We start from the raw sequence: 66671 nt of genomic DNA, 5'->3' as shown, positions 1-66671 counted from the left end.
CAAATGATTTAAAAAAGAAGAAGTTAGCGAGTAACAAATAAAAAAATTACATTATTTACTTTATTTATTTAAAGTTTATTATTTTATTATTAAAATTACATCTCTGAATATATCGCTTATTAAAAAATATTGGCTGCGATTTCTCTATGTTGTAAAAAAAAAAAAAGTTTAACTTGCGTTTTGTGCAAACTTTTAAATGCAGCCGTTTATTTAAAATTTAATTTTGAGTACAAAAAAAAATGTTTAGGTAGGAAAACCAAAAAAACATTTGCAATAAAAATAAGCTGATTTTTTTTTTAAGAACAGATAAAATTTAAAAATTGAACAATATTAGAACAATATTTTTAAATAGATTAGACAGTTAAACCCAAGCATTAATTTAGATTTACAAAATATATAATTTAATTTTAAATCAAAATTAAATAATATATATTTTTTAAATCTAAATTAAATTATATATTTTTTCTATCAGAATAAAATTGTATTTTTATTAAATTAGTTTTAAATTAAACCATATATTTTTTATCAAAATTAAACTTTGCTTCAAGCAAAAAGAAAAAATAAAAATAAATTTTTAATTTTATTTGAGTTTTTTGACACTTACCTGCTTAAAATTCTTTCTCAAATAAAACTTTTAATTTTATTTGAGAAAGAATTTTAGGCAGGTAAGTGTTCCTAAAACACACTCCACTCTCAACATACATCCCTGTGGTATCTAAAAAATATGCAGTTTTATGCCTTGTATGTTATGCCTTTTTAGGCAAAGGTTAGAGACGCCAACTCTGACTTAAAACACCCCCTGCCTTGAGGCTCTTGTAGTTGAGTAAAGGCTAGAGATGGTGTCTTGATAAAAATACTCATCTTGGGGAGATGTTAACAACCACCCGGCCACTGTCTTGAGAGAAGGCCTTCTAGGCAACAACTTGAGGGGTAAACAGATTTTATCTGTTGACCAGCCTCGTATCTTCTTCATCAATTAGGCTGGCGCAGATGTATTTTTAAAACATTGTTTCTAGTTTAGGATGTTGAATACTAGATCTGTGTCTCTGTTTTATGACTAGGCAACTCATTCATTATCTCCTGAACTACAGCTCTAATCTAGTTTCATGGTTCTGAGGCTGGTAGTCAGGTTTCTCGAACTCTGTGGTAACTCTCAGAGAGGGGCGATTCCATCAACAGCTGTAAAACATCAGAGTACTAACAATGCCATGTTGCACATGGATGATGTCCCAGTTTGTACTTTTAGTGTGCATTGTCAAGGCCACACTTGCGAGCCCTTTGTTACAGCTTAGGGTTTATTAATAGTAATGGAGGCACTTGTTGGGCTATTAAGCAGTGTACTGAGTACCATCTATGCTTTGAGTCAAGTTCTTTAACAAATTTAAAAATGACTAAAGTACCAAAAATACAAAAAACTATCATCATCACCAAGTTCTCTAAACCTATCATTCACTGATACAATCGTGGTCTTTGAAGTAACTTTTCTTCTGTTGAGTCTTATGAAGTTTACCAGACCTACTTGCTCTTTGTAAGAACTCAATTTCTAATTCAGCTGTCTCATCTTATGATCTTAGTGTTGACTGGTTATCTTCCTTTAATTTGTAAGAACTCCCAGAGTCACATGCTTGGCCTGGGCATTTATATTTTCTAAGAATTCACCCATTTGTCAGGAAACTAAGTTTGAATCCACATACTATTTGCTAAATCACTGTTTTGTTTAGCAACACTTAACTCTATTAACTTTCTCTTTGTTCTATATTGCTCTCCTTCATCTCAAGACTGCACTCTTCCTAATGTTATTCTGATTATATTGATCAATCCCTCTCTCTATTCATCAGCCAATATTGTTGTTGTCGGTGACTTTAATGCTCATCACACTGAATGGCTCAAACTTCTTAGATCAGTGACTTGTAGGCATTAAAGCCCAAAACTTTTGCCTTTCTCAATCCCTAACTCAAATAGTCAAGTTACTTAACTCGCTTTCCAGACAACTCGAATTATTTACCTTCTCTACTCGACTTATGCTCTGTTTCTTATTCTTAGCCCAGTGTCAGTCTCTCCTCATTCACCCTTGTGTCTCTGATCACAATTTAATCTCTCTAAAACTGATGATTTTCTTCATGATTTTCTTCGTGATGGCCTTGGGTAGAAATCTTTTGTCTTCCTGTTGACAAACGTGCTTCTTACATAACTTCGTGGGTAGATTCAAGCAGGGATGGAATCTTTTTATTCCCTCTTCAATATTTTCCAGGTCAAGCCTCATTCTTCTCCATGGTTTTCCTCACATTGTGCTAACTGCCAATCCAAAACCGTTACTTCCATATATCTATCAGCAAAATAATTCTCCGACGTCTTTTATTACTGCTAGAAACCATTGTAAAAAAGTTTTGTCTAACCCCAAAGCCCACTATTCTCAGGTAATGAAATCTCGTATTTCATGACAAAAATTGGGCTCTTGTGACTTCTGGAGAATTTTTAATAGTAACAATAATAAGGACAAATCAGTTATTCCACCTTTCTTCATCGTTCAGACTTTGTCACCTTACCTAAAGACAAAGCTGAATTGTTTGCTAAGAACTTTTCATCTATATTATCTCTTGATTCCACTGCGTTCTACCTTATATAGTGACAAGGTTGATCATTGCTTGACATGCGTATCACTCCAGCTTCTGTATATAAAGTGATTTCCTGCTTAGATTCTTCTACTGCTTGTGATCCGGACAACATATACAACATACAACACAGCTCCCAGACACTTTGCAAATAAATAGAATAGTCTTGGGAAGAGTGTTCTAGGCTGTCATCTATACTTTCAAAATTATTTAACAAGTGCCTTATTTGAGTCTTGTTTTACAGCCTGCTGGAAAGCAAAGATCCTATTTTCAAAAATTCTGGAGAGCAATCTGATATGTCAACTACCGTCCCATTAGTTTTCTTCCTATCATAAGCAAGGTTTTTGAATCTTCAATTAACAAACACTTAATCTTTCATCTTGAATCTAATAACTTACTTTCTGATCATTAATATGGATTTAAATTCGTTTTACAGCCGATTTGTTGACAGTAAAAACCGATAGGTTTTATTGTGAATTAGATAGATGTGAAGAAGTTAGCTATAGGATATATAAGGCTATAGGATATATAAGGCTATAGGATATATAAGGCTATAGGATATATAAGGCTATAGGATATATAAGGCTATAGGATATAGGTTAAGGATAAATGTGCAGGTTAAGTTGTCCTCAATGGGCGGCACTCTTCTTTATTCCTGTCACTTCAGGGGTTCTTTAGCTTTAATCCTTAGCCCATACTCTTTTTAATTTACATTAACAATCTTCCAGATATTCTCACATCTAATGTTCGTTGATGCAGCATCATGATAACTTCCTTATTGCTGAAGGGGGCATTTGAGCTTGAAAAGGATCTGGAACTTTTGCTACAGCATGGGGATCACAGTGGTTGGTTAACTTTAATTCAATATAAAGTCAATTTTTTTCAGCCAATTGTTATTGCAATAATTTAGATCTTCCTATATTTATGAACAGTAATGTACTCAATCAGTTGTCTGTCCTTCATCTTCTAAGATTAACTCTTACTTCCAACTCTTTCTTGGAAACCATATATCAAATCCGTTGCAAATCTTACATCTGCTAAAGTTGCATCTCTTTATTGAACTTGACATTTTACTTAATCCAGATTCTATTCTTTATCTCTATAAATCTCAAATCTGGCTTTGTATGGATTACTGTTGCCATATCTGGGGTAGATCTTCTAATGATGCCCTTTCTCTTGTCTCTTTCTAGACAAGGTGCAAAAATGCATTGTAAACATAGTTGGACCTGTTCTTGCAGCCAACACTCAACCATTACTACATAGTCGAAATGTTGCTTCTCTTTCTACAAACACTATTATGGGCACTGCTCTAAAGAGCTAGCATCTCTTGTGCCATCTACTAAAATTCATTTGTTACTCGTCATTTATTTAAGTCTCATCCTTTTACTGTGACTGTTCCTAAGTGCTCTAAATTCTTATTCCTCCGGTTTTTTTCTTATATTTAGTTCTTTGGAATTTGCTTCCTTAATCTTGTTCCTGATTCATATAATTTGGAATGTTTGAAGTTGTCTGTCAATTGTTATCTTGCTCTACAATCTTCATTCTTTTCTTCAGGTAACTTCCAACTCTTATTAGTGATCGCTTGTATATTTTTAGAACTTAAAAAAAAAGAAAAATCTTTATAGCATATACTTTTAGTATCTTTAAATAGTATATATATTTAGGTCTTCAAAGTTGCATATATTTTGTTTAAAGAAACTGAGTCACTGCACTGGAAATGAGTAGTGCTGTTGTTAAGTACAATCACGAATCAAAACCTATTTTATCAGGAATTAAACAGAAGTTTATCATAGTAACTTTTTTCACATATTTAAAATACAGAAATTTTATAAATTAGTTTTGTCATATAGTAGGCCCACACTCTATATAAGTTGTTGTAACAAGTTGTTGTATTCGTGTTACAAGTTGTTGTAACATGTTATTGTAACATGTTTCAAGTTGTTGTAAGTGTTAGAAGTTGTTTTAAAACATGTTAAAAGTTTTATTTAGTCCAGACCCCGATTTTGCAAGGTTTTACTAAAAAAGCTCTTACTGGTAACAGCTTCAGAAATCCTTATTAAAAGTTTATTTTCAACAATATTTTCATATCTAATTTGTGAATTGTATGTTACAAAATGCTACTATTAAGTTTAATATACAAAAATGGATACCTGTAATTGAAAACATGAAAATAAAGTTACTAACTAGGTGAATAAAAAGCTTTAAAAGTATTTAAGGACAGATGCAGTGAAAGGATGTGACTTTGCTGAAAAGTTAAGCAAGAATGAGTTTTGGGCAATGGCAACTTGTGATGACAGTTTGTTTGAGCAGTGACCATGATAGTATTTGTAGAAGAGAAAAGAAGTACCACCCTTACAGTGATAGCAGAGTGACTCACAGATAAACTTGACAGATAAAGTTGATTCAACTCAACGTTTACAATGTGTTTTTGGACCTTGTCTAATAGAAAAAGAAAGCATCATTAAAAGAATTACCTTAAATATGAAAACAGTTTTCCGTACAGGGACAAAAAAATAAGAGATTTGTAGAGTTAGAGAATGGAATCAGGAGTAAGAAAATGGCAAGCACAATAAAGAAAAGCAACCTTATCAGATGCTAACTTTGAAATGGATTGCATATATAGAGTTTCCATCAGAGGTCAGTAGTGAATGATATTTCAAGACAATGTAAAGTAGAGGACTCAGTGAGAGGGTTTCCATTCATCAATATAGTTAGATCAACAATATTGCAATAGTTGTTTGTAGTAAAAAAATGTGTATTAATGTTATAACTGTGTTTTATTGTTTATAACTGTTTTCTTGCGCTCAAAATTCACAAGCTATTGCAAGTCCTAAGCTGTTACTGAAAAGATCAGATTCTGATTTAGAGCAAGTTGGTGAACTGATATGTAAGTGTAGTAGTGGTGTAGTGGTAGAATGCTCGTTTCATAAGCTTATAAAACATGGTTTCGAATTCAACTCACCACGCCCCTGGTAGTACCACAAATATTTGTACCACAAATATTTAAAGACCACAATATTTGTAAAAGATATATTAAACAATTAGATGATGATGGTCTTGGTTTTTATGTTTAATTTTTTTGTGTACTTTAATCATGATTTAAGTTTAAAAGAACTTAACTCATTCATAGATAGAGCATCGCAATTCAAGAGTCTACTCATTCATAGATAAAGTATGGCACCCATGTTAAAAGTTAGGTTTTTTATGTTTAATATTTTTGCGTACTTTGATCATGAATTTATTTTTTAATTTTCTCATGTTATTGTTACCTCCTCAAGGTTGAGAAGGCCACTGTGGATTGAACTCGGAATTTCTTGCTTGTGAGGTGAGCACTCTACTACTACACCACTACCGCATAGACTCTATTTAGGAACTTTAGAACAACTTGGCTATATATATATATATATATTTTTTTGTTTATCTTTAACAGTAGTAAACTGAATAAAAGTAAAATACAAAAAGAGTTTCATGGAAATTTTCAAGAATTTTTATTTTATTTAGAATATAAGAAAATTTAATCTATGTGTTAAGTATTAATGATTGTCCAAATTAATGCAATCTGAAAACTTGAAAATCTCTTTATTTTGGAAATATTAAAATTTTTTAGAAATCTTGTAATGAAATTTTAGTTAATCTAGTAAATAAAAAAGAATTTTTGGGAAAAATATTTTAAAATCATTTTAATATCTTTTTTTCTTGATTTTCAAAAAGCAAAGTTTCAGTGACTTTTCAGTGACTTTTTTTTTGAGTTAAAATAATTGAAAGAAGTTTTTTTTATTATTTTTTCCCACTTCTGTAAAAATTAACAAAGCTCTTCCTAATCTTAAAAATCATCAAACAAAGCTTACTCCTCTTCTCTTCTTCTATAAAAATCATCTAAACATAGCTTTCTTATAGTCACATAGTCTAAACATAGCTTACTCATAGTCACATAGTTAACAAAGTAAAACAAAGCTTACTCTTCTTAATCATCTAAACAAAGCTCACTCTTCTTAAAATAAGTGATGAAAAAAATCAATTATTTATTTATGTCAAATTAAAAAAAAATCTTCATAATTTTTAACAGGATTCATGTCAGGTAACAAAGCCAATCAATCCATCACTGTGACATTGTTGTCCTGCAGATACTGCTTGACAGAACAGGCTGTGGTGACAGGTGCATCGTTTTGTTTGGGGAATATTGCTCTGCCTGTTGGAAAGCAAAGGAACAGCTCTGGTAACACCTTGATACACTGTTGTATCATTGTGCCCTCCACTATATACAACCTTCTACCACCATGGATTGAAGTCATAAACCACATCATCACTGGTATTGTGTGCTTTATAGTTTTCACCAGGCAAGAAAGTATACCTCACTAAAACAGTGTCAAATGTGGGACTTGTTATAAAGGATTTGAAATGTGGACTCATTACGGAAGACAACTTAAACAAAAACATAAATAAAAAAATAAGAAAACTAAAGTCTATAAAATTTGCACAAAAGAGATAAGGAAGAACTCAAATATGGCCAATCCCATCATAATCAATTGCACCATAATCAATTTAAACTTTTTAAGCAAAAAATTATATCTAGATGAGTTCTTTTCCATTAAAAATTACTAGTTATCTTTTTCCTTTTTCCTGCCACTTTAAGCGGCAAGCCTTCTGCTTCTCATGAAATAATGGTTTCGTGTGCAGTAATCAGGCATTAGAGTCAGCCTCTATAAAATGACGATGAATGCAGCTTACAAAAATTTTCTTGACATGTTGTTCCATAATGTCTTGCAGCTACTTGCTGGTCATTTTCTGATTCTTCTGGAGTTGGGACACAAGTCATACTTTGACATGTTGAGTAATGATTTTCTTTCTCCCTGATGTAGAACATTGTAGGACGAAAATTTAACCTCTGCTTTATTGTGTAGACTGCCTTTTTACTCAAGTTTATAGATTCACCAATATCCTTTCGTGTTATATACCTATTTTTGATAAAGGTTCCACCTTCGTGGATTTAAATCTCCGCCTTTTGACATATTTGCAAAAGTACGTAAAAATTTATATATAATTTATATATTATAAATAATTACGACTTGACACGCTACATTACTTAGTATTAAAAAATCAGACATGGGTACATGTCTTAATTTTCATATGATAACAAAAATAACGCACGGTAAAGATTACATAGTTATAATTGGTATTACAATTATGTAATTTTCATCTACATGGTTTGATAATTTTTATTTTATTTACTTAAAAAATTAAAAAACAAAACTAACAAACAGTTTTAAACAACTGCATTGTAACAACAATACTAACTTTGCATGAAATTGAACTCAAAAGGTATTCAAATTCTTTCCCACCAGCATTTTTTCACTAGTTTTCTGAAACAAAAAAGTACTAAACTAGTGTTACCCTGTTGAATAATTAAGTATACCATGGCAATTGCCAAGTTAGAGAAAAAAAATCATGATTCTAATTCTAAACTTTTACATCACTGTACTAATCTTGAAATCTGTATATTTATTTCAATAAATATATAACAATAATAATAATGGTAAATATATTATTTATAATCTCAATAAAAAGGGAAATAGTTGGATGTTGCATTTTTTGAATGTTGCACTTTTTCCATTAGTTTAGTAGAACTGAGTTGCTTATTTAATGTAAAAATGCAATTTTAGTAAACTTTATTTTATTTTACTAAAAAAGACTTTTTGTTAACTTTCATGAACATATATGAAGCGAAGAACTGAAAAGTTCTATTTTTTACCTTTTTTTTCTGGAAAAAAAGTCTTCTTTACATGCTATTTGTTTTTAAAGTTCTTTGTTTTAGAGTGGATTCATGAATATAAAATCGTTATCCAAATGAAAACACGATGCAGAACATCATTGATACATTTATGAAGACTTTGATCAAAATAATATCAAAGTAAATACAATAATAAAAATAAATTATTAAAAAATTACAAAATGTTTGTACTAAATTAAATAAACTCTATTTAAATTTATTCAAATCAACTTTTTTTTTATTTTAAAATACAGTAAAAACTGTTTTACTAAGCAGTTTACTTGATTGCTTTATTAAAAGCATTTCTTCTCTTAATGAAAAGTATAATTGTTTTTATTTAACATTCATGCTAATATTTTCAGAATATTCATATTTAACATAGCAGTAAGCAACCTGTAATATAGTTTATTAGTAAATAAATCTTTAACAATTAAATTTGATATATGCTCTGAAAAATTTATTACTAATTTATTTAAGTACAAATTTATTTATAATTTTTATACTTCAGCTCACTTTAAGTTCAGTCTTAGCTTTTAGATAATGACATACCAATGACCAAATAACTTAAGTTATTAGGTTCTTAGTAATATGTTACAGCAGAGGACCACAGAATAAAGCCAAGTGCAACCTGTAAGTATCTGGAGAAAAAAAATGATGAAAAAATATTATCATCTTGAACTACAAAAGCATTAATATACATATTTTTAATTGATTTTTAGAAGTAACAAATTAAAAAAAATAATAATGAAAATAGCAATACTATTACTACTACTACTGCAACCTCTACACAACTGCAACTACTACACAAATACTGCAACTACTACACTACTGCAAGTCATATTTAACTAGTTTAACTTTAAGTTGTTTTGAAAAAAATAATTAATAATTGAAGGCGAGTCACGTTTTTTGATGATCAAAATTTAATCTGCTAAATAATAGTCACACTGTGTAGCTTAGCGTTTTGAATCTATAAAAAAAAATTGAAATAATTTATTTTTAGGTAAATTATAATCAGTTAAATCGAATAAGTTTAATTTGTAAAAATAATGTATGTAGTGGTACACAGTTTGGTTTTCCCCTGTTCAAAGTCAAACCCAATGCTCACCTTGTTTTTAATACTGAAAAACAATCTCACTTCTCTGTACATTATTTGTATTTAAAACACTATTTTATCATTTTATTTAATGTATAGAATGTAATGTATGTAATGACTAATATTAAAGCTAAACTAAGTCTGTTAATAGTATAATAAATAAAAGTCATAAACACTTATCATATTATTATAAGTTTAAGATTATAATAATAATAAAAAAATAATAATCTTTAACTTATCAGTCATGATATCGTCTGAAAGTATGAGTTAAAAAATCTGAAAGTAATGAGAAACAAAATGAACAGTATAATAAAAAGTAGATATACGCAAGAAGTTGTTAACAAAATCAAGTCAAAGCTTACAATGACAAGACCAAGGCCAAGAGTTTAAGGTTAAGGTCAAGATTAAGAGATTTAAGGCCAAGGCCTACGCAGCCAACTCTTTTTCCAAACAAACATCGACCTTATGTTAAAGCCAATTATTGCCAAAACTGTAAGGTAGCATACGTGGCACACTAAAAATTAAGGTAGAAATTTCTACCATAGGGTAGGATATGTGATATACCCTTAGAAGGTATAAATTTCTATACCTTATAAGGTAGAAAATTATACCTTTAAGTTAGAAAATTGTATGACAAATAATTGTTTTTAGTATAATTTTCTACCTTAAAAGGTAGAAAATTATACCTTACTAAGGGTATATCACATATCCTACCCTATGGTAGACATTTTATGCCATTTTATGTGCACACCACAACACCGACACTAAACCACTATCAATCACACACACATATATTTTTTTCTACCAGGAAATCAAACACAACAGTGATGAATCAATTACCACCCACCAACGCCACCACAGATATATATGATGCATGCACATATGCAACCAACCACAAATACCATCCAGTTAATATACTTATAAAATACACTGAAATCTAAAAATACCCAAAGTAGGCATGCAGGAGATGCATCCACACGCAAAACAATCACAATCATCATTGCCACCCCACTGCCAACAATCCACCCCATCATAAGCATCATGATCCATTACACTCATCATAAAATTAAACACCCACCCACACTCACTCATACACACACTATATATATGAAATCTATCACAGATACGTAACATCCACTGCTCCACCCTGCCTGTCTTAGCCCCAGCCCTGCTCCCAATGTCAACCATCATAGGCATCCCATGGTTCCAACCACCACCATGCTAAAATTATGATAAGAAACCATCATCATCATAGATGTCACCAAAATGTAACTTTATGTCACTCAACTCACACCCCTACACACAAAAACACACATACATGTCAGAGAGGATCAGCCTCAACACCAACCACTGCAAACTATCACAGGAGGACACAGCACCGTGTCTCTGTCACACTTCATAACCTCAATCAGCCAAGCTTGGGGACTCCAGGAGCACAGGACGTGCTCAACAGCAAGACACAGGCAGGCACAGGACAGGGTGGGGACCCCCTCAATGATGACTTCATGCCCACAGTAACCAAACCTTGCACGTGCCACCAAAAATGCTGCAGCACACAGCAGCCACCACCCCATTTCCCAGAAGTCTCAAACTACAAGTGGTTTGAGACTTGATCACTGTTGTCATTCTACTAAGAAAAATAAGAAATTTTACCATTTGATCACGGTCTCAATTAGAAATTACATGTATCCGTTGCTTCATGCGCACTATAATGATATCATCATACCATAGAAAATTTTTTTAGATGCCAAGAGACATATTTTTTTTGTCACACGCCGATTATTTTAAACAAGTCACACCATATCTGAATACAAATTCTCCACCAATCTCATATGTTACTTATCAGGTTGGTGTAATCCTCTGACAATAGACCAGAAGAAATGTAAATGGTCCTCTGTCTATGATTTACAGATTTCTATTCTGCCTGTTTGGCTTAAACCTGCTATGTTCCACGTGGATGATTGGGCTGAATGATATCAGCCCTCTCTCTCAGTCCTGAGTTGCTGTTCCTACCTTAAAGTGTTTTCAATCACAGGTGCGGTGATTGTCATTCTTTCTTTTTCAAACGCCGTGAAAGAATTCTTTTTCAACAAACGTTTTGGTTAACAGAAACTCCAAATATTTCATTACCATGTTTAATGTATGGCCGATGACGGGCTTTGTAAAAATGCAGTTCCATTTGCTGGAGTACTGAATTGTTTTCCACACACACACATGCACCATCTGTATACCCATCATATTAAAGGATGGTTCAGGCACCTGGCTAACAGGAAACTAGGATTTACTTTGTGCTAGGCAATGCATCTTCCTTATCAGCAGAGAGGGCATGTGGGGTGTGTACGCTAATTGAAGGGCTTTTATTCATAGTCCTTGACTTCATCTTCTCTCAGGTTGAAATGAACTTTGCAACTCCATCAAAGCAATGAGCCCTTGTTTGAATCTTTGCTTTAGCTATGTTGTTTAGCATGTTGCAGGTAATAGTAATTAGCTGCTGAAAGTCCATCAGGGCTCCAACAACATTTGTTTTGTGTCTTCCAGTTGCTTCAGTTATCAGTGTTTACTTTTGTTTGTGTCTGTACCCATCAACAGCCAGACTTCTGCTCATTCCATTGCCAATCGTGTGTGTGTCAGAGCTGTCTTGTTCAAGAAGCTGCTGAATATAAGCTTTATTATAAATGGTATTAATGACTCTATGTTACATCACAAAGAATTCATCATCCAACTTTGTGGAGATATTTATAAATCCATAGCTGGTTAAGCACTGCATATCCATGTGGTATGCATAAACAGAGGAAGTCCTCAACTCCAGGAGCTGCAGATGATTTTGCTGAACTGTAGCCCAGAAACTGGGAGGAACTTCTTGCAGCACTATCATTAAACTTTAAAGAAACTATAGTCCTTCTTTAAAACATCACAAAACCGCTTTTGCATACTGTTTGTTCTCACACCCACCAGAATCCTTTACCAGCACTGGAAAACCTTCATCACTTGGGGGACATGTTGCCACCCATCATCCATATGTTGTTTGGAATGTTTACCTTTGATTACCGCTGTGAGAAACCAACATCCCATTTTCTTTTCATTAGTTTTTAATTAAAGATGACCGCAGATGAAAACACATCGCGAATAAGCAAATAAACCCGATGATTGATCAAAACAAATCAGGTGTAAAAGGACATTGGAATCTAGTCCTCACTGGAAAACTTTTCTTTTTATTTTGTGTGCCGAGCTTGAACTACATTATTGACATCACTTCTCTTATTATAACTTTCACAAAGGGTTCATGTTTCAGTTCTGTTTCGCTGAACATTATATACTTTTGAAATATGATCTTCATAGTTGATATTACTTTTAGCAATACATAGCGTTTATGCTTTGAAATGCCATTAAGATTTATGGGATACACCTATTATTTCAAGACCAACATTTAATGCCTCGCGTCACCATTCTTTTCCGAAGTTGTACTTGGAAAGATTGCTGAAATTCACAAATATCTTGTTCATTAAATCTACTTATTATAGCATCTCATTGGGTTTACAAAGGTCCAGCACAATTGGACACAAGCATTTGGAAAATTGATTCTCAATTGTCTTGCCATGTCTAATGTTATTGCATGACTACCTGAAATCAAAGTAGATTTTTTTTTAGTGATTACCTTTAAACATGAAAACTATTTGTTCTTATTTCAATTATATAGTGCTTAACCAAACCAGCTTATTTTTAAACTTTTATAGAACTAGTAGATTTTAATTTTATTATTCAAAACAGATTTTACAATGATTCTTTATCAACAAATATTTACCTTTGATTGCTTTTCTTTTCAATTTATGGTTGTCCAATAGATAACATTTTGTGTGCTTCTTTTCAAAGTTTGTACCTAAAAATTTTTCATGGTGAAGATTGTTACAATTTTATCATCTGTTATTCTAGATCTTCAAATTAATTCTTCTCTGGCATCTTCTCTATAACAATCAAATCTTTTTAAATCAATCTTTCTACAATAAAAGATTTTTTTATAATCTTTTTGAAAGATTATTGAATATAGAATAACATGTAATTTTTTTTTTTTTTTGATATCGTCAAGGCCATATGGATTTCTTGAGATTCAAAATCAGGTATATAAAAAATTCCCTAAATTTATTTAAATTGATAATTACTGGTACTTAATATAGTTTTACATTTCTGTTTATTTTATCAGAGATTCTTCACCCCTGAAAATAGCCAGGTACAAAATTTTAAGTAAAAAGAACTTCAACATTAGAGTAGTTTGAATTACTTCGGTTAAATGTTTAAAAATATCCATATGAGTTTTTGATTTCAATATGGAAACTAAAAACTGAAAAGCGTCAGATTCTCTGGATCCCACCAGTTTTTCGATGTTCGTCTTTTTTTAGAATAAGGTTCATGTTTGCATTTATGAAAATATGAACAGCCACCCATTCATACATTAAACACGGGTTTTTATTAGATGTTTCAATACTCCACTGAAAATGGTTTATTATTGATAGGATCCATTCCAGTAGTCTTTTTGAGAAATGGTTTTACTAGCTTCATGCATTTTTTTACCAATTAATTTAGCAACATGCCACATATTAAATGTATGATTTATATCGTTAAACCTTGGATTTACTTTCAAAAGTTTTTAATTTGGGCATGACGATCAGTAGATATAAAATCAATTTTTATTTCTGCTTTTTTAAGTGTTTTTAATAATTGAATAAATTCTGCTTTTTCCATACAGTTAGAATTCTGCACTTCTGTCACTGATATTACAATTGTGTCAACTACACACCCAGATCTTCCATAAATGTATATGTACAGTATTTTGCGTTATGACCATGACTCTCATTCACCTCTCATTCACCAACAAGTGAAATAACCTTTCTGGTCCATAACATTTTTATCATTTTCCTACGTTGTGTTTCCGCTTTTTTACAATCACTGGCATGATGAAATTTTTTTAATATCATAATGTGTTTCAGAACAGAACTTCATGTTTGCAATGATAGCAAAATGTTCAAATTTTAGAAAACAGTATTCCTGAAAAAGCAATCGATGTTGACAAAAATAAATTACTTAGTCCTTTTAGTTACAATCGGCTGAAATTTCCATTCTACTTTGCAATTATTAAAACAATTTATTTTTAAATATAGCTGCGATTACCTATAACTTCCTTATGCTTCTTGATCTGTCAACAGAGTACCACATGCTGGACAGCGACGTAAAAGTTCATATAGTTTTCTTTAAAAACGAATTGTGTCCAATCATTGTACTTTATATCACTACATACTTCTTGGTTTTGAGTGTCTTCACTTGTAGCGCACTTTTATCCTGATACAATCGTTGTCTTCTTTGTCATTTTTCAAAGAAGACATTAGTGAGTCAGAAATATTTTCTTTAGATTCATTTGTGGCGTTTATGAATGTTTCATCACCAGACTCTATCTTCCCCATATTATTTATTTCATCCTCCGTGTCAACCACAAACACTTTGATGTAAAAACAACTATATATAGATGCAATGGAATCGTAATTATGTCTTTATTAATTGAGGTAGTCTTTGTTTGGGTCGCAACATCCAAATAGGTTTTTATATCTGTTTGTACACAACTGACATTAAAAATGCTGTATATTTTCATTTTGAGAGCTTTGTGGAGAAGATAAGTTGTTCTGCAGATACTTCCTGTACATTAATATATATAAATATATGTATACATATATATATATATATATATATATATATATATATATATATATATATATATATATATATATATATATATATATATATATATGCAGTGAAATAGGAAGGTTTTTAAATGAAATAACCAATTTTTAAACAAAAAGAATGTTCCAAATTTTTTTATAATTTAGAACTACAAATTTAAATATTAGAATAAAATTCTGGGATTTTTGGAAAAAATGTTAGTGGTCTAAAACTTATTCACAGTACTGTATATATATATATATATATATATATATATATATATATATATATATATATATATATATATATATATATATATATATATATATATATATATATATATATATATATATATATACACACACACACACACACATATATAAATGTATATAAACATATATAAATTTTTTTATGTTTATATGTATGATGAAAAGATTCTTCACAAAAAAAATTACTGTTATAGGAGAATACTAAAATCTTAGCCCCCTGCCCCTCCTGCTCCAAATGTAAGAGCAGCAAGTTGATAAAAATTTTTTTGTACTATTTTCAACTAGACTTAAATTCAACGAGAAATTTTAAAAATTTTATAGCATAATTTCTCAGCATTCAAAAATTTGAAAGAGGTCGACTATTATTTGCTGACCTCAAACACTTTAAAGGTCAGCAGTTTGGTTGGCACCACTGAATGCGAGATTCTCCTAATATAAAAAAAACAGTTAGAACTTTGTCAAACCAGTGCAACAAAATAACGATTTGCAAGTATATATATAAAAAAAAGACCCTTATGAAATATTATTATTTAAACTAATGTAGCTAGAAAATACAATTGAGTCAATAAAGCAACTAACCTTAGCCAAATTATTTCCACCAAGAAATATGGAAGGAACTGATTTTGGAAAAATAAATCTTCAAAAATCCACTCTAAACACACACTTTTTTCTGAATCTTTAACAGTAATTATTTAGCTTTAAAAATAAAATAAAATGAGCAATACATGTTTTATAGAATAAATTTTATTAAATATAACTCACATGATTAAATAAGTATTTAGAGAATATATGTAACCCGATGAAAAGTTAAGCAAATAAGGGGTCATCTAAAATGTTCGTACACTGAAATTTGACCCTACTCCCCCCTCTCCCCATTCAACATTTTGCTATAGTTTTTTTGAGTACCCTATTTCTCCCTAAAATTATCTATGTCTTAACCTGCCCAACATTTTTTTTTTTTTTACATTAGTGTCTCCGCACTTTTATAATTGACCATCTTATAGACACTTTGCATTCTCCCTCTCCCCCACCCAAGGATGTGGTTTATGAGCATTCCCTAAATGTGCTCTTAATGAAATTTTATTTGGCTAAAAAATACAAAATAATTTTTTTAACAGAACCTTAATATGAATAATAATAATTTAATAACAATAAATATAACACAATATTTGAGCAATAAAACAAGCTTAAAATATCTGAAATATTTTATTAATATTTTTAATACGAACTTCGTAAAAATAACGAAAAAATAATAATTTAAAATAACTAAAAAAATTCTATAGTAATTTATGATTAAAAAAGAGCTCATATAATGATAAGTAACTAAACAAATTCTTTAATAATCTATAATGGGAAAAATCTATAGTTTGCTAACAAAAAATTTTTTTAAGATTTTTTATTGAAATTCTACTATGATGTCATTTATTAAAACTCTTTGGAATTGAACATACTTGAATAAATTATAAAGTCTGTAAGTTGCGGCGTATATTTTAAAGACTGACTGTGGAGACGGTGAGCTTTGAGTAAAACAACAAAATTTGTTTTTGTTAGTATACCTTTATTATTTTGTTTTACTTAAAAAAATCTAAAACATTTTTTTTTATCATTCTCTTTAAAATAAACACAAATTGTCTCGGCACTTTGGGATCCCTTTAAAAGGAGCTTCAGCTCATTCTGATTGTTCTTAAAAAAATAAAAATAAATTTGCTTAAGAAAAGACTCAAAAAGAAACACTGCACTAAAAAAAGCCACTTTACCAGTTATTTAGTATAAACTTCTTCAAAAAAAGAATGTAAACAGTCTAAAGAATTAAAAAAACAAAATAACTGACAACATAAAGTTTATTAACTAAAACTGCTAATTAAACAAATTAAATTAAACAGCGAACAACATCAATTCACCTTAAAAGCTATGAATTATCAGAATGATTTGCTTACAGACCTTGCTTAAAAGACCATGTGAATTTCAAAAAATGCATGTAGAAAAGCCAAGAAACTACTAAAAAATGACTTATATTCATAGAGTATATTATAGTAGAGAATATCTATTACAGAGTAAATAACTCCAGTAAACAGTAAATATTAACTGGAGTGTTATTGTTTAGACTATTAACTTAATATTATTGAGTTTTTATTGTTTGCAACAGATATATTTTGTTTTCTTGTGATAGTAATGATGTAATACAATAGTGTTACAGACATATAAAGCTTGCCAAATTTGTTTTGAAGTGGAGTTTAATACTATGAATATGTTTAAATTTCTGTCAGTAAATCCTGTCAATCAAAGTGTTTAAAATTTAATAAATTCCAGTGAAAAGTAAATTAACCATGAAGTTTAATGAGAGGGGTTTGTGATTTAGTCTTAAAGATTATGAAAAAAAGCAAAGTTTTTTTTGTTGACTGAAGTGTAGGAAATAGCTTTTCTAGAATATATTAAGAATAAATTAAATTTTGAGTAAATATAAAAAGGTTTATTCATAACTGAAATCTTCAACAATATATGCACCTTAGTTGTCCTTGACCTCTTGCCAATGCTTAAGCAAAGAATGAATGCTGTTAGCGTAGAGTTCTTTAGGTTTGAATCAAATAGTTATTTGAAGTGCTTTTGTGTTGTGTGTCCTTGTTGTCAAATTATTTATTGCACAAGCTGTTCCTATATTTTTTCTCATATGAATTTTGCAACCTGAATACAAGCATTGCCATGAAGAGAACTTTGTGCCCCAGGCCTTGTTCTAAGGTTTTAGATTCTCGTTGAGTTAGGCACACTGAGTTGCTGCTGTAATGGTGCTGTTTGGTGCGGCAGTATCCTATAACGTCATGGTGTGATTTACACAGGGTACCTACTTCTCATCTCCAATTCTAGCCCAAGCCAGTTAAACATACAGTGCAACAAGTGGTTTATGCAGGTGTTTTGTGTTTGTTTTTAGCTGACTAGCATTCAGTTCATTTAGATACAACATGAAGCCTTATAGCCTTTTGCAAGTGGTATTGATAGGTACCATGAATGTCCAAGTTTGCTTGCTAAGTAGTACGTAGTTAATTTCAGATTGTTTTGATGTGACTGTTATGCATGCTTCAAAAATCCAATCATTGTTTGTCAATCTTGCAATGCTAAGTTGCCGTAATAAAAGCACTGAAACTCTTTGCTGTTGTCTAACTGAAACTTTTTTTTTAACATGTCCATTTTTGCAATTTAAAGAAGTTACAATGCAGAATATTTTTTTAGTATGATATGTTATTTAAGGCCCTATATATTCTCAAATCATGAAAACTTGTAATCATGGAATTTATTTGCTAAATTTCTCATTGATTTTTAGTCAATCAATATTTTAAGATTTTTTATTTAATAAAGTTAAAATTGCTCAAATATTTTATTAAAATGATTTGTTAATTTTCTGATGTGTTTAAATAAGATTTAGTTTATTAGAAATAATGATATTTATAAGTTATAAGAATCTCCACCTGGAGTTAAATGTTAATAAACTTTTTATCAATAATTGAATTTTAGCACATATTTTACTCAAAAATAGAAAAGTTAACAATCTAGAATTTTATGCAAAGTTATATAAAGGAAATATCTTTTAATATTATGCATAATTAACATAATAAACATAATTGTTATGTAATGATGTTTAAATAGTAAAGAAAGATATATATTTGTGATTGGTCAATTGTGCAAAATTTGTCATTTTAAGATAAGTATGCAGTTTTGTTTTATTTCGTTACTCTTTCATTTGGTCAAACTATGATTGCTGTAGTTTTAAAAAATAATAATTTATTTTTATGAAAAGTAATTTATTTTTTATACCCAAACTCTTCTCCTGCAAAATGTCATATTTGTCAAAATATCTATTTAATATATCTTTATTAATTTTTTCAGGCAGTTTTATGTGTCATTTTGTCCATTAAAAGCAAAAATAACAAGAATTTTTGAAAAATTTTAAAGTTTGAAACCCTTCCTCCTCCCTGCCTCTATTTTAAAAGTTTACCTCCCGCTGCCTACTTTTTAAAAACTGTTCAACATTAACAGTGATTTTAGGTCAAATATGAAAATGTAATGTTTCAATTAAACATGCTTAACTTTGATGCCATTATAGTTCAATACTTTGTATCAGACAATATTAGTAAATATAAGTAAAACATTTAACTTAAGAATAATTTTTATTCCATTATTATCAAGAATTATTAGATTATAAAAGTTATATGCAGAGTTTGAGTAATGGAAAATTTTTACTATGAATGCAGTTGTTTTCTTATAAAAAATTTTATTTTTTATATAATTTGTAATTATTTGCTTTTTATCTATAGGTATAATAGCATATATATAAAAAATTCAATCTGATATGAGCAATATTAAATTGAGAAAAAAATGATGAAACTTTTGATAAAATTGTTGGGAAATTATTACCTACCCTTGAGGCTAAAAAAGAGATATTTAGTCAGTTACCAACTAATGTAGAGGTTTTATGCCATTATCTATAACTTACAAGGTTTGATTTGAAACTAACTGGTAAGAAAGAAGTGGCATCTGTTGTTTGCAAAAGAGTGAATGTATTTTGGAAAATGACAGGAATTCAAACAAACGAAAAAATACTGTGAGAATGATACTGTATTTCGTATACATCTTAGAGAGAACTTGATTAAAAATGTAAAAAAAAAGTTTTTTCAATTTACGCTGATCTGAGAGAAAATTTAAATCTGATAATTGACTATTAATGTTATGAGAGGTATCTGTCTAATGCGAAAAAACATCTGTTGTTTGCGAAAAAGTAAATGTATTTTGGAAAATTAAAACAAACAAAAATAAAATACTGTTAGAATAATACTGTATCTGATAAATCTTAGAGAGAACTTGATTAAAAATGTAAAAAAAAAATGTTGTACAGCTCTGAGTTTTACTAATAAGTTATCATCTCTGTTTGACATTGCAGCATCAAATGCAAAAGATTTGATTAAAAAAGATACCTCTCGTAACATCAATAGTCAATTATCAGATTTAGATTTTCTCTCTAATCAGCGTCAAAAACAATTTTTGGGTTCATTAGATAAGAGTTATATTATGAAAGTAAAAATGATGTATGGACTAAACTTTAATTAAGTTCAGATACCGCTTTTAGAAAAATTAAAGTTGGGGAACCAGTATTAAAAATCAAACAAGCATGTGAAATTTTTTTGTCTGGTTTACTAACCGAAAGTCTCGAAAAATATTAAGAGATGATTATCAAGAATGTTGCCAACTTGCTTTGCAATTACTGAATGCAAAACAAATAAATGTACAGTTGTGCAAACCTGGACCATCATGCCAGATGGATGTGTACAATTTTGTATACATCAAAAATGTTTGATTTTGATAAATTGCCAGAGTAAAAAGAAAGTTATATAGAGAAATTATCAAAATGACGTTTTGTAAATATACAATGCTATTTTAAGTGAAAAAATGTGATATCATTTGACTTGGAATTATACAAAGAAATGCTTCTTTATAAAAAAGTTGGCAATGATGTTGCTGTTGCTGCCCTTGAAACATTTCATTATTGGTATTTAACCAAATAAATGTCTCCTCTCTCACTATTTTCTGATAAAATGTCTATTTATAATAAAGCTAAAACTGCTAAAATAATTCTTAAAAATTTAAAAAGAAAAACTGGAACATGATTTAGGCTTTCCACAATTTCCTCTTTTGAAACGAGTACTCGTTTAAATGATTTAGTTCAACCAAAATCAAGCAACATTTTAAATTTATTCAGATATTCAAACGAAGATGGTGGTTGGTCCCAATCCCCAAAGTTTTAGAGAGTTAACACAAATTTTCAACAAGTTTGAGATTAAATCATTGAAATCTGTAAATGATACAGCAGAACGAGCTGTCGAACTAATTCAAGACTGTGCAAAATGAGAACCAAATTTGAAGAGCAGAAAAAATTTCTTTTATGGGCAGTAGAACACTACCGTCTTCGCAAGCAATTTAGTCCCAGTTAGCATAAATATTTTCAATTTATTTCCTTTTATAACAATTTATTTGCCTGTTTGTCATAAAAATAAATTTTAATGATAAATCTTTTTTGTTATAATTAAAAAGTAAAGTTCTAAAAGTTCATTATTTTATGCAGAAAAATATAATGATCTGGGGGGTGGGGTTGGGAAGTTTGGGTATCATGATGATAGGGGGTTGGGGGAGGTAGTGGGTGTTTTTGGCTTGGTGAATTTCTTTTGAATAAATTTTTATTTGGTTTTAGTATAAACAACTATATATAATAATTAAAAATATGAACTTAGTTAAATATATTATTAGATATATGTAACTAAAAAACAAGAAAATCGTTAAGATATGAAACATAATTTATTATCAAAAATGTTTTTCGATAATTGGTAAAATTGGGCAATTTTAAAAAAGTTGTCAAAATTTTAGAAAAAAACGACTAAAAAAGAGGGTAGGAGGGGGAGTCAAAAATATAAAAATTTTTTCAATTTTTTATTTTTTTGGGGTTTAAATAGACAAAAGTACATATGAAAATCGATTAAAAATATAAAAATAGTTTAAAATGAAAAATATTTATGTAGTTTTGGGACACCCTACTGTGGCTATTGACTATTGGTCACAGATATATTAGAGATATATATATATAATAGATTACATAAATAGATTAAAATTTAAAAAGTCTTAAATAGTATAGATTACATACATAGGTAGATTAAAATAGTGAAGAAAAATATATATATATATATCTATAGAGAGAGAGAGAGCTCTTGGAATTAGGGTTGGCAATGCAGACCTAACTGCCAACCTAAAAGTGTTTGAGGTTGGCAAAAAATTGCCGACCTCATTTCAGTTTTTCTCCTATGGTAAGACTTTTGTATCAAATTTTTTTTTTCCAACCTGATGCTGACCTTTAAAGGATTGCAAAATGAGGTCAGGAAATTATTGCTGACCTCATTTTTTGTAATTCCTCATTAAATTAAAGTGCATGATTTTCCTTTTTTAGATTCATCTTTTTTTTTTTTTTTTTTACAGAAAAAAGATAATAATGAACCTGATGATGAAGGGTGGACAACTATACCTGTGAAAAAATCTGCCTCCACTGAAAAACCAAAATTAACTAGAAAAATGAAAAAGAAAGAGAAAAAGGAAAGAATAGAAAAGGTGAAATAAACAAGAATTATAAAGGAGAAATAGCTTCCTCTGTTTGTTTCAATTTAATTTTTTTTCTTCCAAATTTTAATTTTCTATTTTAATCTTTCAGGAGCTCATGGCTTCATGTGTTTCAACAAAGAGAAATCAAAAGTCAAAAGTGAATTTTTAACTTAAATTGTTATTCAGTGTTTGGAAAGATTGATGTACTGGTGAGGAAAACACTGACTAATAAAAATATAATTAAATTTTAAAAATTTTCAATGTCTTGATATGCATTTAATATAAAAATAGTTTTCAATATTTAGTGAATGTTTTCTACAATGTTCTACAATGTTTTATTATATAAATATAAGTTAAAATTTTACTAAAAAACAATGGTTTATCAACAATGATTCCTATCTAGTTTACGTCTTCTTTAACTATGGTCATCCACTTTGCATTGAAATCTCTGTGATGATGCCCTTGTCCAATAATTTGTTAGTATTAATAGCTTTGATGTTGAGGAATTCAAAATATTTGTATAATACCAGGCCCTGAAAATTTTGCATAATATCATAGGCGCTTGCAAAGGGGTTTAAGATCTGCTTTCCCTCTCCTCCCCTGCATTTTCTAAATATAGAAAGATGTTTCTTGTTTGTTACTGATCTCCATATAGTTTGCTTACTAAATTTCTCGATACTGTGGCAGTATGGTTTTGGTAAAAGATTAATATTGTGTTTCATTACGGTTTCAAAAAAAATTTAAGTTTTTTTCCGAATAGTTAATAAAAGTAATTGATTACTTATTTTCTTGTTCGGTTTCGGTAAAATATAATGTGACAGTTTTATTTAGAGGGAAGAAAAATTTTGCTCAAGACTTCTCGAAACTGTTTCAATACAGTTAAAGTAAAAATATTTTAAAGATTTTTTATATAGAAATTTCAAAGTTTAAAACATTTATTTTTCTAGTGGTTTATCTTGGTAGGTAATAACTTGAAATTTACAATTATATGAGTATAATTTTTTGAAAACCAAATTTGTGTTATATAAAATCTTAAAAAAAAAATTATTTAAAAAAAAAATTATTTAAAAAAAAAAATTTGATGGTACTCAGTGCGCGAGAGTTTTTTTAAACTAGTAACAATATACTAGAAATACTTGCATAAATTTTGTATTCTGAAATCGATTTTTTCAGTAGCAAAAGGCATTGTGAAACTGATATCAGACAGACATTGCACAGTAAGCAATAGATTTTTTTTTAAAATGCAAGTGATAACGAGATTGATATTTAGACAAACAATTTGACCTCACCAAAACGGTATGTTGTTCGTGTAATAGTTGTTTACTTTAATTGTGAGTTTTTTTAAAACAGCAAAGAATTCTTCAAGATTATTATTATGAAAATAATAAATTTTTATTTCACTTTTTAATTTTCAGAATTGAGCATTTTTCTAAAAAAACCAAGTCACATTTGTTTTGTAAAAAAGTTGTTGTTTTGTAAAAAATAAAAATAAAAGTAGTTTTTACAAGGCGAAGTGTTTTTTGTAATCGTAAAATAAAAATGATGTATAATTTTTTTATTCATATTAACATAGTTAGATTTGTACCTTTTTAATAAAGAATCCAAATGTTAAAAAACATAATTTTTAGTGTAAAAATGAACTTTTTAGAAATGCGCTCCTTGAATTTTTTCGACTTTTTTCAGAACTTTTCACATGAAAAAGAATGATTTTAATGTAATGAAAATTTAATGTAAATCTTTCTTTTTTGACTTTTAGGTGCCGATGGATATTTGGAAATTTTTAACAGATGATGTTGCTTGTTTATCATCATTGCCAATACTTGAACTAGAACCTGAAAAACTTGAAATTGGAGATTCTAGATTAGAATATGACATTAAATTCTTTGTAAAATGTACTATGAAAATACCTATTGATCTTAAGTATTGCTTGCTGAATGATCAATACCAGCCTCTATTTACGATTTTTAAGGCGCCATGTCTAGAATTAGAAAACATTATTTCAGGAGTTCTTGGCTTATTTTGTGTTTTATTTCCACAACTAGTTCAACCAGGAATTCAAGGTGTCTTTATTACTAATCCTTACACATAGTATTGGCTTTTCAATGAATGTGCCAAAACCATATCAGCTCAGCATGACGCTTTGCATCAACAATACAAGATCCAAATAAAAATATTCTTTGTCAGGAAGATAGTTTAGTAAAACTAGTTATTGAGGAAAACAGAAAGAAGCTGTATCCTATTATTTCTACAATCCACGGAACTTCTACAATTATTATAATTTCTGGGAACAAAAACGTGGCGTGGAAAAATAGTAATAAAGGAAATCAATCCAATACTCATAAAGTTGTCCAACAACTCTATGAGTATTGGATTATAGTCCAAGTTATATAAATCAGGAAAACAAGATGACAGAAGTGAATTCCAAAGAACTGATGTTTGAGGAAAAAAACTGGAAGAATAAGAATTTTTAGAGCACTTAGGAACAGTCACAGGTAGATGAGACTTAATTGAATGACGAGTGACATGGAATGGTTTTAGTTGATGCCACAAGACACGCGCTTTTTAGAGCAGTGCCCATTATAGTATTTTTTGTAAAAAGGAGAAGAGAGCAAGATTACCAGATGTATAATGGTTGGAGGTTGGCTGTAGTAGGTCCAACTATGTTTACAATGCGTTTTTTTTACATTGTCTAAAAGAGAAGGCATCATTGGAAGATCCACCCTAGTTATGGCAACAGTATTCCGGATTTGAGATTTATAAGTATAAAGAATAAGAATCCTGAGGAAGAAGAGTGAGCATGATAAAGACACGCAACCTTAGCAGATGCTAATTTTACGATTTGATATATGGTTTCCAAGAAAGATTGGAAGTAAGAGTTAATCCTAGAAGATGAAGAGTAGATGACTCATCAAGTAAATTACTGTTCATAAATATAGGAAGATCTCTAGATCTATCGCAATAAAAGTCAGCTGAAAAAAATCGAGTTTTATCTGAGTTGAAGTTCACCATTCACTGAGAGCCCATCTTGTGCCGTAGCAGAAGTGAGATCCTTTAGCTTAAATCGCCCCCTCCAATCAGATAGCGTTGGCTTCTTATTAAGACAAGAATAAATGAGTATCATCAGCGAACAATGCCACATTAGATGTGAGAATTTCTGGGAGATCATTAATTTAAATTAAAAAAGAGTATAGGGCCAAGAAATAACCTTGAGGTACCTCTGAAGTGACAGGATACAAAGAAAAGTGCTGTCAATTAAGGACGACTTTTACATTATGATGGGAAAAGAGGGATTCAATGATCATAAAGATGTTACCTGATACACCGTAAGAAGAAAGTTTATGGAGGAGACCTACATGTCAAACTTTATCAAAAGCTGTATCAAGAGTGATAGCCTTAACCTCTCCACATCTATCTAATGCACGATAAAACCTATTGAATTATTGTTAGCAAATCAACTGTAGAATGAGATGATCAAAGTCCATATTGATGATCAGAAAGTAAGTTATTAGATTCAAGATGAGAAATTAAGTGTTTGTTAATTAGAGATTCAAAAACCTTGCTTATGATAGGAAGAAGACTTATGGGACGGTAGTTAATATGGAACCACATTGTTCTCCAGGTTTTTTTGAAAATAGGGATAATACATGCCGCTTTCCAGCAGGCTGGAAACAAGACTCTGAAAGGCACTCGTTAAATAGTTTTTAGAGCCAAGTCATTCAGTGTGATGAGCCTAAAATTAGTCTCACAAAGAGCAAAGTAGGTCTGGTGAAACTACAAGAGATAAGACTCAACAGAAGGTCACTTCGAAGACCACGAATATTAGTGAATGGTAGGTTTAGAGAACTTGGTGATGATGATGGCTTTTTGTGTTTGAAAGTTTTGTACTTTAGTCATTTTTAAAATTGTTAAAGAACTTGACTCAAAGCACAGGTAGTACTCAGTACACTGTTTAATAGCCCAAGCAATTGCCTCATTACTAATAATAAACCCTAAGTTGTAACAAAGTGGTTCTGAGTGTAGCCTTGACAATGCACACCAAAAAGATGAACAGGGACATCATCCATGTGCAACATGGCACTGATAGTACTTTGATATTTTACAGCTGTTAATTAAATCAGCCTCTCTGAGAGCTACCACAGAGTTTGGTCCTGACCACCAGCTGGCCTCATAAAACTGAATTTTAAAGCTGTACTCTCATTAGGAGAATACAGACTAGTTGCCTATTCATAAAAACAGAGACACAAAAGGTAACACCACTATTCAGTAAAGAAGATCCAGCATTTGACATCCTAAATGGAAAACAATGTATTAAAAATACATCTGCACCAGCCTTATAGATAAAAAAGGATTACAAGACTGGTCAACAGATAGAATCTTTTTCACCCCTAAAATCTATGAGAAGGCTATGTTTTGTGAGAATTTTTTTTTCAGATTTTCACCGATAAAAGATATGGACACTGTCACAGTATCTGATTACATTATTCAAAATTGCAAAACATTTAGCCTTCTCCTCAATAATCTGCTAGGTCAAGGTTATGAGAGGTGCTTCACAATTGTTGGAAAAGTAAACAGTGTTCAGGGAAATATTCAAAGAATATTCCCTAAAACCGTTTTTGTTCACTGTGCCTCACATAGACTCAATCAAGTAGTTTATGATCTTAATGATGTTGCAGTGATACAAAATACTATTGGAGCTATTTAAAGCAATTATTTCATTTTTTCATGAAAGCTCAAAAAGGATAATTCCTGTTCCAACAATATTCCCCTTCTTTACTTTTTTCTAGTAAATTTAAATATATTTTTTCAGACCTGGATGCAAATGGAAGTACATGACAAGTTGCACATCAGCTTTATTGTTCATCTAAGTCCAACACATTCTTATTTTGTCTCCATATTATTTTCCAGTACTTAGCCATACTTAGCCATACTAAGTTTTGAACTGCAAGTTCAAAAATTACTCAGAGTTGTAAAACTTCCAATATTTATTTCAGATATTTTTGAGAAAACAGTGCAACTGACACAAGTATGAATAGTGAGTTAATATTTCCAAAAAAGTGCAGAAGACAAAAGCGTTGAAGTAATCTGAACCATAAGTGTTGAAGAGTTCTTTAGACAAACGATTTACTTATACCATACTTAGATTTGATAATTGACTCCTTCTAAAGCCTTGGTTTGATTTTCAGAATGCTCAAGAGTAGAAAAAGCTTCTATTAAATACCTATCACACAATTTTATCCAAGTGTCAGGCTCGCTTTACTGTTTTGTTAACTTTACCAGCAACAACATGTATGGTGGAGCAATTATTTAGCACATTGCGTCGTGTCAAGCATGTGGTTGGTCAATAATGTCAAATGATCGTTTCTCTGGTTTGTGCTTGTAGACAGCGTACACAGAGAAAAAATAAACTACAAGACTTTATAGATAAAATTATAGGTATGTTTGGTATTGATTACAGACGACTCCAGTTCCTGTTTAAAGAATAAATTTGACTTTAAATTAATGTTGTAAACTTTTTGTATGTACTACGTTTACTATATACATACATTGTGTCAATAAAAAAATTGCTGCCGTTATTTATTACAGTGTCCTAGGTGTCAGAAAATTACGCTCAGTAAACTAAAGTTAAATTAGAAATTTTTTGTCTTGTTTGATATGCTTATCAATGCAGTTCTCTTATATTTATTAGTATTTTTAATTGTTGCTATGTTTTGTCGAAACTTTATATGGATATGTATTGTGATAACATATTGTCATCTTCATTTTTTTAGGAGCCAATGTCTTTTTAATTCTTTACATGTAATAAGATCATTAAAACAAAGTGTATATTTTATATACAAAATCCGTGCTGACAAGTTTATATCTTTTTTGTTCCATGGACATATATTTTATTCTTCACTTTATTGTATATAAAGGGTGATTTTTTAGAGGTATAGGATTTGATTTTCAAAAAAAACACAGAAAATTGGAAAAAATTGATGAAATCTTTATTTGAGTCGATAGAACGGTCGATATAATTTATTATTTAAAGATTATTTCATGTAAATGTTGGCCACAGCTCCTCTCAGATGGCTCATGCGTAATGTCCAATTTTAGCACACTTCGGCGGGTATCACAAATAAATGCTTCAATATTGGCCCTAAACGTGAGATAAACTGTTCACCGAACTTGCCTTTCAATTGGGCCATTGTTTCGTGTGTGTGTGGACGTGGTACTCGTCGTCGAAACCATAATGAGCCAGTTTTGGGCAAAAAGATAGTAATCATCGCACGGTAAAGCGCCGACATTCACAGTAAACTCGGCCATTGTCGTCTTTGAAGAAGTACGGCCCAATGATGCCACCGGCCCATAATCCACACCCTGAATTCGGAGGCATTGGTAGCTCTTGCAATGCTTTTGGCTGGTTTTTCTCGTCCAGATGCGGCAAATTTCTACTTGTTAACGTATCCATTCAACCAGAAATGAGCTTCGTCACTCAACACAATTTTTTGATAAAAATGTGGATCCTTCCTCCAACTTTGCCAGCGCCCATTCACCAAATGTTAAACGTCGTGGAGGTCGTGTGGCTTCAATTCTTGCACCAGCTGTATCTTATAAGGTTTTACACTCGAATTCTTTTGCAAAGTTTTCCATGTAGTGGAGTAACAGAGGCCAGTTGCTGCGAAATGTGGTTGAATCGATATTTCACGGTCATTACTAGCACTGGACAGATACAGCTGCAATATTTTCTTCGGTCCTCACTCACGTGTGCGTGTTGGTGGTTTAATGTCCAATAATGTAAACTGGTTCCGAAATTTATTCACAAGCTTCTGAATAGCTCCCTCAGTAGGCCGACCAAACCGCCCATAAATTGGAAGAAGTGCGCGATGTACTCTCTAAACCAAGCATGAATTTTGGTAGTAAAATTCAATAATTTGCAAGCATTGTTTGTTCGTAATTCGATTTATGGTTAAATTATAGACCAAACTGAACAAGTTTAACAATGACACAAGACATAAATGCACGCGTAATCTGTCAAAACCAGTGTTGCCAAAAAGATACCAGCAAAAAAACTACCCTTTATATCTTGATTTTTACTTATTAAACATGCCGTGCATATTAAGGCATGCCGTGAGTTCGTTGAGTTTGTTTGCATTTAGTGATGTTGCATTAATGTATATACATCTTATATGTTTATCATTATTTATTGTCGCTATCGAGTTATTAATTGGTTGCAAGTTTGTGGTGTCGTGTGGCAAACTTAGCTGATGGTGGTATTGGTTTTTTGGTGCCGCGATCAAGTTGATCAAGTTAAATTGGCGGGGACGGAGATGTTGTTGTTGGGCATTGTTTGAAAATATTACCTTCACAAATTCAATTTGCCACACGACCGCCGCAACTTGTTTTCAGCTAATAGTATATAGTATTATCAAACAATGCATAACAACAACATCTTGGTCCGCCAATTTATACGGCAACTTCTTCATCAAATATCAACTTGATTGCAGCCTCTATTTACTTTTTGTTTGATTGATCAGACTAATATATGATGATGGAATTGCGGCATAATTTAGCGGGCTGAGATGATGATGTTGAGGGTTGTTTGTTATTTTTACTAAGTTCTAAGTTGTTGATTGGTGACGAGTTTTTGTTGAGTTTGTTTGTTTACATGTCAATGAGGCTGCAACTATTTTTTTATTGCTTAGTTCTTTTGCAATAAATTTGATCGGTTTTCTTTGTGCGACCCACACGCATTATTGCCATTATCCGAATAGTAACGCTTTCCATTTCTTTCTTTTTTTGTATCTTAAAAGTTTTTCCGTTTCTTGTTGAACGTGAGTTAGTTTACTGTTACGCTCATCTCTTTCAATTTTTCTAGTTCTTTTTACGTCTCGTCCTGTAGCTTTCGTTTTATCTCTATCAATGTACACGTTGTCGCAGCCTTCCTTTGTTCTTAGCTTGTGACGCTTCTTTAACAGTTCAATTTGACTTTTATGGTTATCGAGTACTTCTATTGTTAGTGGAGGCCTTCGCTTTGTGTTGCACTTAACGTGTTTGCAAATGTATTGGTTGCATTTTTTGCTCCGTTTGATGCTCTTCTTGCTGCTGTTTTATTCTGCGTACACTTTTGACAATTTCTTTTTTGAGTCCTAGGGCAACTATCAGTGATTCGATGCTTTCCTTATCTTGTTTTTTTCTTTCTTTCCTTCCTAAATCACATTCATTGACTCCGGTTATAATTAAGTTATTTTTAAAATTTTTTCTTTCGTTCAGTCTCGAGTGACTTGTACAATGGCTTTATCTCCGTTGTTATTTTTTTGCCCCCCTTTTACGATATCCGCCTAGGGTGACTGAGTTTGTTAGTCCGCTGCTTGTTGGTTCCGCTTGTCTCAGGATGGTAATTTCTTTTTCAAGATCAATTTCTTTTTGTTTTAGAGCTGTAATCGTCTCTGTTTATTGTTGCCTGGGCTTTTAACTAGCTCATCTCTCTTACCCAAGTTCAAGAGCATCAGCGGCTGCTTTGCTGTATCCAGTCCAGCATATCAATTTAAAATTTATTTTTTCGTCCTTGGTAAGTATTTGAGGGCTGCAGAAAATCTGTCTCTTGACGCCATAATGCTGGTGAATTAAGGGGTTGCAGTTTTAAAGTTATCACTTTTGAAGTTGCTACCAAACATTACATTATTTACATACTATTAGTTGCTAATTATTAGCAAGGGACTAATCTTATTACACTAAAAACTAAAAAGTTTGAGTATATGTTTTTTTCCGTTTATATATATATATATATATATATATATATATATATATATATATATATATTTGTGTGTGTATATATATATTTATATTTAATTATATATATAAATATATATACATTATATCTTTTTTTTTCAGAGATAGCTGAGTTGCGTAGAAAATTGAACAAGATAAAGTGGATAGCAATGTTGAGACAACAGAGAAAGTTCAAGCCGTTTTAAATATTCATTCTAAGATTAGTCTAAAATTAACATGACCTTGTGTTTCGGGTTTTATTTGTTTAATGTTGTCATAATTAGTAAGTGACCGGGGTCCCGGCCCCGACTAAATATTTGAATTTACAGCAAATCCGGCACCGAGCGTTTTAAGATTTAGGGTTGATAGCCGGGGATAGGAAAAAATTTATAATAGATTATATATTATAAATTTACGCGTATATTTAATATTTATTAAATGCTAGCATTTAACTTGGATATATATGAATATAAACATACATTAAACATGTAAGTTTATACAAACATGCAATATTCTTTCATATTTGTATAAACTTTAGCAGGAAATAGTTGCCGAAATTGGATCACCTATAGAATAAATTTTAACCGAAGATGGTTAACCATAAAAACATTTATGAATTAATAAACCATTTACTCCATACCATTGTTTTCCCTAATTTATTGCACTGTTATTGGAAATAAATTCGGTTTTTTCCAATCCAATCCAGTTTTCTAAATTGAAATACTTCGATTCTTTGAACAGCTCACTTTTCTTTTTTTTAAAAAAAACCCAGTGAAATTAACAGAAATCAGTTAAAAGTTGTTTTCATCTTTACAGTGACAATAATAACTCGAGTCCTTTATTAAGGACTCGAGAGTAGAACCCGGCAAAATGAAGTTCTGCTCTCGAGTCCTTAATAAAGGGGGGGTACGTTTAATTTTTTTTGAAAATTTTCCTACCCACCCTAAAGGATTAAGACCCCTCCACCCCCTTTCCCCCACTCTTTATTAAATTTTACTTGTTATCAACAAAAACTTTATATCTCAAAGCTAAAAATAAATTTAGTGTCTTGGCCTTAAAAAGAGTAAATACTTATTTTAGTCAAATGTAAATAAAAATTTTCATTGTAAGCAGGCTTTAAAAATCGTCGACCTAGTACTCAATGCAACTAAGGCATGGTACCGTATTTTTCCCAACAAAAATATAAGTTTTTTCAATAACAGTATATGTAAAATTTTATATCAAAAAGATGACATTTGATATGTGTGGAAAGATTATTTTAACCACTACTATAATCTGCTAAAAGTAATGCGACTAAAACAAATCGTCAAGCGTAGTTTTATTTAGAAAAGATGTAATTTTCAACATAAAGTACTTCGGGGCTTGGCTATAGATAAGTCTATGGATTTAATTTTTCATAAAAGCACGTATTGGTGTTTGTTTTCAATGAATGTAACTTGACATTTCTAATCAGACATTATTGGAAAAATTATCTATGAAAAACCATTTTTTTATAAAAATTGAAGTTATTATTTTATTATTTAATACCACACCTAAATGAGCAGGTATGGCAATCGGGGATTCCGTGCAAATTTTTGATCCCGTAATCCGGGATTTTTCACTAAAATTTCCCGGGATTTCGGTAATGTAATAAAAAAAAGTAAAAAGAAAATAGGGATTAAGTTATTAACTTATTTGTACATTATAAAGTGTGTAGTAAATATAGTCTTTAGTAAAATATTTATTTCATACCTGTTTATTCTCTTTGCAATGATTTAATTTCATTTCGAATTTTGGTTCATTTCAATTCGAAATCGTCGCAGAGTTGAAGAGTTTCATCCGCTTTTTTTATATTATAAGAATTCATTAATAAAAGTTAAGTTAATAAAGTTAATTAACATGTTATAATAATAAAAAGGAAAAAATTTAAAATATTTGTAAATAATATTATCGGCTTAATTATGAAACATAAATAAAAAAAGACTTAAAGTTGAAATTATAAAAAGTTAGAGGAACAAACATTAACTAACAATAAACTGAAAGTTAAATTCTCACAACAACAAAAATTAGATATAACCCTATAATTCTTACGCCACGAAATCTATGGGTGATTCTCGGAAAATTTTCAATACGGTTTAAATTAATAAGTTTTCAAAATACAGAAGGTTTATTAAATAAACTTTTTTTACAATTATCCAAAGCGGTAATCGTTTTCACAGTGACAAATTCAGTTAGAATTATAGATCTGATAAAGAAGTGTAAGTTGAAATAATTTAAGAACTTTAGACCTTTAAAGAAATTAGAACTTAATAGATCATGACGATCAATATCTAATTCAACAGCACAAATCTGGTATGGACAGATTTTTCTTAAAGAGGAAAAGATGAAAACAGCCATGTGCAAAGTTAGTACATGCCAAAAAATATTGAAAGTTGCTGTACTTTCAACAAAAGGTCTACATTCCCATTTACTGTTTAAACTTAAAATCGAATTGCAAGCACCAAATTTATTCACATGAGCTTCAAATCAAAAGACTTACAAGAACCTCAAAATAAAAAGCCGGAAAACTCGAACTTTTTTTCAATAACACGAAAGAGGAAAATCTGTCTGAAGTGTTGGCACGTATAGCAGCAAAGGATGGTATATCATTTTATTACAATTTGTATTCTATTTGATACTTCGAGACGGGTTAGTTGCACTGAGGATATGAAAATATCCCAAAATCACGTAATACTATCAGAAAAATGGTGTTAGACTACTACGAGCAGATTAAACTTGATGAGCTGGATCATTTTTTAGGGAGATATATATGAATGTGAATGTACATGAGTTGAAAAGCTATTGAACTTCAGTTTGATTTACATTTTAGGTCTATGCCAGCAGAAAAGTGCGTTTTACTTCTAAAAAGAAAGATTCCACAACTTTAAAATAAACCTTGAGGATGATATTATTTTCTTATTACAACTGATGGTGTGTGTTACCAAAATTCCAAAATTCTAGAAATTGATCAACAATTATGTTTGTGCACGGTCTACAACTGGCAGTTATATCAGTTCTTTACAAAAAAGATCCCAGCCACTCGGAATTGGTGAAAGTTTAGATGATGAGAACACTGTTTTTGAAGTTTAGATAACAGCGATGATGAAGACGAAGATGATGATCTAAAAGTGAACATGTTTATGAAGAAGAGGATTGTACTCGAGATTCGAACGATTCATTGTTAATTAATTAAAACATCTGCGGTTACAATTAAACATTAAATTATTGGGCCCATTATAACCAAAGTCAGGAAAATTGTAAAAATGTTTAAAAGGTCCCCAACAAAAAATGAAAATTATTTACAAAAGTACGTAAAAATTGAGCTTGGAAAGGTCATCCATTTAATCATGGATTACAAAACCCGATGGAGCAGTTTGTTGCTTATGCTTGAAAGATTTGACAAACTAAAATATTTTGTTAAAAAGGGTATTTCTAGATTTAGAATTGGATTCAAGCTTCACGATTCAATTAATTGAACGAAAACGAATATCAAACCATATCAGATTTAGTGGTTCTTTTGACTACCGTTAAACCAACTGTGGATGCACTTTGTCGGCGAGACGCAACTTTAATTACAGCTCACATTGCATTAGAGTTTATGTTGTCCAAAATAAAAACAGACAATCCGATATCGGAAAACACATATGCCGCTTTGTGTCACCAAATTAAAGAGGAGAACACCATTAAGCAGCACAGTTTATTATCTTCATAATGGCCAGGTCACTTCATCAAAAATCCCAGATGTTTTTGTACCGAATACAAGTGCTCAAAATAAAAAAATTGTAATAAACCTAATACAAAAGCGTCTAAGCTCGGACAGATGATTACATCAACAGACGTGAATAGTGATAGTGATGTGATAGTGATAGTGATTTTCAATTTAGTGCAGGCTTTATCAAGCAAGGAGTGTGAAAATAAAATCAAAACTGTTAGTTAAGAATTAAATGAAGGTATGGAAAAAGGACTTGAGCAACACAAACACTACCGTAACTGGGTTACTTTGAATAGCGGAGCAACTTTGAATACAATCTATTTTTTTTAAGCTGTCATTATGGCAAGAACTTATATGAATCTGTTCAAACCTTAAGCATCAAACTGTTAAAAATAGTTTGTATTTTGATTATTTAAAGTTTTACTTTGTTTATTGGTTTTTATTGTTCCTTAAAAAACGAATTAAATATTTCGGATATTTTTCTCAAAAAAATTAGTCAGAATACTTTGTACATTGCCTCAGCTAGTGTACAGCTAGTGTAGCAGCTTGTTGTCTAAGTTGCATAACTTTTGTTTATAAATTTATTAGGCATGTAGTCTAAAGAAGTTTGTTAGGCTACTATAGTTATGTTCCATTGCTATAGCATAACATACTTTATTGCATATATTTTTTCGCATATGAGGTAACTTTGAATAAGGTTTAAGTAACTCCACTACATAAATAGTCAAAAACATGAAACAACTTAAAAAAATTTTTTATCATACATGTATTATATACAATATTATTATGAATAAAAATAAAAATATCATTGTATAAATAGTAAGTCACACATACATACACATTATTTCTGTATGTGAACACACACAGATATTTAAACATTTATATATGTGTGTGTGTATAAACATAAATACATACACATATATAAACATATATTTTTACGTATTTATGTTTATACACACGTGCATATGTGTGTGTGTGTATAAACATAAACACATACATATATATGTGTGTGTGTGTGTGTGTGTGTGTGTTTGTATATAAATATATATATATATATATATATATATATATATATATATATATATATATATATATATATATATATATATATATATACATATATATATATTTACACACACACAGATATATATATATATATATATATATTTATATATATATTTATAAAATATATATATAATTGTCTGTGTGTGTCTGTGTATCTGTCTGTGTATTTTTGCTGCGAAGCACTAAATTTTAAATCTTGTATGAAGAATATGTCATAATATGTGTATGTACATTTAATATTGTGTTGAATTAAGTTTGTTGAATATCGTTAATTATCTTTAAATTTGTTTTTGTTTAGCATTTCAGAGTAGTACTATCACGTTTATACGAAAAAAAATTGACATAAGGCAGTATATAAATTATACTGAGCGCCAGTTTTCAAACTTTATGTTAACAATAAACATTATAAAAAGACGGCATTAGATGTTCATTAGGTGCAATTTACCACCTTGTATAATAAAGTTTAAAAAATTAATGCGAAAGCACATGGAAAATCCATAGTATACAAATATACAAAATGTGCTTCTAGTCAAATTGTCTCTGGTTATGTTTATAAAGCTGACCATATATGAGCAAATAGGACGAAAGTGGACCACCTAATGTTAAAGTCAGAACGGTTTGATTCTATTCACTTTTTTGACTAGTTTGTTATTGTTTTTTATCAAATTGTAGGAGTTAAAGGTCTTATTAGTTATAACCTAAGCAATTTTTAACAGTGAAAATATCTTGAATTTACTAAAGAAAATAATATCTTGTTGCAAAGAAAACAGTGTTTTGTTATATAACTGGGTAAATTTACCCATTTATTGCAACCTCTTGATGTTACATTGTATGGACCTCTTTAGAGTATTCTTAGATGAAAAAACTTGATCAATCGAAAATCTTGTTCCAAAAGTATAGACAATTACAAAAAATAAATCTCCTTTGTTCTTTACTTATAAACATATTTCTTTCAAATCAAAAGGTAATCAGCAACTTAGCGTTTAGTGGTTTTGAAAGACATATGGGGTTTACCCATTAGATATAAGTATAATCTTCAATCATTTGCCAGATGGTAGTTGTGATTTTAGTAAGCCAAGCAGTAATTAATGTACTTAGCAATTGTTTTATGTTGATGTCAAGGAAGAAAGCAGGGTCAAAGCAAAAAAAAAATTACTTTTGCATTTATTAAAAGCATTTAAATTTTGAGGATTTTTTTACAAAATGTAAAGATGTTCCACTTGCAGTGTCTGTCAGTAAAACTGATGTAAATGAGACTTTTTTTATGCTAGTCCACTTAAAACTTACCCATTAAAACAAAATAAAATACTAAATGGTGTTTGTTATGAAATAATATTATTTTATTTTAGCAAAAATAAATTAATGTGAAACTAGAGTGTTATTTTTATTAAATATTAAAAAAACAGAGCGTTTTTGAATAGGTTTTGCTTTTACAAAAAAACGCATTCAAGTTACCCCATTTGTGGGGTAACTTTGAATGACTATTTAAATTAATATTATACAAAATCCTTTTGTTTAAATATTATTTTGAATTTGAATTATGTAAGAGTCAATTTTAGCCCCTACATTCATTTTGTTAAATTTCAAATATTGTCAATAGTGAAGGAAGAGCAAGTAAAAAGTATCTCGAAAACGTTCGAAGTCACACGTTCAAAGGTTTACGGTACCTTATAAGGGTAGAAAGTATAACTTCTAAAATTCAAAGAGAAATGTTTTTATTTGAAAGTGGTGCTACAAGAGGTAATCACCAAAAAAGCATATAATAATCGACATGCCAACAAGTGTGGAGTCCTGAATGGTGCATTTACGGTCTTTATGCTCAAAAAATTGAAACGGATTAAACGACGAAATGATTGACGCTTTGGTACTTTCAAAAATGAATATAGTTCATGTACACTCATTTATTCATATTATTTTTACTTATATTGTGATATCTTTTTAATGCATCATTTTATATATTAAATTACTTAGGTAAATTAGTAAATGAACTATTTTATTTAACTAAAAAATGATTAATTTATTGATACTATAATTGTATTATCAATAAATTAATCATTTTTCAGTGTTTAATGAGTACTTAAAAGTTTGTTCTTCACATGCTTCTCATTTGCCAATAATTTTTTCTGCTTCCTAATTAATCCCAGGATTTCGCGGGAATTCCCGGGATAAATATCTCAATCCGGCAAATCCTAGGATTGAGAATGTCCGGAAATTTCGCCATCCCTATAAATGAGTATGTTTAACAATAATAACGTTAGATTCAGATAGACTATGGTAGTTTTAATTTTTCTACAAAAGTTGTTTTTGCATAAATGATCATAACTTTTAGCCCCCTTTAAAAAACTGTTTTCGGTGTTTATTATCATTTTTTGAAATACTCAGGACTTTTTCGGCCATCTTGAAAGAATAATTTGTTCCATTCAGAATGCGTAAACAATTAAAAAATAGAGGCGCAAACTTTATAAACAAATTACTTTTATTTTCAAACTCGTGTCGTTTTTATATCAGTAATAAACTTTAATTGACATTCGGTTTCTTTTATTTTTCAACAATAATTTAAAAGTAACATAAGTTACTTTTAATTTATTGTTATACTGATATAACTCCTGCAAAATAAAAAGTTGTTCGGTTTGCCACTAACAACCAATCGGATTTGTTTAAAATTATTGGCTTTTTTTTTCACGAGTTAGTTTCTTATATGCCTAAGATGCATTGAGTAAACACGATTTGTTGAAAATGAGCTTCTGGTTTATTTCTCACCTAATTATGAAACTTATACCAGCGTATTAAATCTATTGAAATTATGATAAAACAGCTACTAGAAAACTGCAGCATTTGACCGCAAGCCACTCTAGAATTAAGGAGTTTTATGCATGTTTTGTAGAAAATGTTAAATTTTTTATTAAAATACTTACATTGTGACATGAAACTTGCACTGTTATTGTCAATTCCATTTCAATAGAAAGAAAGTGCTAGTAAAGATGTTCGTTATTGACCAGATCGTAAATAGTTTTTGATTAATTTCTTCAATTTGCTAAAACTTCTTTCACCCGAACAATTTATCACAATGTAAGTAAACAATCTTAAAGTTTTTTCCATGTTTGGCTATAATTCTTATAGTTCCCATTCTCCCAAAATATTTGATAACTCCAGATGGTATATTTCATAAACATTTTTGTCTTGTATAATGGGCGGCAATTTAGAAATTGAAATATTTCCTTTTAATTTTCAATAACTCTTTATCGATATCCGAATATTTTTTACATAGCAATTTAACTTTTCTAATTAATCTTCGGTCGAATTCCAAAACGCTTCAGCCGTTAAAATGTTAAATTCTTTTGTTAAAATATTTTTAAGATTTTTAATATTTTAATTAATTGCATTATACTATCAAGTACTGCAAGACATGAAATTTTGGCTGTATCGAAGTTTTCGGTTTCATCTTTAGCAAACTTGGCATTTTTTGACTTTTATCTTTTTCGTTCTTTTATTAATTTTATGTTCATTTGTTCACATATTTCTTTAATCTGACTAAAAACTTTATTAATTTCATCAATTCTAAAATATTGAAAACATTAGTACAGTAGAATATTAGTATATAGCATTTGTAAATGTTCTTATCTCTAAAGATAAATTTACATTGTTCATATGCTTCAGAGACAAAAGCCATACATATAAAAATGCAGTAACCTTATACAAATTTGTACTGCAATTTATTCCCTCTCGACGATTCCAAGTCAAAGCTCACTCTTCTCCATAGTTTTCTCACGTTGTGCGCCGGCAATTTCCGATTGAAACCATTACTTCCATATCTATCAGCAAAGCAGTTTCCAGAAAACAGACGTCTTTTTATTACTGCTAGAAATCATTGTAAAAAGGTTTTGTCTAACGCCAAAGCCTGCTATTCTCAGGTCATGAAATCTCGCATTTCACCACAAAATTAGGCTCTCGTGACTTCTGGAGAATCTTTAATAGTATCAATAATAAGGGCAAATCTGTTATTCTACCTCACTTGTATGGTTCAGACTTTGTCACTTTACCTAAAGACAAAGCTGAATTGTTTGCTAAAAACTTTTCATCAATACATCTCTTGATTCCACTAATTGCGTTCTACCTGATTTAGCCGTCAAAATAGTAGATTCATTGTTTGACATTCATATCACTCCGCCTTCTAGATGAAAGTGATTTCCTGCTTAGATTCTTGCACAGTCGTGGTCCGACAAACACCTCCAATAACTTGAGAAGTGTTTTCCGGAGCCGTCGTCTACTTTCAAAACAATTTAATAATTGTCTATCAGAGTCTTGTTTTCCAGCCCGTCGGAAAGTGGGATCCGTCTTCTATTTTCAAATCTTGACAGCGATCTAATTCGTCAAACTACCATTTGACGAATTAAATTAGCAAAGGTTTTTGAATCTTTAATCAACAAACACTTAATCTCTTATCTTGAATCAGTATAATAACCGATAGGTTTTACTGTGCATTAGATAAAGGTGAAGAGGTTAAGACCATCGCTCTTGATATTTCTAGCTTTAATAAAGTTTGGCATGCTCTTCTCCACAAGCTTTCTTTTACGGTGTATCAAGCACAATTTAAGATTATTGAATTGTTCCTTTCCAATTGTAGTATAAAAGTTGACAGCACCTTTCTTTATATTTTGTGGAAATTCAGGGGCACCTCAAGATTCAATCCTTGGCCCTATACTCTTTTTGAATTATATTATCATCTTAAGGTGGGATTGTTCGTTGATGATACTACCATTTATTTTTGTCTTGATAAAAAGCCAACACTCTCTGATTGCTTGGGGGGGGGGAGAGATCCTTTTCAGTCTAATGCTCTCTCCCCAAGCAATCAGAGAGTGTTGGCTTTTTATCAAGACAAAAATAAATGGTAGTATCATCAACGAACAATGCCACCTTAGATATGATAGATAGATAATTCAAAAAGAGTATAGGGCCAAGGATTGAATCTTGAGGTGCCCCTGAAGTTACAAAATATAAAAGAAGGTGCTGTCAATTGAGGACAACTTTTATACTACAATTGGAAAGGAACAATTCAATAATCTTAAAGATGTTACTTGATACACCGTAAAAAGAAAGCTTGTGGAGAAGAGCATGCCAAACTTTATTAAAGCTTTAGAAATATCAAGAGCGATGGTCTTGACCTCTTCACCTTTATCTAATGCACAGTAAAACCTATCGGTTATTATACTGATTCAAGATAAGAGATTAAGTGTTTGTTGATTAAAGATTCAAAAACCTTGCTAATTTAATTCGTCAAATGGTAGTTTGACGAATTAGATCGCTGTCAAGAATTTTTGAAAATAAAGATAACAGATGCCGCTTTCCAACAGGCTGGAAAACAAGACTCTGATAGACAATTATTAAATTGTTTTGAAAGTATAGACGACAGCTCCGGAGAACACTTCTGCAAGACTATAAAGGGTATGTTGTCCGGACCACAAGCTGTAGAAGAATCTAAGCAGGAAATCACTTTAGATACAGAAGGCGGAGTGATATGAATGTCAAACAATGAATCTACCTATTTGACGGCTAAATCAGGTAGAACGCAATTAGTGGAATCAAGAGATGTATTGATGAAAAGTTTTTAGCAAACAATTCAGCTTTGTCTTTAGGTAAAGTGACAAAGTCTGAACCATACAAGTGAGGTAGAATAACAGATTTGCCCTTATTATTGATACTATTTAAAGATTCTCCAGAAGTCACGAGAGCCGAACTTTCGTGGTGAAATGCGAGATTTCATGACCTGAGAATAGCAGGCTTTGGCGTTAGACAAAACCTTTTTACAATGATTTCTAGCAGTAATAAAAAGACGTCTGTTTTCTGGAGAACTGCTTTGCTGATAGATATGGAAGTAATGGTTTCAATCGGAAATTGCAGCAGCACAACGTGAGAAAACTATGGAGAAGAGTGAGGCTTGACTTGGAATCGTCGAGAGGGAATAAATTGCAGTACAAATTTTTGAAATTTGTATAAGGTTACTGCATTTTTATATGTATGGCTTTTGTCTCTGAAGCGTATGAACAATGTAAATTTATCTTTAGAGATAAGAACATTTACAAATGCTATATACTAATATTCTCATAACTGTACTAATGTTTTCAATATTTTAGAATTGATGAAATTAATAAAGTTTTTAGTCAGATTAAAGAAATATGTGAACAAATGAACATAAAATTAATAAAGAACGAAAAAGATAAAAGTAGAAAATGCCAGTTTGCTAAAGATGAAACCGAAAACTTCGATACAGCCAAAATTTCATGTCTTGCAGTACTTGATAGTATAATGCAATTAATTAAAATATTTAAAAATCTTAAAAATATTTTAACAAAAGAATTTAACATTTTAACGGCTGAAGCGTTTTGGAATTCGACCGAAGATTAATTAGAAAAGTTAAATTGCTATGTAAAAAATATTCGGATATCGATAAAGAGTTATTGAAAATTAAAAGGAAATATTTCAAATTCTAAATTGCAGCCATTATACAAGACAAAAATGTTTATGAAATATACCATCTGGAGTTATCAAATATTTTGGGAGAATGGGAACTATAAGAATTATAGCCAAACATGGAAAAAACTTTAAGATTGTTTCTTACATTGCAAATAAGTGTAGCTACGGGTGAAAGAAGTTTTAGCAAATTGAAATTAATCAAAAACTATTTACGATCTGGTCAATAACGAACATCTTTACTAGCACTTCTTTCTATTGAAATGGAATTGACAATAACAGTAGATTTTTCATGTCACAATGTAAGTATTTTAATAAAAAATTTCAGTTAATAAATCCCGACTAACATTTTCTACAAAACATGCATAAAACTATTTAATTCTAGAGTGGCTTGCGGTCAAATGTGCATTTTCTAGTAGCTGTTTTATCATAATTTCAATAGGATTTAATACGCTGGTATAAGTTTCATAATTAGGTGAGAAATAAACCAGAAGCTCATTTTCAACAAATCGTGTTTACTCAATGCATCTTAGGCATATAAGAAACTAACTCGTGAAAAAAAAAAGCCAATAATTTTAAACAAATCCGATTGGTTGTTAGTGGCAAACCGAACAACTTTTTATTTTGCAGGAGTTATATCAGTATAACAATAAATTAAAAGTAACTTATGTTACTTTTAAATTATTGTTGTAAAAATAAAAGAAACCAAATGTCAATTAAAGTTTATTACTCATATAAAAACGACACGAGTTTGAAAATAAAAGTAATTTGTTTATAAAGTTTACCGCCTCTATTTTTTAATTGTTTACGCATTCTGAATGGAACAAATTATTCTTTCAAGATGGCCGAAAAGTCCTGAGTATTTCAAAAAATGATAATAAACACCGAAAACAGTTTTTTAAAGGGGGCTAAAAGTTATGATCATTTATGCAAAAACAACTTTTGTAGAAAAATTAAAACTACCATAGTCTATCTGAATCTAACGTGACATTATTGTTAAACATACTCATTTATAGGGATGGCAAAATCCCGGACATTCTCAATCCTAGGATTTCCGGATTGAGATATTTATCCCCGGGAATTCCCGCGAAATCCTGGGATTAATTAGGAAGCAGAAAAAATTATTGGCGGTGAAGCATGTGAAGAACAAACTTTTAAGTACTCATTAAACACTGAAAAATGATTAATTTATTGATAATACAATTATAGTATCAATAAATTAATCATTTTTTAGTTAAATAAAATAGTTCATTTACTAATTTACCTAAGTAATTTAAATTATAAAATGATGCATTAAAAAGATATCACAATATAAGTAAAAATAATATGAATAAATGAGTGTACATGAACTATATTCATTTTTGAAAGTACCACCTTAAAAAAATGAAAGCGTCAATCATTTCGTCGTTTAATCCGTTCGATTTTTTGAGCATAAAAACCCAGCCGCTGAGAATGCTCGTTCGGACTCCACACTTGTTGGCCGTATAGATATTATATGCTTTTTGGTGATTACCTCTTGTAGCACCACTTTCAAATAAAAACATTTCTCTTTGAATTTTAGAAGTTATACTTTCTACCCTTATAGGTACCGTAAACCTTTGAACGTATGACTTTGAACGTTTTTGAGATACTTTTACTTGCTCTTCCTTCACTATTGACAATATTTGAAATTTAACAAAATGAATGTAGGGGCTAAAATTGACTCTTACATAATTCAAATTCAAAATAATATTTAAACAAAAGGATTTTGTATAATATTAATTTAAATAGTCATTCAAAGTTACCCCACAAATGGGGTAACTTTGAATGCGTTTTTTTGTAAAAGCAAAACCTATTCAAAAACGCTCTGTTTTTTTTTAATATTTAATAAAAATAACACTCTAGTTTCACATTAATTTATTTTTGCTAAAATAAAATAATATTATTTCATAACAAACACCATTTAGTATTTTATTTTGTTTTAATGGGTAAGTTTTAAGTGGACTAGCATAAAAAAAGTCTCATTTACATCAGTTTTACTGACAGACACTGCAAGTGGAACATCTTTACATTTTGTAAAAAAATCCTCAAAATTTAAATGCTTTTAATAAATGCAAAAGTAATTTTTTTTTTTTTTTCCCTTTGACCCTGCTTCTTCCTTGACATCAACATAAAACAATTGCTAAGTACATTAATTACTGCTTGGCTTACTAAAATCACAACTACCATCTGGCAAATGATTGAAGATTATACTTATATCTAATGGGTAAACCCCATATGTCTTTCAAAACCACTAAGCTACTAAGTTGCTGATTACCTTTTGATTTGAAAGAAATATGTTTATAAGTAAAGAAAGAACAAAGGAGATTTATTTTTTGTAATTGTCTATACTTTTTTTGGAACAAGAGATTTTCGATTGATCAAGTTTTTTCATCTAATACTATTAAAGAGGTCCATACAATGTAACATCAAGAGGTTGCAATAAATGGGTAAAGTTACCAGTTATATAACAAAACACTGTTTTCTTTGCAACAAGATATTATTTTCTTTAGTAAATTCAAGTACCTTTTCACTGTAAAAATTGCTTAGGTTATAACTAGTAAGACCTTTAACTCCTACAATTTGATAAAAAACAATAACAAACTAGTCAAAAAAGTGAATAGAATCAAACCGTTCTGACTTTAATTGCATTGAACATTAGGTGGTCCACTTTTGGTCCTTGTTGTTCATATATGGTCAGCTTTATAAACATAACCAGAGACAATTTGACTAGAAGCACATTTTTGTATATTTGTATACTATGGATTTTCCATGTGCTTTCGCATTAAGTTTTTAAACTTTATTATACAAGGTGGTAATTGCACCTAATGAACATCTAATGCTTTCATCTTATAATGTTTATTGTTAACATAAAGTTTGAAAACTGGCGCTCAGTATAATTTATATACTGCCTTATGTCAATTTTTTTCTGATAAACGTGGGATAGTACTACTCTGAAATGCTAAACAAAAACAAATTTAAAATATGAACAATACTCTCAACAAACTTAATTCAACACAATATTAAATGTACATACACATATTATGACATATTCTTCATACAAGATTTAAAATTTAGTGCTTCGCAGCAAAAATACACAGACAGATACACAGACACACACAGACAATTATATATATATTTTATAAATATATATATAAATATATATATATATATATATATATCTGTGTGTGTGTAAATATATATATATATATATATATATATATATATATATATATATATATATATATATATATATATATATATATATATATATATATATATTTATATACAAACACACACACACACACACACACACACATATATATGTATGTGTTTATGTTTATACACACACACACATATGCACGTGTGTATAAACATAAATACGTAAAAATATATGTTTATATATGTGTATGTATTTATGTTTATACACACACACATATATAAATGTTTAAATATCTGTGTGTGTTCACATACAGAAATAATGTGTATGTATGTGTGACTTACTATTTATACAAATGATATTTTTATTTTTATTCATAATAATATTGTATATAATACATGTATGATAAAAAATTTTTTTAAGTTGTTTCATGTTTTTGACTATTTATGTAGTGGAGTTACTTTAAACCTTATTCAAAGTTACCTCATATGCGAAAAAATATATGCAATAAAGTATGTTATGCTATAGCAATGGAACATAACTATAGTAGCCTAACAAACTTCTTTAGATTTTACATGCCTAATAAATTTATAAACAAAAGTTATGCAACTTAGACAACAAGCTGCTACACTAGCTGTACACTAGCTGAGGCAATGTACAAAGTATTCTGACTAATTTTTTTGAGAAAAATATCCGAAATATTTAATTCGTTTTTTAAGGAACAATAAAAACCAATAAACAAAGTAAAACTTTAAATAATCAAAATACAAACTATTTTTAACAGTTTGATGCTTAAGGTTTGAACAGATTCATATAAGTTCTTGCCATAATGACAGCTTAAAAAAAATAGATTTGTATTCAAAGTTGCTCCGCTATTCAAAGTAACCCCGGTTTACGGTAGTGTTTGTGTTGCTGCCAGTCCTTTTTCCATACCTTCATTTAATTCTTAACTAACAGTTTTGATTTTATTTTCACACTCCTTGCTTGATAAAGCCTCGCTCGCTCAATTGAAAATCACTATCACTATCACATCACTATCACTATTCACGTCTGTTGATGTAATCATATCTGCCGAGCTTAGACGCTTTATTAGGTTTATTACAATTTTTTTATTTTGAGCACTTGTATTCGGTACAAAAACATCTGGGATTTTTGATGAAGTAACCTGGCCATTATGAAGATAATAAACTGTGCTGCTTAATGGTGTTCTCCTCTCTTTAATTTGGTGACACAAAGCGGCATACAATTGTTTTCCGATATCGGATTGCTGTTGTTTTATTTTGGACAACATAAACTCTAATGCAATGTGAGCTGTAATTAAAGTTGCGTCTCGCCGACAAAGTGCATCCACAGTTGGTTTAACGGTAGTCAAAAGAACCACTAAATCTGATATGGTTTGATATTCGTTTTCGTTCAATTAATTGAATCATCAAAACTAGAATCCAATTCTAAATCTAGAAATACCTTTTTAACAAAATATTTTAGTTTGTCAAATCTTTCAAGCATAAGCAACAAACTGCTCCATCGGGTTTTGTAATCCATGATTAAATGGATGACCTTTCCAAGCTCAATTTTTACGTACTTTTGTAAATAATTTTCATTTTTTGTTGGGGACCTTTTAAACATTTTTAGAAGTTCCCTGACTTTGGTTATAATAGGCACAATAATTTAATGTTTAATTGTAACCGCAGATGTTTCATTAATTAACAATGAATCGTTCGAATCTCGAGTACAATCCTCTTCTTCATAAACATGTTCACTTTTAGATCATCATCTTCGTCTTCATCATCGCTGTTATCTAAATTTTCAAAAACAGTGTTCTCATCATCTAAACTTTCACCAATTTCCGAGTGACTGGGATCTTTTTTGTAAAGAACTGATATAACTGCCAGTTGTAGACCGTAGGCAAAGCATAATTGTTGATCAATTTCTAGAATTTTTTCAAGTTTTTTCATAACGCTTGCACCATCAGTTGTAATAAAATGATATCATCCTCAAGGTTTATTTTAAAGTTGTGGAATCTTTCTTTTAGAAGTAAAACGCACTTTTCTGCTGGCATAGACCCTAAAATGTAAATCAAACTGAAGTTCCAATAGCTTTTCAACTCTATGTACATTCACATTCATATATCTATTAAAAGAAGTCCACTCATCAAGTGTTAATCTGCTCGTAGTAGTCTAACACCATTTTTCTGATAGTATTACGTGATTTTGGGATATTTTTATATCCTCGTGCAACTAACCCGTCTCGAATATCAATGGAATTACAAATTGTAATAAATGATATACCATCTTTTGCTGCTATACGTGCCAACACTTCAGACAGATTTTCCTCTTTTTTCGGTGTTATTGAAAAAAAGTTCGAGATTTTCGGCTTTTTATTTTGAGGTTCTTGTAAGTCTTTTGAATTTGAAGCTCATGTGAATAAATTTGGTGCTTGCGATTGCAATGTTATTTTAAGTTTAAACAGTAAATGGGAATGTAGACCTTTTGTTGAAACACCAGCAACTTTCAATATTTTTTGGCATGTACTAACTTTGCACATGGCTGTTTCATCTTTTCCTCTTAAGAAATGTCTCCATACCAGATTTGTGCTGTTGAATTCAGTGTAGTTCGTCATGATATTTACTTAAGTTCTAATTTCTTTTAAAGTTCTAAAGTCTTAATTAATTCCAATTACGTTTCTTTATCAGATCTATAATTCTAACTGAATTTGTCACTGTGAAAACGATTACCGCTTTGGATAATTGTAAAAAAAGTTTATTTAATAAACCTTCTGTATTTTGAAAACTTATTAATTTAAACCGTAGTTGAAAATTTTTCGAGAATCACCCATAGATTTCGTCGCGTAAGAATTATAGGGTTATATCTAATTTTTGTTGTTGTGAGAATTTAACTTTCAGTTTATTGTTAGTTAATGTTTTTATTCCTGTAACTTTTTATAATTTCAACTTTAAGTCTTTTTTTATTTATGTTTCATAATTAAGCCGATAATATTATTTACAAATATTTTAAATTTTTTCCTTTTTATTATTATAACATGTTAATTAACTTTATTAACTTAACTTTTATTAATGAATTCTTATAATATAAAAAAAGCAGATAGAACTCTTCAACTCTGCGACGATTTCGAATTGAAATGAAGCCGAAAAATTCGAAATGAAATTAAATCATTGCAAAGAGAATAAACAGGTATGAAATAAATATTTTACTAAAGACTATATTTACTACACACTTTATAATGTACAAATAAGTTAATAACTTAATCCCTATTTCTTTTTACTTTTTTTTATTACATTACCGAAATCCCGGGAAATTTTAGTGAAAAATCCCGGGATTACGGGATCAAAAATTTACGGAATCCCCGATTGCCATCCCTGCTCATTTAGGTGTGGTATTAAATAATAAAATAATAACTTCAATTTTTATAAAAAAAATGGTTTTTCATAGATAATTTTCCCAAATAATGTCTGATTAGAAATGTCAAGTTACATTCATTGAAAACAAACACCAATACGTGCTTTTATGAAAAATTAAATCCATAGACTTATCTATAGCCAAGCCCCGAAGTACTTTATGTTGAAAATTACATCTTTTCTAAATAAAACTACGCTTGACGATTTGTTTTAGTCGCATTACTTTTAGCAGATTATAGTAGTGGTTAAAATAATCTTTGACACATATCAAATGTCATACTTTTTGATATAAAATTTTACATATACTGTTATTGAAAAAACTTATATTTTTGTTCGGAAAAAGTCGTACCATGCCTTAGTCGCATTGAGTACTAGGTCGACGATTTTTAAAGCCTGCTTACAATGAAAATTTTTATTTACATTTGACTAAAATAAGTATTTTCTACTTTTTAGGGCCGATTTTCATGGAATTATTTTTTAGCTTTGAGATATAAAGTTTTTGTTGATAACAAGTAAAATTTAATAAACGGTGGGGGAAAGGGGGTGGAGGGGTCTTGATAAGCTTAGGGTGGGTAGGAAAATTTTCCAAAAAAAATTAAACGTACCCCCCCTTTATTAAGGACTCGAGAGCAGAACTTCATTTTGCCGGGTTCTCACTCTCGAGTCCTTAAGAAAGGACTCGAGTTATTATTGTCACTGTAAAGATGAAAACAACTTTTAACTGATTTCTGTTAATTTCACTGGGTTTTTTTTAAAAAAAAAAAAGAAAAGTGAGCTGTTCCAATTAAAGAATCGAAGTATTTCAATTTAGAAAACTGGATTGGATTGGAAAAACCGAATTTATTTCCAATAACAGTGCAATAAATTAGGGAAAACAATGGTATAGAATGGTTAAATGGTTTATTAATTCATAAATGTTTTTATGGTTAACCATCTTCGGTTAAAATTTATTCTATAGGTGATCCAATTTCGGCAACTATTTCCTGCTAAAGTTTATACAAATATGAAAGAATATTGCATGTTTGTATAAACTTACATGTTTAACGTATGTTTATATTCATATATATCCAAGTTAAATGCTAGCATTTAATAAATATTAAATATACGCGTAAATTTATAATATATAATCTATTATAAATTTTTTCCTATCCCCGGCTATCAACCCCTGCTAAATCTTAAAACACTGCCGGTGCCGGATTTGTATAAAGTCAAATATTTAGTCGGGGCCGGGACCCCGGTCACTTACTAATTATGACAACATTAAACGAATAAAACCCGAAACACAAGGTCATGTTAATTTTAGACTAATCTTGGATTGAATATTTAAAACGGCTTGAACTTTCTCTGTTGTCTCAACATTGCTATCCGCTTTTTATCTTCTTCAAATTTTCTACGCAACTCAGCTATCTCTGAAAAAAAAAAGATATAATGTATATATATTTATATATATAATTAAATATAAATATATATATACACACACAAATATATATATATATATATATATATATATATATATATATATATATATATATAAAAAAATGGTAAAAAACATATACTCAAACTTTTTAGTTTTTAGCCCCTGTGTAATAAGATTAGTCCCTTGCTAATAATTAGCAACTAATAGTATGTAAATAATGTAATGTTTGGTAGCAACTTCAAAAGTGATAACTTTAAAACTGCAACCCCTTAATTCACCAGCATTATGGCGTCAAGAGACAGATTTTCTGCAGCTATCGAATCAAACTTCCTCAAATACTTACCAAGGACAAAAAAATAAATTTTAAATTGATATGCTGGACTGGATAGGGCAGCTGACCGCTCATGTTCTTGAACTTGGGTAAGAGAGATCAGCTCGCTGAAAGCCCAGGCAACAATAAACAGAGACGATTACAGCTCTAAAACAAAAAGAAATTGATCTTGAAAAAGAAATTACCATCCTGAGACAAGCGGAACCAACAAGCAGCGGACTAACAAACTCAGTCACCCTAGCGGATATCGTAAAAGGGGGGCAAAAAAATAACAGACGGAGATAAAGCCATTGTTGTACAAGTCACTCGAGAACTGAACGAAAGAGAAAAAATTTAAAAATAACTTAATTATAACCGGAGTCAATGAATGTGATTTAGAAGATCCAGAAGAAAGAAAAAAACAAGATAAGGAAAGCATCGAATCACTGATAGTTGCCCTAGGACTAAAAAAGAAATTGTCAAAAGTGTACGCAGAATAAAACAGCAGCAAGAAGACTCGTCAAACGGAGCAAAAAATGCAACCAATACATTTGCAAACACGTTAAGTGCAACTAAACGACCTCCACTAGCAATAGAAGTACTCGATAACCATAAAAGTCAAATTGAACTGTTAAAGAAGCGTCACAAGCTAAGAACAAAGGAAGGCTGCGACAACGTGTACATTGATAGAGATAAAACAAAGACAGAACGAGACGTAGAAAAGAGACTAAAAATTGAAAGAGATGAGCGTAACAGTAAACTAACTCACGTTCAACAAGAAAACGGAAAAACTTTAAGATACAAAAAAAGAAAGAAATGGAAAGCGTTACTATTGGGGAATACGCAATAGTGTATTCGTGTGGGTGCCACACAAAGAAAACCGATCAAATTTATTGCAAAAGAACTAAGCAATAAAAATAGTTGCAGCCTCATTGACATGTAAACAAGAAAAACAACTCGACGAAAACTCGTCACCAATCAACAACTTAGAACTTAGTAAAAATAACAAACAACCCTCAACATCATCATCTCAGCCCGCTAAATTATGCCGCAATTCCATCATCATATATTAGCCTGATCAAATCAACGAAAAGTAAATCAAGGCTGCGATCAAGTTGATATTTGATGAAGAAGTTGCGGTATAAATTGGCGGACCAAGATGTTGTTGTTATGCATTGTTTGATAATACTATATACTATTAGCTGAAAACGAGTTTGGGGCGTCGTGTGGCAAATTGAATTTGTGAAGGTAATATTTTCAAACAATGCCCAACAACAACATCTCGTCCCGCCAATTTAACTTGATCAACTTGATCGCAGCAGCAAAAAACCAATACCGCCATCAGCTAAGTTTGCCACACGACACCACAAACTTGCAACCAATTAATAACTCGATAGCGACAATAAATAATGATAAACATATAAGATGTATATACATTAATGCAACATCGCTAAATGCAAACAAACTCAACCAACTCACGGCATGCCTTAATATGCACGGCATGTTTAATAAGTAAAAATCAAGATATAAAGGGTGATTTTTTTGCTGGTATCTTTTTGGCAACACTGGTTTTGACAGATTACGCGTGCATTATGTCTTGTGTCATTGTTAAACTTGTTCAGTTTGGTCTATAATTTAACCATGAATCGAATTACGAACAAACAATGCTTGCAAATTATTGAATTTTACTACCAAAATTCATGCTTGGTTTAGAGAGTACATCGCGCACTTCTTCCAATTTATGGGCAGTTTGGTCGGCCTACTGAGGGAGCTATTCAGAAGCTTGTGAATAAATTTCGAACCCAGTTTACATTATTGGACATTAAACCACCAACACGCACACGTAGAGTGAGGACCGAAGAAAATATTGCAGCTGTATCTGCCAGTGCTAGTAATGACCGTGAAATATCGATTCACCACCGTTCGCAGCAACTGGGCCTCTGTTACTCCACTACATGGAAAACTTTGCAAAAGAATTCGAGTGTAAAACCTTATAAGATACAGCTGGTGCAAGAATTGAAGCCACACGACCTCCCACGACGTTTAACATTTGGTGAATGGGCGCTGGCAAAGTTGGAGGAAGGATCCACATTTTTATCAAAAAATTGTGTTCAGTGACGAAGCTCATTTCTGGTTGAATGGATACGTTAACAAGTAAAATTGCCGCATCTGGAGTAAAAACCAGCCAAAAGCATTGCAAGAGCTACCAATGCCTCCCGAAAAAATCAGGGTGTGGATTATGGGCCGGTGGCATCATTGGGCCGTACTTCTTCAAAGACGACAATGGCCGGAACTTTACTGTGAATGTCGAGCACTACCGTGCGATGATTACTATCTTTTTTTGCCCAAAATGGAAGAGCTGAACTTGGCTGACATATGGTTTCAACAAGACGGTGCCACATGCCACACAGCACACGAAACAATGGCCCAATTGAAAGGCAAGTTCGGTGAACAGTTTATCTCACGTTTAGGGCCAATATTGAAGCATTTATTCGTGAGATACCGGCCGATATGTTGGAGCAGAGAGTGTGCTAAAATTGGACATTACGCATGAGCCATCTAAAGCGGAGCTGTGGCCAACATTTACATGAAATAATCTTTAAATAATAAATTATATCGACCGTTCTATCGACTCAAATAAAGATTTCATCAATTTTTTCCAATTTTCTGTGTTTTTTTTGAAAATCAAATCCTATACCTCTTAAAAAATCACCCTTTATATACAATAAAGTGAAGAATAAAATATATGTCCATGGAACAAAAAAGATATTATAAACTTGTCAGCACGGATTTTGTATATAAAATATACACTTTGTTTTAATGATCTTTATTACATGTAAAGAATTAAAAAGACATTGGCTCCTAAAAAAATGAAGATGACAATATGTTATCACAATCTTTACACAGAGTATCCATATAAAGTTTCGACAAAACATAGCAACAATTAAAAATACTAATAAATATAAGAGAACTGCATTGATAAGCATATCAAACAAGACAAAAAATTTCTAATTTAACTTTAGTTTACTGAGCGTAATTTTCTGGTAAACTGACGCCTAGGACACTGTAATAAATAACGGCAGCAATTTTTTTTATTGACACAATGTATGTATATAGTAAACGTAGTACATACAAAAAGCTTACAACATTAATTTAAAGTCAAATTTATTCTTTAAACAGGAACTGGAGTCGTCTGTAATCAATACCAAACATACCTATAATTTTATCTATAAAGTCTTGTAGTTTATTTTTTCTCTGTGTACGCTGTCTACAAGCACAAACCAGAGAAACGATCATTTGACATTATTGACCAAGCCATGTTTTGACACGACGCAATGTGCTAAATGATTGCTCCACCATACATGTTGTTGCTGGTAAAGTTAACAAAACTAATAAAGCGTACCTGACACTTGGATAAAATTGTGTGATAGGTATTTAATCAAAAGCTTTTTTGTACTCTTGAGCATTCTGAAAATCAAACCAAGGCTTTAGAAGGAGTCAATTATCGAATCTAAGTATGGTATAAGTAAATCGTTTGTCTAAAGAACTCTTCAACACTTATGGTTCCCAGATTACTTCAACGCTTTTGTCTTCTGCACTTTTTTGGAAATATTAACTCACTATTCATCTTCTGTGCCAGTTGCACTGTTTTCTCAAAAATATCTCTGAAATAAATATTGGAAGTTTTACAACTCTGAGTAATTTTTGAACTTGCAGTTCAAAACTTAGTATGGCTAAGTATGGCTAAGTACTGGAAAATAATATGGAGACAAAATAAGAATGTGTTGGACTTAGATGAACAATAAAGCTGATGTGCAACTTGTCATGTACTTCCATTTGCATGCCAGTTGAAAAAATATATTTTCAAATTTACTAGAAAAAAGTAAAGAAGGGGAATATTTGGAACAGATATCCTTTTTGAGCTTTCATGAAAAAATGAAATAATTGCTTTAAATAGTTCCAATAGTATTTTGTATCACTGCAACATCATTAAGATCATAAACTACTTGATTGAGTCTATGTGAGGCACAGTGAACAAAAACGGTTTTAGGGAATATTCTTTAATATTTCCCTGAACACTGTTTACTTTTCCAACAATTGTGAAGCACCTCTCATAACCTTGACCTAGCAGATTATTGAGGAGAAGGCTAAATGTTTTGCAATTTTGAATAATGTAATCAGATACTGTGACAGTGTCCATATCTTTTATCGGTGAAAATCTGAAAAAAAATTCTCACAAAACATAGCCTTCTCATAGATTTTAAGGGGTAAAAAGATTCTATCTGTTGACCAGTCTTGTAATCCTTTTTTATCTATAAGGCTGGTGCAGATGTATTTTTAATACATTGTTTCCAGTTTAGGATGTCAAATGCTGGATCTTCTTGATTCAATGCATGGGTTTTGTTTGTGTCTCTGTTTTTATGAATAGGCAACTCGTTCTATTATTAATGAGAGTACAGCTTTAAAATTCAGTTTTATGGTTCTGAGGCCAGCTGGTAGTCAGGTTTCTCAAACTCTGTGGTAGCTCTCAGAGAGGCTGATTTAATTAACAGCTGTAAAATATCAAAGTACTATCAGTGCCATGTTGCACATGGATGATGTCCCTGTTCATACTTTTGGTGTGCATTGTCAAGGCTACACTCAGAGCCCTTTGTTACAACTTAGGGTTTATTATTAGTAATGAGGCAATTGCTTGGGCTATTAAACAGTGTACTGATACTACCTGTGCTTTGAGTCAAGTTCTTTAACAATTTTAAAAAATGACTAAAGTACCAAAAACTTTCAAACACAAAAAGCCATCATCATCACCAAGTTCTCTAAACCTACCATTCACTAATATTCGTGGTCTTCGAAGTAACTTTTCTTCTGTTGAGTCTTATCTCTTGCAAAGTTCACCAGACCTACTTGCTCTTTGTGAGACTAATTTTAGGCTCATCACACTGAATAGCTTGGCTCTAAAAACTATTTAACAAGTGCCCTTCAGAGTCTTGTTTTCCAGCCTGCTGGAAAGCGGCATCTGTTATCCCTATTTTCAAAAAAACCTGGAGAGCGATCTGATTCGTCTAACTACCGTCCCATAAGTCTTCTTCCTATCATAAGCAAGGTTTTTGAATCTCTAATTAACAAACACTTAATTTCTCATCTTGAATCTAATAACTTACTTTCTGATCATCAATATGGATTTTGATCATCTCATTCTACAGTTGATTTGCTACAAATAATATTCAATAGATTTTTATCGTGCATTAGATAGATGTGAAGAGGTTAAGGCTATCACTCTTGATACAGCTTTTGATAAAGTTTGACATGCTGGTCTCCTCCATAAACTTTCTTCTTACGGTGTATCAGGTAACATCTTTATGATCATTGAATCCCTCTTTTCCGATCATAATGTAAAAGTCGTCCTTAATTGACAGCACTTTTCTTTGTATCCTGTCACTTCAGAGGTACCTCAAGGTTCTATTCTTGGCCCTATACTCTTTTTAATTTAAATTAATGATCTCCCAGAAATTCTCACATCTAATGTGGCATTGTTCGCTCATGATACTACCATTTATTCTTGTCTTAATAAGAAGCCAACGCTATCTGATTGCTTGGAGGGGGCAATTAAGCTTGAAAAGGATCTCACTTCTGCTACAGCATGGGCTCTCAGTGAATGGTGAACTTCAACTCAAATAAAACTCAATTTTTTTCAGTGAAACTGTCATTGCAATAATCTAAATATTCTCCCCATATTTATGAACAGTAATTTACTTGATGAGTCATCTACTCTTCATCTTCTAGGATTAACTCTTACTTCCAATCTTTCTTGGAAACCATATATCAAATCAATTGTAAAATTAGCATCTGCTAAGGTTGCATCTCTTTATCATGCTCGCTACTTTCTTCCTCCAGATTCTATTCTTTATCTTTATAAATCTCAAATCCGGAATACTGTTGCCATAACTAGGGTGGATCTTCCAATGATGCCCTTTCTCTTTTAGACAATGTAAAAAAACGCATTGTAAACATAGTTGGACCTACTCTTACAGCCAACCTCCAACCATTATCACATTATCGTAATGTTGCTTCTCTTTCTCCTTTTTACAAATACTATAATGGGCACTGCTCTAAAAAGCTAGCGTCTCTTGTGGCATCAACTAAAACTCATTCTCGTGTCACTCGTCATTCAATTAAGTCTCATCCTTTTACTGTGACTGTTCCTAAGTGCTCTAAAATTCTATTCTTCCAGTTTTTTTCCTCAAACATCAGTTCTTTGGAATTCACTTCTGTCATCTTGTTTTCCTGATTTATATAACTTGGACTATAATCCAATACTCATAGAGTTGTTGGACAACTTTATGAGTATTGGATTGATTTCCTTTATTACTATTTTTCCCACGCAACGCCACGTTTTTGTTCCACGAAATTGTAGAAATATTTGTAGAAGTTCCGTGGATTGTAGAAATAATAGGATACAGCTTCTTTCTGTTTTCCTCAATAACTAGTTTTACTAAACTATCTTCCTGACAAAGAATATTTTTATTTGGATCTTGTATTGTTGATGCAAAGTGTTAAGCATTTTGTTGAGCTCTGCAATGCCATGCTGAGCTGATATGGTTTTGGCACATTCATTGAAAAGCCAATACTATGTGTAAGGATTAGTAATAAAGACACCTTGAATTCCTGGTTGAACTAGTTGTGGAAATAAAACACAAAATAAGCCAAGAACTCCTGAAATAATGTTTTCTAATTCTAGACATGGCGCCTTAAAAATCGTAGGACAAATGAGGCTGGTATTGATCATTCAGCAAGCAATACTTAAGATCAATAGGTATTTTCATAGTACATTTTACAAAGAATTTAATGTCATATTCTAATCTAGAATCTCCAATTTCAAGTTTTTCAGGTTCTGGTTCAAGTATTGGCAATGATGATAAACAAGCAACATCATCTGTTTTAAAAATTTCCAAATATCCATGGCACCTAAAAGTAAAAAAGAAAGATTTACATTAAATTTTCATTACATTAAAATCATTCTTTTTCATGTGAAGATAAAAAGTTCTGAAAAAAGTCAAAAAATTGAGGAGCGCATTTCTAAAAAGTTCATTTTTTCTAAAATTATGTTTTTTAACATTTGGATTCTTTATTAAAAAAGGTACAAATCTAACTATGTTAATATGAATAAAAAAATTATACATCATTTTTATTTACGATTACAAAAAACACTTCGCCTGTAAAAACTACTTTTCATTTTTATTTTTTACAAAACAACAACTTTTTACAAAACAAATGTGACTTGGTTTTTTTTAGAAAAATGCTCAACTCTGAAAATTAAAAAGTGAAATAAAAATTTATTATTTTCATAATAATAATTTTTGAAGAATTCTTTGCTGTTTTAGAAAAAAACTCACAATTAAAGTAAACAACTATTACACGAACAACATACCGTTTTGGTGAGGTCAAATTGTTTGTCTAAATATCAATCTCGTTATCACTTGCATTTTAAAAAATCTATTGCTTCTGTGCAATGTCTGTCTGATATCAGTTTCACAATGCCTTTTGCTACTGAAAAAATCGATTTTCAGAATACAAAATTTATGCAACTATTTCTAGTATATTGTTACTAGTTTAAAAAAACTCTCGCGCACTGAGTACCATCAAATTTTTTTTTTTTTAAATAATTTTTTTTTTAAATAATTTTTTTTTTTAAGATTTTATATAACACAAATTTGGTTTTCAAAAAATTATACTCATATAATTGTAAATTTCAAGTTATTACCTACCAAGATAAACCACTAGAAAAATAAATGTTTTAAATTTTGAAATTTCTATATAAAAAATCTTTAAAATATTTTTACTTTAACTGTATTGAAACAGTTTCGAAGTCTTGAGCAAAATTTTTCTTCCCTCTAAATAAAACTGTCACATTATATTTTACCGAAACCGAACAAATAAGTAATCAATTACTTTTATTAACTATTCGGAAAAAAACTTAAATTTTTTTTGAAACCGTAATGAAACACAACTGTAAGATATCTTTTACCAAAACCATACTGCCACAGTATCGAGAAATTTAGTAGCAAACTATATGGAGATCAGTAACAAACAAGAAACATCTTTCTATATTTAGAAAATGCAGGGGAGGAGAGGGAAGCAAGTGCCCCTTTAAACCCCTTTGCAAGCGCCTATGCACTATGCAAAATTTTCAGGCCTGGTACTATACAAATATTTTAATTCCTCAACATCAAAGCTATTAATACTAACAAATTATTGGACAAGGGCATCATCACAGAGATTTCAATGCAAAGTAAACTGGATGACCAGAGATCAAAAAGAAGAACGTAAACTAGATAGGAATCATTGTTGATAAACCATTGTTTTTTAGTAAAATTTTAACTTATATTTATATAATAAAACATTGTAGAACATTGTAGAAACATTCACTATTAAATATTGAAAACTATTTTTATATTAAATGCATATCAAGACATTGAAAATTTTTAAAATTTAATTATATTTTTATTAGTCAGTGTTTTCCCTCACCAGTACATCAATCTTTCCAAACACTAAATAACAATTTAAGTTAAAAATTCACTTACGGTCACGCTTGATTTCTCTTTGTTGAAACACATAAAAGTTCATGAGCTCCTGAAAGATTAAAATAGAAAATTAAAATTTGGAAGAAAAAAAATTAAATTGAAACAAACAGAGGAAGCTTTATTTCTCTATTTTATAATTCTTGTTTATTTCACCTTTTCTATTCTTTCCTTTTTCTCTTTCTTTTTCATTTTTCTAGTTAATTTTGGTTTTTCAGGGGAGGCAGATTTTTTCACAGGTATAGTTGTCCACCCTTCATCATCAGGTTCATTATTATCTTTTTTCTGTAAAAAAAAAAAAAAAAAAGATGAATCAGTACAAAAAAGGAAAATCATGCACTTAATTTTAATGAGGAATTACAAAAAATGAGTTCAGCAATAATTTGCTGACCTCATTTTGCAATCCTTTAAAGGTCAGCATCAGGTTGGAAAAAAAAATTTGATACAAAAGTCTTACCATAAAACAGCATGAGGTCGGCAATTTTTTGCCAACCTCAAACACTTTTAGGTTGGCAGTTAGGTCTGCATTGCCAACACTAATTCCAAGAGCTCTCTCTCTCTATATAGATCTATATATATATTTTTTTCTTCACTATTTAATCTACCTATGTATGTATTCTATACTATTTAAGAAAGCTTTTTTTTTTTAAATTTTAATCTATTTATGTAATCTATTATATATATATCTATTTAATATATCTGTGACCAATAGTCAATAGCCACAGTAGGGTGTCCCAAAACTACATAAATATTTTTCATTTTAAACTATTTTTATATTTTTAATCGATTTCATATGTACTTTTGTCTATTTAAACCCCAAAAAAATAAAAAATTGAAAACTTTTATATTTTTGACTCCCCCACCTCTTTAGTCGTTTTTTTCTAAAATTTTGACAACTTTTTTAAAATTGCCAAATTTTGCCAATTATCGAAAAACATTTTTGATAATCAATTATGTTCATATCTTTAACGATTTTCTTGTTTAGTTACATATATCTAATAATATATTTAACTAAGTTCATATTTTTAATTAATTTTTATATATAGTTGTTTATACTAAAACCAAATAAAAATTTATTCAAAAGAAATTCACCAACCAAGACACCCCACTACCTCCCCCAACCCCCTATCATCATGATACCCAAACTTCCCCAACCCCACCCCCCAGATCATTATATTTTTCTGCATAAAATAATGAACTTTTAGAACTTTACTTTTTAATTATAACAAAAAAGATTTATCATTAAAATTTATTTTTATGACAAACAGGCAAATAAATTGTTATAAAGGAAATAAATTGAAAATATTTATGCTAACTGGGACTAAATTGCTTGTTTATCAGTGGAAGAATTTTTCGGTAGTGTTCTACTGCCCATAAAAGAAATTTTTTCTGCTCTTCATCTTTGGTTCTAGATTTTGCACAGTCTTGAATTAGTTCGACAGCTCGTTCCGCTGTATCATTTACAGATTTCAATGATTTAATCTCAAACTTGTTGAAAATTTGTGTTAACTCTCTAAAACTTTGGGGATTGGGACCAACCACCATCTTCGTTTGAATATCTGAATAAATTTAAAATGTTGCTTGATTTTGGTTGAACTAAATCATTTAAACGAATACTCGATTTCAAAAGGGGAAATTGTGGAAAGCCTAAATCATGCTCCCAGTTTTTTTAAATATTTATAAAAATTATTTTAGCAATTTTAGCTTTATCACAATCAGACACTTTATCAGAAAATAGTGAGAGAGGAGACATTTCTTAGGTTAAATACCAAAGATGCCGATTAAATTTTTCAAGGGCAGCAACAGCAAAATCATTGGCAATTTTTTTTTAAAGAAGCATTTATTTTTAGAATTCCAAGTCAAATGATATCACATTTTCACTTAAAATAGCATTGTATATTTACAAAACCGTGATAATTTCTATATAACTTTCTTTTTCAACTTGGCAATTTATCAAAATCAAACATTTTTGATGTATACAAAATTGTACACATCCATCTGGCATGATGGGAAGCTCCAGGTTTGCACAACTGTACATTTATTTGTTTTGCATTCAGTAATTGCAAAGCAAGTTGGCAACATTCTTGATAATCATCTCTTAATATTTTTCGAGACTTTCGGTTAAGTAAACCAGACAAAAAAAATTTCACATGCTTGTTTGATTTTTAATACTGGTTCCCCAACTTTAATTTTTCTAAAAGCGGTATCTGAACTTAATTAAAGTTTAGTCCATACATCATTTTTACTTTCATAATATAACTCTTATCTAATGAACCCAAAAATTGTTTTTTTGACGCTGATTAGAGAGAAAATCTAAATCTGATAATTGACTATTGATGTTACGAGAGGTATCTTTTTTAATCAAATCTTTTGCATTTGATGCTGCAATGTCAAACAGAGATGATAACTTATTAGTAAAACTCAGAGCTGTACAACATTTTTTTTTTACATTTTTAATCAAGTTCTCTCTAAGATTTATCAGATACAGTATTATTCTAACAGTATTTTATTTTTGTTTGTTTTAATTTTCCAAAATACATTTACTTTTTCGCAAACAACAGATGTTTTTTCGCATTTGACAGATACCTCTCATAACATTAATAGTCAATTATCAGATTTAAATTTTCTCTCAGATCAGCGTAAATTGAAAAAACTTTTTTTTTTACATTTTTAATCAAGTTCTCTCTAAGATGTATCAAATGCAGTATCATTCTCACAGTATTTTTTCGTTCGTTTGAATTCCTGTCATTTTCCAAAATACATTCACTCTTTTGCAAACAACAGATGCCACTTCTTTCTTACCAGTTAGTTTCAAATCAAACCTTGTAAGTTATAGATAATGGCATAAAACCTCTACATTAGTTGGTAACTGACTAAATATCTTAGCCTCAAGGGTAGGTAATAATTTCCCAACAATTTTATCAAAAGTTTCATCATTTTTTCTCAATTTAATATTGCTCATATCAGATTGAATTTTTTATATATATGCTATTATACCTATAGATAAAAAGCAAATAATTACAAATTATATAAAAATAAAATTTTTTATAAGAAAACAACTGCATTCATAGTAAAAATTTTCCATTACTCAAACTCTGCATATAACTTTTATAATCTAATAATTCTTGATAATAATGGAATAAAAAATTGATTCTTAAGTTAAATGTTTTACTTGATATTTACTAATATTGTCTGATACAAAGTATTGAACTATAATGGCATCAAAACTTAAGCATGTTTAATTGAAACATTACATTTTCATATTTGACCTAAAATCACTGTTTAATGTTGAACAGTTTTTAAAAGTAGGCAGCAGAGGGGGTAAACTTTTAAAATAGAGGCAGGGAGGAGGAAGGGTTTCAAACTTTAAAATTTTTCAAAAACCTTCCTATTTTTGCTTTTAATGGACAAAATGACAAATAAAACTGAATGAAAAAATTAATAAATATATATTAAATATATATTTTGACAAATATGACATTTTTCAGTATAAGATTTTGGGTATAAAAAATAAATTACTTTTCATAAAAATAAATTATTATTTTTTAAAACTACAGCAATCATAGTTTGACCAAGTCAGATCTAACGAAATAAAACAAAAACTGCATACTTATCTTAAAATGACAAATTTTGCACAATTGACCAATAGCCACAAATATATATCTTTCTTTACTATTTAAACATGATTACATAACAATTATGTTTATTATGTTAATTATGCATAATATTAAAATATATTTCCTTTATATAACTTTGCATAAAATTCTAGATTGTTAACTTTTCTATTTTTGAGTAAAATATGTGCTAAAATTCAATTATTGATAAAAAGTTTATTAACATTTAACTCCAGGTGGAAATTATTATAACTTATAAATATCATTATTTCTAATAAACTAAATCTTATTTAAACACATCAGAAAATTAACAAATCATTTTAATAAAATATTGAACGTTTAACTTTATTAAATAAAAATTGTTAAAATATTTGATTGACTAAAAATCAATGAGAAATTTAGCAAATATATTCCTTGATTACAAGTTTTCATGATTTGAGAATATATAGGGCATTAAATAACATCTGTTACTAAAAAAAATATTCTGCATTGTAACTTCTTTAAATTGCAAAAATGGACATGTTAAAAAAAAAGTTTCAGTTAGACAACAGCAAAGAGTTTCAGTGCTTTTATTACGGCAACTTAGCATTGCAAGATTGACAAGAACAATAGAATTAGATTTCTTTGGAGCATTCATAGCAGTTAATCAAAACAATCTGAAATTAACTACGTACTACTTAGCAAGCAAACTTGGATGCATTCATGGTACTATAGAATACCACTTGCAAAAGGCTATAAGGCTTGGTGTTTGTATACTAAATGAACTGAATGCTAGTCAGCTAAAGAAGCAAACACAAAACACCTGCATAAACCACTTGTCTTTGCACTGTATGTTTAACTGGCTTGACTATGTCATCATTGGAGATGAGAAGTAGGTACCCTGTGTAAATCACACCATGACGTTGTGGACAGGATACTCCCCGCACCAAACAGCACCATTACAGCAGCAACTCAGTGTGCCTAACTCAACGAGAATCTAGTCAAAAACAAGGCCTGGGGCACAACAAAGTTTACTTTCTTCATGGCAATGCTTGCATTCAGGTTGCAAAATTCATATGAGAAAAAATATAGGAACAGCTTGTGCAATAAATAATTTGACAACAAGGACACACAACACAAAAGCACTTCAATGACTTCTTTGATTCAAACCTAAAGAACTCTACGCTAACAGCATTCATTCTTTGCTTAAGCATTGGCAAGAGGTCAAGGACAACTAAGGTGCATATATTGTTGAAGATTAGTTATGGAATTAAACCTTTTTTATATTTACTCAAAATTTAATTTATTCTTAATATATTCTAGAAAAGCTATTTCATACACTTCAGTCAACAACAAAAAAAACTTTGCTTTTTTTCATAATCTTTAAGACTAAATCACAAACCCCTCTCATTAAACTTCATGGTTAATTTACTTTCACTGGAATTATTAAATTTTAAACGCTTGATTGACAGGATTTACTGACAGAAATTTAAACATATTCATAGTATTAAACTCCACTTCAAAACAAATTTGGCAAGCTTTATATGTCTGTAACACTATTGTATTACATCATTACTATCACAAGAAAACAAAATATTTCTGTTGCAAACAATAAAAACTCAATAATATTAAGTTAATAGTCTAAACAATAACACTCCAGTTAATATTTACTGTTTACTGGAGTTATTTACTCTGTAATAGATACTCTCTACTATAATATACTCTATGACTATAAGTCATTTTTTAGTAGTTTGGCTTTTCTACATGCATTTTTTGAAATTCACATGGTCTTTTAAGCAAGGTCTGTAAGCAAATCATTCTGATAATTCATAGCTTTTAAGGTGAATTGATGTTGTTCGCTGTTTAATTTAATTTGTTTAATTAGCAGTTTTAGTTAATAAACTTTATGTTGTCAGTTATTTTGTTTTTTTAATTCTTTAGACTGTTTACATTCTTTTTTTAGAAGAAGTTTATACTAAATGACTGGTAAAGTGGCTTTTTTTAGTGCAGTGTTTCTTTTTGAGTCTTTTCTTAAGCAAATTTATTTTTATTTTTTTAAGAACAATCAGAATGAGCTGAAGCCCTTTTAAAGGGATCCCAAAGTGCCAGACAATTTGTGTTTATTTTAAAGAGAATGATAAAAAAAAATGTTTGGGCAGAATTTTTTTTAAGTAAAACAAAATAATAAAGGTATACTAACAAAAACAAATTTTGTTGTTTTACTCAAAGCTCACCGTCTCCACAGTAGCGATTCTCTCAGTCTTTAAAATATACGCCGCAATCTACAGACTTTATAATTTATTCAAGTATGTTCAATTCCAAAGAGTTTTAATAAATGACATCATAGTAGAATTTCAATAAAAAATCTTAAAAAAATTTTTTTGTTAGCAAACTATAGATTTTTTTTCCCCATTATAGATTATTAAAGAATTTGTTTAGTTACTTATCATTATATGCAAGTTGTTTTTTTTAATCATAAATTACTATAGAATTTTTTTAGTTATTTTAAATTATTATTTTTTCGTTATTTTTACGAAGTTCGTATTAAAAATATTAATAAAATATTTCAGATATTTTGTAAGCTTGTTTATTGCTATAAATTAATTTTGTGTTATATTTATTGTTATTAAATTATTATTATTCATATTAAGGTTCTGTTAAAAAAATTATTTTGTATTTTTTAGCCTTATGAAAATTTCATTAACAGCATTTAGGGAATGCTCATAAAGTACATATGCTTGGGGGTGGGGAGAGGGAGTCTGCAAAGTGTGTATATAAGATGGTCAATTATAAAAGTGCGGAGACACTAATGTAAAAAAAAAAAAAAAAAAAAAAATGTTGGGCAGGTTAAGAGCATAGATAATTTTAGGGAGAAATAGGGTACTCAAAAAAACTATAGCAAAATGTTGAATGGGGAGGGAGGGAGTAGGGTCAAAATTCAGGTGTACGAACATTTTAGATGACCCCTTATTTGCTTAACTTTTCATCGGGTTACATATATTCTCTAAATACTTATTTAATCATGTGAGTTATATTTAATAAAATTTATTCTATAAAACATGTATTGCTCATTTTATTTTATTTTTAAAGCTAAATAATTACTGTTAAAGATTGCAAAAAAAGTGTAGTATTTTTGAGTCAATTTTGAAGATTTATTTTTCCAAAATCAGTTCCTTCCATATTCTGGTGGAAATAATTTGGCTAAGGTTAGTTGCTTTTTTTAGTTTTATTGACTCAAATTGTATTTTCTAGCTACATTAGTTTAAATAATAATATTTCATAAGGGTCTTTTTTTTATATATATACTTGCAAATCGTTATTTTGTTGCACTGGTTTGACAAAGTTTATGTTTTTTTTATATTAGGAGAATATTCGCATTCAGTGGTGCCAACCAAACTGCTGACCTTAAAGTGTTTGAGGTCAGCAAATAATAGTCGACCTCTTTCAAATTTTTGAATGCTGAGAAATTATACTATGAATTTTAAAATTTCTCGTTGAATTTAAGTCTAGTTGAAAATAGTACAAAAAAATTTTTATCAACTTGCTGCTCTTACATTTGGAGCAGGAGGGGCAGGGGGCTAAGATTTTAG

At 30.2% G+C, this 66671-nt stretch overlaps 2 long non-coding RNA genes across 2 annotated transcripts; one reads left to right on the top strand and one right to left on the bottom strand.

Annotated features, from left to right (window-relative positions):
* The first annotated feature begins 8424 nt into the window (after positions 1-8424).
* LOC136087832 (uncharacterized) lies at positions 8425-22539 on the top strand. The gene is made up of 2 exons (XR_010642114.1): positions 8425-8520; positions 22459-22539. It is a non-coding gene; the product is annotated as an uncharacterized LOC136087832 (long non-coding RNA).
* A 27903-nt stretch (positions 22540-50442) lies between these two features.
* LOC136087829 (uncharacterized) lies at positions 50443-59767 on the bottom strand. The gene is made up of 3 exons (XR_010642113.1): positions 59645-59767; positions 59492-59540; positions 50443-50591 (listed from the first exon to the last, which is right to left on the bottom strand). It is a non-coding gene; the product is annotated as an uncharacterized LOC136087829 (long non-coding RNA).
* Positions 59768-66671: the final 6904 nt, after the last annotated feature.

This window comes from Hydra vulgaris, chromosome 12 (assembly GCF_038396675.1).
Source record: "Hydra vulgaris chromosome 12, alternate assembly HydraT2T_AEP".
In the NCBI taxonomy this organism is placed as follows: domain Eukaryota; kingdom Metazoa; phylum Cnidaria; class Hydrozoa; order Anthoathecata; family Hydridae; genus Hydra; species Hydra vulgaris.
This window is presented reverse-complemented; position numbering and strand designations above follow the sequence as displayed.